Source organism: Engraulis encrasicolus, chromosome 2 (genome assembly GCF_034702125.1).
Source record: "Engraulis encrasicolus isolate BLACKSEA-1 chromosome 2, IST_EnEncr_1.0, whole genome shotgun sequence".
NCBI classification, from domain to species: domain Eukaryota; kingdom Metazoa; phylum Chordata; class Actinopteri; order Clupeiformes; family Engraulidae; genus Engraulis; species Engraulis encrasicolus.
This window is the reverse complement of record NC_085858.1, coordinates 41,992,539-42,064,419: the sequence shown is the minus strand read 5'-3', so window position 1 is coordinate 42,064,419 and position 71,881 is coordinate 41,992,539. Positions and strand designations below refer to the sequence as shown.

The 71,881-nt window shown below is 43.1% G+C and overlaps 3 protein-coding genes and 2 long non-coding RNA genes across 5 annotated transcripts; 2 read left to right on the top strand and 3 right to left on the bottom strand.

The window, feature by feature from the left end:
• Positions 1-20,344: 20,344 nt before the first annotated feature.
• LOC134462666 (uncharacterized) lies at positions 20,345-20,997 on the top strand. Its single transcript, XR_010037558.1, has 3 exons — positions 20,345-20,408; positions 20,514-20,585; positions 20,912-20,997. It is a non-coding gene; the product is annotated as an uncharacterized LOC134462666 (long non-coding RNA).
• A 2,804-nt stretch (positions 20,998-23,801) lies between these two features.
• Positions 23,802-29,345, top strand: LOC134462660 (uncharacterized). The gene is made up of 18 exons (XM_063215799.1): positions 23,802-23,850; positions 24,220-24,384; positions 24,520-24,764; positions 24,946-25,201; positions 25,313-25,472; positions 25,576-25,684; positions 25,796-25,950; positions 26,062-26,221; positions 26,325-26,433; positions 26,545-26,699; positions 26,851-26,936; positions 27,026-27,176; positions 27,279-27,434; positions 28,169-28,303; positions 28,400-28,562; positions 28,666-28,794; positions 28,899-28,945; positions 29,213-29,345. The coding sequence occupies exons 4-11, from the start codon at positions 24,971-24,973 to the stop codon at positions 26,909-26,911; spliced, it is 1,140 nt and encodes a 379-aa protein (XP_063071869.1). The 5' UTR covers positions 23,802-23,850; positions 24,220-24,384; positions 24,520-24,764; positions 24,946-24,970; the 3' UTR covers positions 26,912-26,936; positions 27,026-27,176; positions 27,279-27,434; positions 28,169-28,303; positions 28,400-28,562; positions 28,666-28,794; positions 28,899-28,945; positions 29,213-29,345.
• A 201-nt stretch (positions 29,346-29,546) lies between these two features.
• LOC134464670 (uncharacterized) lies at positions 29,547-31,449 on the bottom strand. Its single transcript, XM_063218052.1, has 3 exons — positions 31,170-31,449; positions 30,718-30,897; positions 29,547-30,047 (listed from the first exon to the last, which is right to left on the bottom strand). The coding sequence occupies exons 1-3, from the start codon at positions 31,308-31,310 to the stop codon at positions 29,547-29,549; spliced, it is 822 nt and encodes a 273-aa protein (XP_063074122.1). The 5' UTR covers positions 31,311-31,449.
• A 7,925-nt stretch (positions 31,450-39,374) lies between these two features.
• LOC134462654 (piggyBac transposable element-derived protein 4-like) lies at positions 39,375-41,560 on the bottom strand. The gene is made up of 2 exons (XM_063215784.1): positions 40,122-41,560; positions 39,375-40,009 (listed from the first exon to the last, which is right to left on the bottom strand). The coding sequence occupies exons 1-2, from the start codon at positions 41,189-41,191 to the stop codon at positions 39,574-39,576; spliced, it is 1,506 nt and encodes a 501-aa protein (XP_063071854.1). The 5' UTR covers positions 41,192-41,560; the 3' UTR covers positions 39,375-39,573.
• A 4,605-nt stretch (positions 41,561-46,165) lies between these two features.
• Positions 46,166-46,622, bottom strand: LOC134462649 (uncharacterized). The gene is made up of 3 exons (XR_010037557.1): positions 46,536-46,622; positions 46,339-46,428; positions 46,166-46,252 (listed from the first exon to the last, which is right to left on the bottom strand). It is a non-coding gene; the product is annotated as an uncharacterized LOC134462649 (long non-coding RNA).
• Between the last annotated feature and the right edge of the window lie 25,259 nt (positions 46,623-71,881).

Genomic DNA, 71,881 nt, shown 5'->3' with positions numbered 1-71,881 from the left:
CATAGCCTGTTGTGTGTGTTGTTGGTATCTTTACAACGTCGTCGTCGTTGTTGTTGTGTGCAAGCAGTTCATGTTGAATTGGCACTGAACACTGACTGAGCAGCTTTTTGTTTGAATTTCACGGTTCTGCGTTGGCTGTCCCTTCTTTACGTGATCTCCTTTGCATCCGACATTGTCTACCTCCCTTGCCCCCCCCCCGTTTTTTTCCCCTAAACTGCACCCCCTGTTAAAAACTACTTCCCACGGCCATGCCTAAAGTGTCTGCCAAGAGGAGAGCAAGGAGTGCATTTTAATGCAGTTTTATTTGTACATATACAGTTGTTTTACTCTGTATTGTATTTTGTTGTGCCAAATAGGTCAATATTAAGTTGAGCTGGGAGAGGCTGGTCGGATGGCGCGAAAGCAGTGCGCTCTTTCTTTCTGTGCAAAAGAAAATAAACCACAGTACTGAGGAATACAACAGCATCAGTGGTCTCATTACAACACAACGCAGGGGATAGCCGTGACTAGCCTGATTATCATCGACTTTCAAATCTCTTCGAGACTTGGTCTGACCAAGAGCATAACAATTAACATTTCACAAACAGCATTTCCAAAATGGCCTCCATTGGTTTGCTAATGATTGTTTGCTTCCCAACAAAGTGGGAAGAGTTCCCGTATTTGCGGGAACTCAGAAAGTACTTGCATTGACTCTTGCCCTGACTGGTAGCAATGCGGAAGCTGTTGCGTCACTAGGAGGGCACGGCCTGGCTAAGCCGTGACAGCAGTGCGTTCTGGCTACAGTGGAGCTGTGTGGACCAGCATAGAGCTCGAAAGTGACGTCACTTCCCCCGATTTCATGGGACCTCAACGGCGTTTTTAGCCGAAAATCGTAGCATGTAATCCAATGGCGGTATTAAAATGATATTTCGATCCCCTTCGAGTTGTGCCACGAGCTCCATATATGTTGTTTCTGATATTTTTGCTTATTTTTTCGTATGAACCCCCAAACTTTTTAGAAAGCTGTGTTTTTTCACATTTTTCATGCCGACGGCCTCGGAACAAAACATTGATACTTCTGCATGAATAATCTGTATCTAGCCTCTTAAACAGCATATTTGTAGCCCAGCGCATATCATGACTGAGATCAGAAGATATTTACTCTCTACCATGTTGTTAGATGGTTAGCTTAGGTCCCGCAAAACGCGGAACTAAGGGGCGGGACTTTCGAGCTCTATTGAGGCACTGGTGCAACAACAACCAGGCAGAGCCACTCCAGAACGCACAGAGGAGCCAGCAAGGAAGAGGAGCCTGACTCAGAGGATGAAGATTGGCCCAAAGGAGACTTTGGCTCACTACAGGGCAGAGCCTACCATCAGCGAAGGAGACTGCCCACTGCAGTGGTGGTCCACTCATGAGACAGCCCATTCACAGCTCTCTGCCCTGGGTCGCAAGTATCTCGGCAACCCTGCCACTTCTGTTTCCTGCGAAACATTTTTACTACTCTTGTAAGCGATTTGAAGGACATTGAGGAATTTGGCTTTGAAACGGAAGAATTTGGTTGTTTGAAAGGAGGATTGATAGCAATATCAGGGGACAATCTGGGTTCCCATTGTGTTGGGGGCATTTACTAAAATTTTCAGTGAAAGTAAGAACTTTTGACGTTACTGCTTAATTAACAGGGCGACCTTTCAGGAGAATCCTGAACAGGTAGGCCCCAAAAGAACATTTGACAGTGGTATCCAGGTCTTCCCCCTTGTTTGGGTCATAATTTGTTTGAGGGAGTGGTACTGGTATCCTATGACTTGGCACTGTACATTAAGCATCTGATAAAAGTTGAGAAACACACATCACCAGTTGAACAGGTCCATTCAACAATTTCATCACACTGGGAATGATGGAAATAGCAGGCCATGTGAAGTCAAAGAGGAAAGAGAAACTAGCAGGGCATGCAGCTCAAAATGGGTGTTTCTTGTGCTTGCCTCCTCTTTACATGAGATCGTGTTCAGAATCCAATGGAGAGTCAAGTGAGGCAGTTGTGCTTAAAGCTGAGAGAGATTGTTAAGCTGATCAAAGATTAGCTTTGGCCAAATTGCCTACCTGAAGGTCTTAATTGAGGGGTACATTCACCTCAGACACAGCCTGTTCCCTGACTATCCACTAAGAGCTGAACACCACTATTTGTTGCACTTCTCTGACCTCACGCTCCAATTTGGTCCGCTCATGGACACCTCCATTTGAGAGCAAGCACTGCTATTTTAAAAGGTGTGCAAGGAGGCTGCACAATTTAAAAAACCTATGCAGCTCCTTAGCTGAAAGGCATCAGTTATTGCAGGCCTATCTTAGCACAGGCAGCTGTTTTTGCCCGATGATCAGGTGGTAGGTCCAGTGACCAGGTTTGAGGACAAACTTTACTGTCCTTTCATTCAGGAAGTGGTTTCCTTAAAAAAAGACACAGCTGAGGTGTCCTCTGTTGTTTACAAACCATCCAATACGGTAAGGGCCTGGTGGTAGCAGTTTCGTACGATGATAATTATGAAAGTTAACCGATCCCCCTCATCCCTCCACACCCACAAAAAAAAATCCACTTCCAAAAAAGGTGCAACAAGTTGTAAACAGAAATGATTCACTGTACTACATGTTATAAATGACAATGTACTACTATACATGTCATGGGTAAAATATAGGCCTGTAGTTTCTCCATGCGCCAATGTCATACTGTACTCCTTGTTTTGCATTTATGCCGTGTGAAATTCCATGCACCCCAAGGGCCCGCGTGAAATGAACCCCCCCAACAAAAAATTCCCGGCTGCCGCCCCCATAGTTTCCAAAATTTCTGTGGGAAACACTGGGCAGGGCATACATTTTGTTTTAGTCATGGTTTTGTCTTGTCAGCCCCCATGGGGGGTTGTTAGGATTATACAGAACAAATAAACAAGATAAAACAAAAAAATGTGGCTCTGATTGGAGATACCAGTTGGAGACACCCATTATTATTATTGGTCTTTCTGGAGATCCCAGTTGGCGTTCTTGTCTCCTTCGTTGTAATACAACACACTTTCATTCGTCCCTCATGCAGAGATCTATGCAATGAAATAAAACAAAATAGGAGCACAGATAAGAATTTAGGAGCACTGTGAAATTGTTAACGCACGCACAGACAAAAGGGGTCTAAGAGAGTAGGCTATGCCTTTTTCCCCACGCACATAAGTGTACACATTCTACATGAGGGGTGCTGGTCACGGGCCAGTTTTTCGAAATTTCTCCCAGTAAAAGGGCTGAACAACATATTACACATTTATGACTCTATCCACATTCATTACACATTCATTTCTATATGCAGCCCGATGTCTCCTCTGCTGTGTCAATGAAGGCCTGTCCTGTCGCCTAACTCATTATCATACAATTGTAAAACAAAGCCCTGGGAGTGTCAGTAAACTCATCCCAACTGTCCCTTCTCTGAAGATTTTTTATTGCTCCCAAACCCAAGTTATCTAAAACAACTTGACTAGGCTTTTGATCCCTGTCTTTCAAGCACTCATTGTTTTCTCTATAGGATGTATTTACTCCAGGAGGAAAATGCGAAGGAAATCGTTTTTTAAATAGTTAAAAAAAAACGGAAATCGTTTAAAAAATTTTTTTTTAAAAAAGGTCAAAAAAATTTTTTTTTGTTTTTTTTTACATTTGCGGAAATTATGGCGGCCATATTTAAACTATGGCGGTGCGCCATAGTTTCCTCAATGTATGGGAAACACTGTTATGCGGTGCCACAGCACGCCAGCAGGAAGGCCTGTTACCGCTTGCTTTGTGGTCCTGCTATCAAAATGAAAGATGAAGATGGACCAAATTAATGAAGACGGGTGGTAAAAAACAAATACACTGTATGCTGCAAGCGGTTTGTCCTTGTCTAGTCATCCTCACATTGTCAAACACACACACACACACAACATGCAAGAGCACACACCAAGAAACCCATGACAAATCCTAAATTCAAGCCATGCCCCAACTGCGCTGTGCCACAGCAGGCCAGCAGCAAAAACATGCTCCACTTGCTTTGGATACAAGCATCAGTTAGGTGTAATGTGTTATGTCCATGTATGAGTACTGTCTATGTCTATACTGTCTATGTCCTTACCTAGATTAGTCTATGTCTGCATGGGAAAGCAAGACACGTAATTTCAAATTCTTTGTATGACCAGTGCATGTAAAGAAATTGACAATAAAAACCAACTTGACTTGATGTAGGGTGATTTCATGCATAATTCTAGGGTGCGTTTCTCGAAAGCATAGTTGTTTGCGACCCTATGTAAAGATGTCTGGTTAAGCACACGAAACACAATATATTCAATCTCTCCGGGCTTGCAAACATTACCGCCTTGTAGTAAACCCTTAGTTTTGTTTTAGGACTTGTTCCAAGCTGTGTCCGCTGTCAAAAACAGACAGCATGGCCAAAAGCCCTCTAAATGAAAGGACACACACTGCAGACGCAGTAGAATGGATTTTGATGGGTTAGTAAACCAAAAGGCAACTATTAGAAGTGTTCCAAGGGTGCAAATGCCTCCATGGATGCGCAATAATGTGCTCAAAAATCAGTAATATATTGTGGAGTTCTTGGCATTCACATGACGACAGGTGTAGTCACAACGGTGCGTGATGAGTAACCCCTCTTACTTTCTGTTCGTTTACTGAGATATTTCAATCCAGTCCGAATAGACCATTTCTTTTACTGAAGTCCTGAGATAAAAAGGACATTCCCCCATGTCCATACATAAACCTAGTCCCGTCGGAATAGTGCTATACACGCACATGGCAAACCCCAAGACAAGGCAATGTGGCAAAGCTTTGTGGTCCAAAATGAAGGTTAAGATGGACCGTTTAACAGATGACTGGGGCCAGAGGAGGCTGAAGAATGAGAACGCGGCACGCACGGTGGCATCGGCTCAAATGGCGGTTAATGAAAAATGTCCATGTAACCGTAAATAGCCACCACTCAATGACATACTGGACATACCGCGATCACATGAACATGCACACTGATCTGCTTGTTGATCCATTCCCGAGAAGTTTGCAATGGCTGAAGTGCCCTTGAGCAAGTCACCTTATCTCACGTTGTTCCATTGACTGATTTATCAATACCCTATAATAAATGCAAGTTGCTTTGGACAAAAGCGTCAGCTAAGCGTAATGTAATGTAAAGTAATGTAATACATAATTCTGATATGTTCCTGTCTTTGTTTGCAGATTCCGAGACACTGAGCAAATTCCAAGACACTGAGCAACGCCCAACTTGCAAACGGCCTTTAGGCACTTTTCAGAGCCACATTTTTTTATTCGTGTTTGTTGTGTTTAATTATAAGCCCCCTGCCCATCCACCCCACTCCCTCTCTTTATTTTTTGTTGCCGTTTGTCTCTCTTTTTTTGTTTTAACCATGACCAAGCCAAAGATGAGGCCATGCCCCAAATGTGCTGTCCCGCAAAAGGCCAGCAGCAAGACATGCTCCTCATGTTTTCGTACCTTCAAAACGATAGTTGAAGACGGGGCCGTTGACATTTTTTTAAATTTGTGTTTGTTGTGTTTAATTATAAGCCCCCTGCCCATCCACCAGCCCACTCTATCTCTCTCTTTATTTTTTGTTGTTGTTTGTCTCGCTCTATTTGTTTATTCATTTATTTATAACCATGACGAAGCAAAAGATGAGGCCATGCCCCAACTGTGCTGTCCAAGACATGCTCTTCATGTTTTCATGTCTTGCCTACAAAGCGATCACTGAAGACGGGGCACCTTGACAACTGAATCGGGCGAGAGGGTGCTGTGACGGGGCACTTGACAACTGAATAGGGTGAGAGGTTGCTGTGACGGGGCACTTGACAACTGAATGGGACGAGAGGGTGCTGCGAAATAAAAACGCAACACGTGTGGTGGCATCGGCCCAAGTGGCGGTAAGTCGAAATTGTCTGTGTAACCTTAAACAGGTATCACTCAATGAGATACCCGACATACCGTACAATTGTGTAAACTTTTTTCCCCCTTCTCCACCAGGTCGAAAAGCTATCTGCACTGGGCTACATGGTCATGTTATTTATGTGCAAGACACACAAGAGAACTGGGAGGAGGGAGGCAGATGTAATTACTAATATAAACAATAATTTACCACCTTGACCACCACCACCATCAGTACCACCTCAAACACCTCCCCCTCTGCTAGGACGACCATCACCAGCGCACCCCCTCCGCCGGGACGACGATCACCCCCGCACCTCCTGCCGTGACGGACCACCTTGGACCACCACAAGATGACACCCTCCGCAAAAACCAGTTCTCCCCACACTAGGACTCGAACCAAGTTTACACCCTCACTCTTTACCCGGTCTCACCCAATACAAGTATTAGTGCCTTGTTTGGATCTTAATGAATCTGATTGGGTTGCAAGCTATGCAGGGACACCGCCGAAGCCTTCCATGTTCTGTGCCTGGGGAGGAAGGTGAGGTTCAAGGGATGAACCATGGAAGTATTTATTGGAGGCCATGTGAATGTGGCAGAAGGTGGCCGCCATTGTGGGAGCCTTCAGAAGATACACAAACACACACGAACACATAAGATGTGGGCCATCTTATCTTCATTCATTCATATAACTAGGAGAGGAAAAGAAATAAGGAAGGCCTTTCGGCCCGTGCCATCTAAAACTCCAACAGCACCCAAAAACAAAAACATTCCCCAAAACACACATAGTCTGTCTCTTTTTACTTTTATGCAGCAAACACTTGTTTATGAGGTCAAACTTCATTTTTATTGAACGTTATGATGATAGCCCATTTGCAACTGTGCAGCAGCAATGCCTTTTTGCTTTGGAGGGCAGAATACTGCTCACAGGGCTGGAGAAAGAATGAGCAAGGCAACATGGGGAATAAGATTTTTGTTTCAAACTAGTAAATTCTTCTGTTTATCTCATTAGGCTCGTTCGTGACGACGCAGTAAGATTTTTGCTAGGCAGTGGGCATGCACACTAAGCCAGTTTAATGCATTGTGGTTACAAAATTCTAACCAGAATGCATCAAACTCGCATGTCCACTGCCTAGCAAAAATCTTACTGCGTCCTCACGACCGAGCCTATTGTCAATTGACCTTTCCGCGGCCAAACCCCCAAAACGGTAACTGACCAATCATAGCATCGCAACAGTTACTAAGCTCGGGAACTTAGTCAAGCCAGCCATTTTGATGAATGGAAGTCTATGAGAGCCCCTTAATGCACGCCCCCTATTTTCTCATTTTTTGCCAAAACGACATGTCCAGACTTTGAGTAGCATAAATTCCATATAGTTTGAGACTCAGAGGTCTGGCTGGTATCATTGTAAAGGTAACACTCTCAGGATTGCTGCTATGTGATTTGATTTATTGTGTGACCTACTGAAAAATAGTTACAGGGGTTGCAATGATGGAGTTTCTTTCCCGCCCATACATTTGCCTATGTAATGAAATGGGTACAGACATTCTGGAACCCCTTACCAGGCTATAGACACATTCAGGTCATAGACACAGGTGTTGACCTCAAGCAGTCCAAATTTGGAGTCAAAAAACCAAAAAATGACCATTCTAGAGCTTTTTTTCAGTAGGTATGTCCAGCCGTTTTCCTTGGGTCCTATTTGGAGACTCCAAAAGTACACCTTGGAGACTCCAAAACGACCAAAGCTGTATAACTAGAATCAAACCCCTATAACTTCACAAAAACACCTTTCCTAAAAACAAAATCTTGATCTCTAATGACAGCTGACACCTTGAGGTTCCCCTCTACCATTTGGAGACCAAACAATTACAATTTTAGAGCATTTTATCAGCAGGTATGTCCAGTCGCTTTCCATGGGTCCAATTTGGAGACTCCAAAAGTACACTTTGGAGACTCCAAAATGACCAAAGCAGTGTAACTAAAATCAAATGCCTAAAACACTTTTCCTAAGAACAAATTAGTGAACTCTAATGAAAGCTGACAAATTGAGGTTCCCTGCTACTATTTGGATTTGAATGTCAGTCAAGCTTGAATAGAATGGAAGAGGCATCATCACAATAATAACCAAAATCATTTTTGAATTCCGAATGAATTTTTTTAAATTAAAAATGGTCAAAGAACTGCACTGGTAAATATGAAGACAGTAGCATTGACTGTGTACATACCCCAGAGAGAGCATGCCTTGGTGTGGCGTGGCGTGGCGTGGCGTGGCGATGACAGAGAGATGAGAGTGGAGCATGCCTTGGCGCGGCGTGGCGTGGCGACGACAGAGAGGTGAGAGTGGAGCATGCCTTGGCGTGGCGTGGCGTGGCGACGACAGAGAGGTGAGAGTGGAGCATGCCTTGGCGTGGCGTGGCGTGGCGTGGACAGAGAGGTGAGAGTGGAGCATGCCTTGGCGTGGCGTGGACAGAGAGGTGAGAGTGGAGCATGCCTTGGCGTGGCGTGGCGACGACAGAGAGGTGAGAGTGGAGCATGCCTTGGCGTGGCGTGGACAGAGAGGTGAGAGTGGAGCATGCCTTGGCGTGGCGTGGACAGAGAGGTGAGAGTGGAGCATGCCTTGGTGGCGTGGCGTGGCGTGGACAGAGAGGTGAGAGTGGAGCATGCCTTGGCGTGGCGTGGCGTGGACAGAGAGGTGAGAGTGGAGCAGCATGAGGTGAGCCCTTTGTATGAGGAGGTCCGAGCAGCAGTGCAGAGAGGTGAGAGTGGAGCATGCCTTGGCGTGGCGTGGCGACGACAGAGAGGTGAGAGTGGAGCATGCCTTGGCGTGGCGTGGCGTGGCGACGACAGAGAGGTGAGAGTGGAGCATGCCTTGGCGTGGCGTGGCGTGGCGTGGACAGAGAGGTGAGAGTGGAGCATGCCTTGGCGTGGCGTGGCGTGGCGTGGACAGAGAGGTGAGAGTGGAGCATGCCTTGGCGTGGCGACGACAGAGAGGTGAGAGTGGAGAGTGTAAGCAATCACTGCTGGTGGAGCAGGGATGGTCCTCACCAGAGCCATCTAATAACAGAGTTGCGCAAACCGGGGACCAGGAAGTCGGTTGGTGATGTGATTCGCGTAGATTAAAATGTGTCTTAACAGTAAACTTCTGTTCGTTGGAAACTAACACAGAACCATCACATACCAAACAAAGATTAAGTACAAACAAATTACATTACCTTTACCCATTGACAGTAAATAGAATGGACGCCAAATCAACGCTATTTGCCATTCAACGCTTTGAAGCCAGATTTGGGAACATTCCAACTTACATTCCACCTTAGCAACGCCAAACGCAGGTGCTGATTGGACAACAACAAGACTTCTAACGGTCAATCAAACCATGTTCTGATGCTCATTGGTCAATTTAACTTTTAATATCTCTCTAAAACAAAACATCACCACAAAAAATCACCACCCTGGTAAGTTGGAGAGCAAGGGGACCTACTAGTTGAGCGAAAAATTATCCCCCTGGAGTGGCATTTAAGGGAGATACAGGGTTTTATGTCTCTCATAGGAATGAATGGGATTTGGCCATTTTTTGGTCTTTTTGGGTCCAACCTTGGCTCCAACTTGGCTTCAACAATGAAATAGAATTTTGGCCTCCATTCTATTTACTCTCAATGCCTTTACCACATTTTCTGTGTTCTACGGCCACCTCCTGGAACTAAGTAACTTCTAATAGAACTAAAGTCAATGGGGATTTCCATGTTAACGCTCCGTGAGGCTCCATGAGAGCCGCCATTGCTGTGGAAAGATTGGTCCATAGAGGTCTATGGGAGTGGCGTAACTCTGATATTAGATGGCTCTGGTCCTCACTCTCCACTCTCCCTCCTGCCTCCCACCTCTCTGCACTGATGCGTCGCTGTGTGCCACATGGATGGTGGAGAGAATGCTGACATCCTTTGTGTCACGCCACTTCACAAAGAGCAGCGGACCCTCCCTGATCCAGCGGATGGTCCCCCGAGGTGATCTGCGGTCGAGCCCACCAGGCCGGTCCCTCGGGTAGCCAATCCGCTGCTCCCTCACCGTGCCACAAGCCCAGACCTTTTTCTCCAGGAGGTCCAGGAACAGGGCAGGGCTGGTGTAGAAATTATCAACAAAAAGCTTGTAGCCCTGCCCTAGCACCTGCACGTCCATTAGATTCATCACGCTGTCGTAGCTCAGGCCCTTTATGATGGGTGACCCCTTGCCCTCATAGATGTAAAAGTCCCACGTATAGCCCGTGGAGGAGTCTGCCAAAACAAAGAGTTTGTAGCCCCATTTTGTGGGCTTGTCGGGCATAAACTGCCTCAAGTTGATCCTGGCCTTTGACTTAACCATCCTCTCATCAATGGAGATATGCTGCCTCGGGTGAAAGTGGGCCTTGCAGGCTGCCCGGACCTCCTCATACATAGGTTTCACCTTGCTCAGTCTGTCATATGCAGCGGTGCCTGCCCTGCTGGAGTTGGCCTCGTCAGCTGTCGGGGAGCTCAGGTGCAGGGTCCGGGATATTGCTGCAAATTTCCGGCCTGAGATGACAGACGGGGGGAATGGCAGGCTCAGCAACTCTGTCCTCCTCCAGTAGTCCCTCATTGCTTTCAGTGGCACCAAGCCCATGTAAATAATCATTGCGAGGTATGAGAACATGTCCTCAACAGTAATCGCCCTCCACTGCTCCGGATGCGACCTCATGCCGTAGAGGTTAGAGTTCCTCACTATGGTGGTCAGCAAAGAGGTGGGCAGGAACAGCTGAAACAGCCCCAGGATGGTGTACTCTGCTCCACCCAACAGCTGGGGACCCGGAGTGCGTGCAGGGCGGAAGACAGGCTGTGGAGGTGGCACATCTGCAACATCGGGCCCCTGCCATGGCTCTCCTGAGAGAACCCTGTCTCCTCCTCTGCCTCTTCCTCGTCCTCTCGCTCTGCTTCCTCCCCGTTCTCTCCCTCTGCTTCCTCCTCTTCCTCTCCCCCTGGCTCGTCCTCGTCCTCTGCCTGGCCCACAGTCTTCCTCACTCACCTGTCCACTGTCATTTCTTCTTCCCACTCCACTTTCTTCCTCTCTTCCCCTTCCTTGACCCCGCCCTCTTTCGCCACTCACCTGTCCTCTTCCTCTTCTGGCTCTTCTCCCTCTCCTACCGTCATCCTCGCCATCCTCCCTTGCTCTCTTCTTAGAGGTTGAGGTAGAGGGCTGCTCCTCTTCCTCTCCCTCTTCCTCGTCATCGGTCTCTGGAGCCCAATCAGCATCCCCATCCAACTGAATTGGTCTAAAATTGAAAGATATGATAAGTTTATCATGCACATGATTGACAGACATAATATGTTTATCATCCACAAGGCTATCATTCAATCATTGTACCTGTACTGTTATCTCTCTCTCACTCTCACTCACACACACACACACAATTGTGGATACAGTGGAATATACTTTCATGTGTTATTGAATTGTCATTGTATTTCTGCCAACCACTCAGACGTCAAAGGCCAAAGGTCAATTATTATCCTTGTCTAAAAACTAAATTGAAGGACCCCATGTATTCCATGTATTTAGATAAAGGTGTATTCTAAATAAAGACATGTGTACACACATGGTCATATATCTGTGCATACTCAGAATGCAGTTGCTTTCTAATGACCCATATTATGAAGGCATTGAACATCTACTCACATCTCCATGGCAGGATCCACTCCCTCCAGAAATTGGGCCTCTTCATCCGAATCCTCACACACCTGACTTGCATCTGAGTCAGATGCCTCATCCAGCATTTGCAGCACCAATTCTGCAGTCTCCTCCGCGGTGTATCGCTTTGCCATTTTTCTTTTTGGTGTGTGAGTGTGTTTGTGTAGGCTGTGTATGTGTGTATATATGTGTGTGTTGGTCTACAGTAGCCTATGTACTATGTAATATAGCCTACTGTATAGTATAATATATAATATAATATAAAATAATATTACCTATTACAATATCTAGGCCCTTACACTGTCATATAATATCTATCTATCTATCTATCTATCTATCTATCTATCTATCTATCTATCTATCTATCTATCTATCTATCTATCTATCTATCTATGCTAGCTGTCTATGCTAGGTATCTATCTGTCTACAGTCTATCTATCTATCTATCTACCTATCTCTATCTATCGATCTATCTATCTACCTATCTCTCAATCAATTTATCTATATCTATTTATATATCTATTTATCTATCTATCTATCTATCTATCTATCTGTCTATCTATTTATATATCTATTTATCTATCTATCTATCTATCTGTCTATCTACCTATCTATCTGCCTATTTGTCTATCTATCTACAATCGCATTCCAAAATCACCATCCAAATCGCAAATGTCGTTCGTGTGTATGATTCAATGCAACAATCTGCATGCATTTACATTACGCACGTGACGCACCAGAGGGGGTATTTTCCCTGTCAACGATAACGCACGGCTCTGTTGTGGCCAGGGGCTGTTCACTCACGGAACTTCCTGTTAGCCACAATTGGCTAACCCTAACCACGGGACAGTGCAAAATGAATGGGTGTCAATGGAGTTTTTTACCATTATAATTTTTTTGATTTTTTATAATTTTTTGTCCTGAAATACTAATATTAAGTTCGAAGCTAGAAATAATAAGACCTCATTTGAGTAGCGTTTCGATTATTTTGCGCCACTAGATTATTATATACTGGGTCACAAAGCTCAATTTTGATGGGGCCAAACCCATAAACATTAGCATGATGCTAGCGAGTACAGGTTGAAATCTTCAAACCTGCTGTAAAACTACACACCTGAACGATTTGTCAATACGGCCTATTGTTAAACAACAGTCATCGTGCTTACCAGGAATGTTTTGTTGATAATATTTGTGACTGGAAATGGCAGTAGCAATGTATTTAGCATGGGTTCCCCTTTCCATTCCATACATTTTCTCACATGAAGGACTGGCCTACGCTCGTTACTGCAGAATGCATGCAAAGCTAACTGGCTACAATGGGAACCAATGAGACTGAGCCTTCTCCCTGTTAGAGGTTCTCTGGTTGTGGCACATACAAGAAGGAAATAGTAGTCCTATACCTCGTTGGAAACGTTAGACTATTGGCTAAAAGGTTATCAGCATGATTTACTTGGAAAACGCTATTGGCTAGAACTGCTGTCATTCAAAGTAGCAGTGTGGGTAGTGAAGGCTCTATTTTGCAGCGGGTCCTCATTGGCTTTCAAGACGTGTCCTGCCCACTAAACATGCCCTGATTGGCTTGTGGCTGGTGTCAATCAAAGCCAGAGGACCTGACGTACGTTCACGTTGTAAAATTTGAAAACAATTGACCGGCATTTTACTCTGAGCCAGCTCGACAAGTCACCGGTTGCGCTTCCATTCGCTTACAGTAGTGTTTTGTGGTTGGACAATTCATCAACATTGTAAGGAGAGGATTACATTTCTTTGAAAAGGGACTTCATATTTCATAACCATGGATACTTGGCGAGCTGTACAAGGTGTTCTGGAGTCACGAAAAGGTTTTGGTGGATAACAGCAAGGCTTTGAAGGTATGCTGACATAACACACTGAAACACATTAGCTTAGAGGCTAACGAAGCTAAAACCGGACACTGTTATGGCTATGAGCAACCATTTGATTCGTGAATGGTCTTGAATGAATCGCGTGAATCTCAGCTTTCCAACGGTGTATGGCATGACTATATTTATTGAGGGATGCCGTTTCATGATTCATATTTCATAATTCATAACCAATTCATATTTCAAGATGGCCGCTCACGGTATGGCGTGCAGTAAGGGGTTAAGGCCCGACCGATATATCGGAGACAATATATCGCCTTTTTGGGATATCGGTATCGGCCATACTTTTAATGAATTTCCACCGATACGTTTGTATAACTTTCACAACCAATTTTGCAGCCGTTTCGTTCTGAAGGCATCTTCTATTCAGCTCTCCCCACTTTGAGTCCATGACAGTTCATTATTATAACTAAATATATGTGTATATTTAATAATAATAATTTACATTTCATTACATTTTATTTTGAGCAAATTTTCTATATCGGTTGCACATATCGGTTATCGGCCTCCCATTTCCATAAATATCGGTATCTATATCGGTATCTGTATCGGTCCTGAAAAAAACATATTGGTCGGGCCCTAAGAGAGATCCCTACTTTGGAAGATAAAATGGAAATGTTGTGTGTATGGCGCGTGTAATTCCGACAACTGAGATCCAAAAAAGCTGGAGGGAGGGGTTACAATTCATCCCTTCCCAAAACCAAAGACCGAGATGGAGAAATGCCTGCTGTGGACTAAACAATGTGGACAACCCCACCACCAGCAGCATGTAAACAGAAGCCACTGTGCAAGCTAAGGTAAGAAGCTATCTTAATGTCGCTAAAATCCACCTACCTCATTGAAAACGTGATAATAGATAGATTTCCAGGCAACGTCACACGGTAACAAAAGGTAACAACTGCGCATGCGAGGGGCAGAAAGCCGCGCAGTTCAATATTGTTTTCTATCGACGCTGTGGATAACTTGTCTAAGAAAGTGGGATTTTAAGATGCTGATCTATTTTCAACTGTACTTGCAGAGTTAGTTATGTGATCGGGATGATTTGTATACCTTGCACAGGGCATCCGTTTTTTAGGAAATGTAGGTTTTAATGAGTTTAAAGGTTTTTTTGTGATAAAGCAGGTTGTTGCACCATAGCATTTTGATGTATTGATGTAACAGACTTTAGCACTGTCTTAATGTTATTGATTATACAGAGGGCATTCATATTGTTAATAACCGAAATACCAACTTCCAACTGTAATTAGATCCTAGTTGTTTTAAAACTGGTAACTTGCTTTAGCAAGCTCACACACTAGTGGTGGTGCTAGCTAGCGAAAGCTAGCATAAACGATTGCAATGTTGTTATGACATAGATGTTTAAGGTATTTGAGATCTGTTGTCCGTTTTCAATCTCCTTAAAATTGAAATACAAAATGTAGATTAAACTACAAGTAGAGTCTTGAGATCTAGTAGCAATGCAACATCAGAAATGGGCTGATTTGTCCAGGTAATGTATACTAGCGCGCTAGCTAGCTAGCAACGCTTATTGAGATTCGGTAGGTAGCATTGCTAGCAAGCTGTACTGTTTCAAATGGTTTATATGTCAGGTCATATATTCAACAATACCCCCCTTTCAACTTAAATTTACATTTTATGTAAGATGGGAGACTCATGTCTGACTTGGAGGTAGTGGTTAGTTGTCCAGCTAACACGCTAACGTTCGCTGCTAGCTAGCTAGCTAACGTGTAGTTATTAGATGTTCAAATTCACCAGGTTATTTATTTGGTACGGTCGCCTTTCTGTTTAAATGCTGGTTAATCAAGTGTATGAACATATATTATATGAACAACTATCTGCCCAAGTTGCTGCACAAGCAGATGTTTACATTTTGTATGTATCTCGTCAAGTCTGCACCAAGCACAAACAGCACACTGCCTGAAGTTGTAAGCACTCCTGTTATGGCACATGAATGATCGTTACATCCAAGCAAGATCCTTTGCCCTCTCGCTCACTCCCCCCTTTTCCTCAATGTAGTGTACAAAAACATCGGAGAAGAAACGTTGTCACCTTTGATCAAGCACGTTTTACCAACATCAGTGTCAGCCCATTGGCAGCCTTCAGATGTAATGCTAGTAAATATCCTGCCTTTTTATCATGAAACCTAGACCTAGGAAAGGCTCTAGGTGGCAAAATTACGATTGGGGATGGGTCGGGAGAGTGTGTACCGGCCGTTTTTTATTTAAAAAAGAGCAACTAGCAAAATAACAAAAAGTAATACGTAGATTTTAACAGAGCTGTATACTGTTTTTCTATGGCCGTAGAAGCCTTTCTGCCCCTTGTCGCCGTGCGCAGGCGCGCTGTTAGTAAACATGAAATCTATCTACACCACTACTTCAAATACAATTTAGAAGCGCTACCTTGCATTTTTGGGCAGCTGGAACTGTGTAGATGATCATAACATATAGCTGGATTGAATATGTTAGCCCCATTTAGCATAGGCTAACTAACTGTACGTTTATTGTCACTGTTGACTGTTCTGTTCAAATTGTGCATGCAAGTAGCAACCAAAGTAATCAACCAAAGTAACCAAACATCGCGCAACCATGCTTGACTAGCCAGATGATGCACTTTTTGTGTAAAACTCACTTGTTTACCACCACACATGCTTGACGTCATCTAAAGCAAATTTGTTCATCTTGATGTCAAGAGAGATGAACAGACCAAGGATATGGATCACTGGAACCATGTCGTGTGGTCTGATGAGACCAAGATAAACAAATTTGCTTAGATGGTGTTAAGCATGTGTGGTGGTAAGCAAGTGAATTTTACCAAAAAGGTGCAGCATCTGGCTATTCAAGCATGGTAGTGGGACTGACATCGTTTGGGGATGTATGAATGCAGTCAACATTGGAAATCTGAATTACACCTAACCGCAGCAATACACCAGCGGCGATCTGAGCGAGTCGAGCGACGGAAGTAATTGTCTTTGTATTGAGTCGAGAGACAAAAGCGATTCTGGAGACTAGAGCGATTTGCGCGACGAGCGCGACAATTTGAAGTTGAAATCTTTTCAACTTTCTATGACGCGGTTCGGCGACAAGCCGCGACAGCCAATGACTGTATAGAGGTCAGTGACCACAGCCAATGGGAATGCTTGAATGCTTTTTCTTCTGCCTGTACGGACATACTCTAGTCTCCTCAATCTCTCGTATCTCTTGCTGCTACACTCTGTCGCTTGATTCGCGTCGCCGCTGGTGTATCTCTGCGGTAAAGAAGCATGCATGTCAGCATGCATGTCAACATGCACTGTGACTACAGAAGCAGATCATGATACTCTCCATAGAATTTCATTCAAAACTCACACCCATCTATTTTAGCCAGGTGCAGACTCAAAATGTACAATTTCAATGTACTGAAAGGTTGAAACACTCGCTGATGACCTCCCTTTTAATCTCGAAATGAAATAATGTATGTAGTTGCTGCCAAAGGTGGTTCTACAAAGTATTAAGCAAAGGCTGTGAATACTTATGTAAATATGATTTTTGTTTTTTATTTTTATAAATGTTCAAAACTGTCAAGACAACTTGTTTTTCGCATGATCATAATGGAATAATTTGTGTAGGATTTTGACAATAGAGATTCATTTATAGCATTTGGAATAAGGCTGTAAGATAACAAAATCTGAAAAAAGTGAAGCGCTGTGAATACTTTCCGGATTGACTGTATGTTGTTGCCGATCAAGAGGAGACAAAACGTGATCTCTCGTCGGCTTATGGATGTTTACTTTCACTTTCACCACCACACAGGATAAAAACCTCGACTTCGAAATCTTTATTATGACAACAAAATAAGCAATAGCCTTTTGTTTCCTTGATCTTCTGATATACAGGTACTATATAGTTACTGGAAATGTGCAATAAAGACGGGGATATCTGCCGGGAACAAGTGGATCAAATAATATCCACCTGAAGGAAGTGCAAACATGATTGCAGTTGTGTGAAGTGAATAGACGAAGCAGCAAACTCATAAGCAAGGGGGAGAATCGCACATATGATAAAGCCCCTTAGAAGTGGATAGAGCTGAATGCAAGGAAGGGAATCTGGGGTCATCCCTGTTCCCCAGGTCCTATATTCCCCCCAACTGGGGAACTGGGGAATGTTCCCCTCTGCTTCCAAGTCGACTGCCGCCGCATGCCAAAGCGCAGGTTGATGTTGCACCACTGACAGGTTAGGTTTAGGGATAGTTTTGGTAAGGGCACAAATTTACAACTCAGAAACATTGCATTACTGACAGGTTAGGTTTAGGAATGGTTTTGGGAAGGGCACAATTTGAAAAGTCGGAAACGTACAATGCAGGGAACATAGAACCCTTTTTTAGGAAAAGGGTCCCAAGTTCCCCGGTCCCATACAAAGACAGGGGAACATAGGTACGCTCCCGGGAATCTGGCTAATTACAGAAGACGAAGAAATTTAATACGCACATAATCTCGAAGCCAATGTCTGTCTAATTTAGTTCAATGTAGATTTTCGGCAGAACCACTAGAGGCCGTTATAAAGTTGTTTATCGGTGTGTTCATGTCAAAGTTGCATAGGATATCTTTAAGGAATGAGCATGAGCAATATCTAGCAGGTAAAGAGCTTGCCATCATTGTAATTGTTTGTTGGAAAGCACATGGCTTCATGCTACTGGCTAAATGTTAGCTCTTGAAGTTGGATTCGAAGTCATGTGACATGTCTCAAATGGCGCACTTGTGCACTTAGGGCACTATATTTCAGTGCATAGGGCGCTTTTAAAGTAAAATTTTGTTAGTTCAGTGCACTGAAAAGCGCCCGGATGATGTCCTAACAATGGCGGAAAACGCAGTGCTTGAATGATGGACACTTCACGCACTAAACGGGTGCCATTTGGACAATAAAATGGAAGAAACGTTCAGTTCAGTAGAAAAGTTTGGTCAACAGTCTCCTATATTTCTGTAAGTAATGTTGCTGAGACACCAACTTTTTCATGCCAAGTCAATTATTAAAGGTGCACCGAAATGAAAATTTGTGGCCGAAACCGAAAAATAATGAATCACTTGGCCGAATACCGAAACCGAATATTACAGTTCAGTCAAAAGTGATCAAAAGTTAGGTTTTTCACTATTTTTGAATATTGCTGAAATCTATGGTTTACAGGGATGTTTTCCTTTCGAATTTAGAATAGTCCTGTCGAATAAAAAAATCCAGCCAGTAAAAAAAAATCTGTGTTGGCCTCCCTAGCAGTGTTAAAGCTGCAGTCTGCAGGATTTTTAAAAGCATATTGCCAGTAACTGTCCTGGGATTCTGAAAGTAGAATATAAAATACCCCATAACAAAAAAAACCGAGCTCTCTAGGTCACCTATACGTCCCGCCCAGGCCCTGCAAAGTTTCAGACCGGTCCGGAAAAAGGTAACCAATCAGGTTTCCAGTTGGGATCTGCTGCCTGTCAATCATTCCATTGTGCACGCGCGTTACAAGGCAGGCTCGTAACCACGCTGACTCGTGCACGGAATCTGTTCTTTGAGAGCACCCATCCAGAGAAGTCGCAGTCAGGAATTGAGAAGTGAAGTCGCAGCCAGATATTGAGAAGTGAAGTCGCAAAATGGAAGGAAAAGGAGAGAAATGGCCAATACCGCCGTTGGCAACCACCGCCTACACGGCAAAAACGGCCAAAAAAAAGAAATTAGACGAGTCAACCGTCAAGGCCCGTAAAAAGGAGTCCGACAAGGCAAGAGGGGCAACGCGGGTGAACATTGGCATTGCCTTTGAAAGGTGGCGGGTTCTGAAAGAGAATAAAGGCTTCAAATTCGACTACGAATTGGCCACATTTCTTCTAGACAGGTAAGTAAAGTTCCATCCGTTTCTATCGTCTGCCTGATGTACCGTAAATGCATGTGGGTGAGCGGGAATATTGCCTAAAACTAGCGCCTAAACGCTTTGGTTGAGCTAGTTGTTGTGGCTAATGTGTAGGCTAGTGCTAATGTGGATAAAATATTGCTACCAACTGCGTGTGTTTTTTTTAGTCATCTCTACACTGTGCGGTCCGTCGGTCATCTTATTGTGCTCTATGGATTTGCACGTCGATAAGTGTTCGTTTTCTACTACTACTACCACAAATGAGATACCTAGTTCTAGCCTAAGGGGTTTGATTTTCAATCTGAGAATGACATTGTTGCTGCATAGCCTACACGGAATTGGCTGTAGTTCCAGCCATTGTGCCTTGTTTTGAAGCGACACGTTTCGCAGGTGCATCATTATCTGTCTAGTTTTACACCTAGAACTTGAAAATCGTTTTACGCGCTTCCCCGAAAATGGACAATAGTTTGGAAGTTTGGCTGCTTGGTTGGCAGGAGGTATGCCCGCCAATTCTACATGGCGCCAACGTATAATGTCCGCGCACAGTATGTGACATGTGCTCTTTCACGGTACTGACGAACCAGCCGCATAGGTCGGCGGACTCCTTCGACGCTTTCATGTCCACTTTCAAAGGCTACATCTGCTGGTATGTCTCGCTGTGCAATCCTGTAGAAAGCAACAGCGTGTGTGTGTGTGTTTCATAGACAAAACGCCAGACCATGTCATAGCATGCTTTGTTGCAGTTACCAGGGCTGTACTCCGCCTGTGACCTCGACACCGTCCAAGCGGATGATACCCCCTCCCCGCGTGCCTGTGGCCCTCTCAACAATCGTAGGAGATTCCCTGTCTGATAGGTAGGTTGTAGTAAATGTCATATTTGTGCACTGTTCATTTTCAACAAGTCACCTGATGGAAAAAGTGCAACTTGCATGCAAAGAATCCACTAATGGTATAGCAAACATTTGCTTTTATATAGAGAAGAGGACTTCTCTGAAGATCCCCAGGGTTCTCATGACGACGCCATGCATGTTTTAGAAGAAAGGTAAAGGTTTTTTTATTGAACACTTAACACATAACACACTTTACACATTATTTCACATTCTGGTATGGAATTCATATACTGAATTTATTTTGGGCCTTGTTGTAGCATTTCATTTCCGACCATCAGCGTCCAAGAGGACCTTGATGAGAATGCCTTCAACAGCATTCAAAACTCAATGTAAGTGACTGACCACAGATCTGTGATGGTGTTTATACATGGCATATGAATAATGGGTGTGGTGTACAGCTGGGATAATGGGGATGGTGGAAAAGGTGAACAGACACGGATGTAAATGTAAAGTTATTGTGATGGTGAATGTATGTGGTGTGTGTAAGCACTGTGTGAACTACATGTGGTAATGTGAGTTGTGACTGGTCCCTGGAATAAAAATCATTTACATGTGTGAAGACTGTAAAAAAAAGAAAAGAGAGAAAAACGAAGGTTTTAAGCTGTATTTAACAGACATGCCTTTCTTTCTCTCATTCTCTCTTACTCTCTTTCAGCATTGACTGGGAAGAAGACCCAACCTGGTGTCTGGACACTGATGTGGCAATGTCTGAGGATGGAGATGAGGACAACTACAATGATGACGACTACAATGATGATGACTACGACGATGATGATGAGGAGGAAGATGACGATGACGGCAATGACGAAGATGATGATGACGAGGACTATGTTCCTCCTCTCTGTCTACGGTAAGAAATGGACTTTGGCATGCAATTCTGCTGGAACATATGTTCTTATAAGCACACAATGTGGTTGTGCAGTACATGTATCTTTGTACAACACTAACCATAATTTTAATCACTTCCAAATATAGCGGATGTCTTGGTAGTGGTAGTCCAAGCTATTTACATCTGGATAATGCACATATATCTGATGCACATACAATGCACTTATACACCTGTACAGACCTGTGTTGGTACTAGCCTGTGAGTAAAATTAATTCTTGCACTGACTCTCCAGTCTGACTGGGTACAGATTTTGAACAGAGACATTTGTATTCCAATAGTGCTGGTGCAGGCTGTAAGACAAACATCAGGGTGGAGAATCTCGAGTCGATTGGCTTGGATGACACCGTCCATGACATTCCGGACATGGACAGCTGCTCTACACCACCACTGCCCGGGAAGGTGGAAGTGGACAAGGAGGACGTCATCCTTGGAGAAAGAGTGTCCATGGTGTACCATGTGTGCCTTCAACAACTGGCTGAGTACCTCACCCTGCCAATATCACATTGCCCAACTTCTCAGTGTGGTGTTCCAGGACCATACCATGTAAAGTGCAAGGAGAGAGGTACAGCCATCATTCTGGAATGGGTAAGTTTACAATACAGAAGCCTTGTTCCATTGGTTAGTTATTCTAAACTACACACACACACACACTGACATTATACATGTTTTTTATGTTTTCCTAGATCTGTGAAAATGGTCACTGTGTCTGGCAGTGGAACTCACAGCCCATGTTCAAGTTTGGGATGCAGGCTGGGGACTTCATGTTGGCAACCAACATTCTGTTGTCTGGTAACAACTACGCGAAGACGGCCCTTTTGTTCCGGTTTTTGAACATGGGTGTTGTAAATCGAGCCACCTTTTTCCGCGTACAGGACTGGTACTGTGTGGATGCCATAAAAGATTTCTGGCAAGTGAAGCGGGAGGAAGTTGTGTCCAGGCTGAAGTCAAAGGAGAGTGTCGTTCTTTTGGGTAAGAACACCTGATGTGGAGCACAACAGCTGTTGTATGAAATGTTTCATAGGTCGAGAGGAGCCGGAGGAGTGATTGACAGCTGCCATGCTATTCCCGACTTCTGATATTTAATCTCTCCTTCCCATTTCTCTGTGTTGCGTGAAGGCTCTTAACTTTCCCCACCTCCTTTATGATTCATTTGTTCATTCATTTGTTCCCTCTCTGCTCTTCAAACAGCTGATGGCCGCATGGACAGCCCTGGGTTTTGTGCTCAATACTGCACATACACTGTAATGGACAATGACAGCAAGGAGGTCGTGCATGTTGAGAACATCAACAAGAGAGAAACGCAGAGGGTGTCTGTAAGGATGGAGAAGGAGGGCTTCATGAGAAGTTTTGACACACTGTCAAAGGAATTGAAGATAGCGGAAATTTGCACCGATGCTCACTCTCAGATATCTGCACTTTTCAGTAAGGCTTATTTCTGCACCATGAATTAAGTGTTTTCACAGGCGAGCTTTGCCGGTTGTTTGAGTAGTTCTAATTTTCTAAGTATTTTTTTTTTGTTTAATTATTTGTTTAACATTTTAGAACTAAAAGACATTATATTGATATGGTTACTCAATTACATGATTTCAAAGTGCTGTGTAAATGCATGGTGTGTGTAAATATGGATCTGCTGTATTACCTATGTGGGCAAACATCCATCCTGTAAAGCAGAGCATGGACTTGGTTACAATTGTGTTTTTTACTAGTACTCCATATCAAAATGTACTCTATGTGTATTCCTTCCTGAATGTCACAGATCCAAAACGTGGACAATACAAGGACACCGGGGTGTTCCATTCATTGGACATGTGGCATGGGTCAAAAAACCTGGGAAAGAAGATCCACGCTGTGAGTGTTTTATAATTACAGCACACTTCTGTGACATTAGCCATGGAGGGAGGTATAGAGAGAACTGGTAAGGACAGGATTCAAACCTGCAACACTGTGATCTAAAGTCCACCTCTCTAAACACTAGGTCAGGGCTTCCCCGGCTGGTCATAATATGTGTGTCCGTCCGATGAGACATACTGTTTTATTTGTTTTTCTGTGGCGGTGACTTGTCATTTCAAGCTGATTTCATCCAGTTAACGAAATTGTGTCCCAATACCCCCATTCTCAATTGCCTCATTTTTTCCAGTGTTGTATACAGTTCACATTTCTCACAGGTGCCTTTCCAGTTCATCTTAGGTTTGCCTCCTCTGTGTACATGACAATGGACATTCTCTGCAATATCTTACTATTTTTAATTATTTATTCATAGGCTGGCCAGCGTAAGGGTTGTTCCATCCTGCTGCAGTGGATGAAGGACATCTGCAACCATTTTTGGTTCTGCTGCAAAACAGCTGAAAATTACGACGAATTCTTTGTGAGTTGTCATACACTCTTCAAATCTCTATGTAATGGCAGGCCTTTGCTACTGTTGCATTTTTGAAAATAAATTGAGATTTTCTGACTGTACATAACTTTTTGCATCATGGCATCCTGTACCAGGACCTTTGGATTGCCCTTCTACACCATGTGGCCAATGAACATGAGTGGGGTGTGGATGAATGTCTACACCGCTCCCCGGGTGAATGTCTGCACGGCCCCTTGGGTGATAGAAACAAGGACTGGGTGCTGAGGGGCTCTGAGGCACACAACGCCCTGGCAGAAATCATTCGCAACCAGCGCTGGCTACAGCAGGTACCAAAGTACCTGCACTTCAGGTAATGACATAATATGAATTATGAATTCTTGAAACAACAGCCACATCCAACTGTCATCCACAACCAACATACTTGCATTGACCCCTGTCCAATCGTATCATATTCTACACCACTCACATTGTTAAATACATAACACATGTATTTGTATGTATTGCCTACTCCCTTGTCTGCATGCTGTCATATTGAATACAAAGGGTCACATACAACATGCACATAATTTATCTTTGTCTTGCTTGCGTTCATGCTCACTGCAACTTGAGCGTCAAACTACATTTCACACACAAATAAATGTTAGTAGTATGTAAACATGAAAAGCGCTTGGTTTCATATGGATACTGTCTTCTCCACCCTTTTCTTTTGTATTTGTAGGTCAACTGCTGAGTTGGAGTCTTTCAACAACCATATCTTGATGTATGCCAGCAAGCGCTTTTGCTTCACCCCTCCCGTGTACGAAGCCAGAATCCTGCTTGCTGCCCTGGACTACAATCACCATGTGCACAGGCAACCCAAAAGAAGACCTGATGGCTCAGTACAGTAAGTGATCAGCACATCCATGTCATTAATCAAATGGAAACATCGAGTAACACTAAAAGTACTACATGTTATTTATTGGTGTCAAGGTCTGGGGTTGCTGGTGGTCATGTGTGGTCTTTGGGATCTGTTTGTTAGATACCGAAAGTTGTACAACAAAAAGTCTGCCATGTGGAGCTTGTACATAATGAAAGAGGACAAGGACTATTGCTACATTCCGGAACTCCAGAGAGCCATCATCGGAAAGCGTTTGTCAATGGGCCGTGGTCTACCCCGTCGTTCACAAGACAGGCCCGAGGACCCACGCCGACATGGACTACTAGCGGGTGTGCCAGCACCCACCATGCAGGAGCTTCTGGACAAGCAATCGTGTCGGGGTGCTGGTAAGTTTTAAGATGATGTCTTGACATTGTAGTCCATTCATTGTAGCGAAAAGTAATAGACCAAATGTAAAAAAAAAACACTGGTTTATACTGTTCATTGGTCTTGACATGATCACTCCTGAAAATGTCAACATGCCGCTGTACTCATCTAACGCTGCTTGAGTTCTATTTTCTCCCATAGTAATGCTGCAGTGAAGACTGTCATAATGCCTCCTCAGCATCCCTACTGGTACAAGTCTCAGCCTCTGCCCTCCTCAGCATCCCTACTGGTACAAGTCTCAGCCTCTGCCCTCCTCAGCATCCCTACTGGTACAAGTCTCAGCCTCTGCCCTCCTCAGCATCCCTACTGGTACAAGTCTCAGCCTCTACCCTCCTCTGCATACATACTGTCAGCCCACTCACCTGCTGTTCCCACCACCTTGTTTCATCTTCTGTTGGTGAGTGCACAGTCACGGTTTATGAATTTCAGTACCCAAGGGCAACATCTAACCTACTCGTAAGTGGAATATATACATCACAGCTAACCAACTCCTCTGTTTCATTGACAGACCATTCATACTGTTTCCACGGCTGTGCCCTCGTCAGCAGCCCAAACGGTCATCGCCCTGTCTCGGCCTCTACCCAGGACTCCCAACTGCGGTCTGCATCTCTACTGTCAGCCCATTCACCTGCTGTTGCCACCACGTGTCATCTTCTGTTGTTCGACAGGTGAGTGTACAGACACAGTTTGTGAATTTCAGTACCCAATGGCCACATATAACCTACTTTGAATATACACAACACACCTAACCGACTCCTGTTTCATTTGCAGTACTGTGCACCCTCGTCTGCAGCCCAAACAGTCATTGCCCTGTCTCGGCCTATACCCAAACCAGCTGTTACCTCTGCCCAGTGATGGGCCTTCATCCGCAGCCAAAACGGTCAGTGCCTGGACCCTGTGTTTGAACTTCCAAAATGAAGAATTGAATCTCCAAATGAAGAATTCATCAAAGTTGAATGTACACAGCTAACCAACTCTGTTTCATTCCCAGAAGTCTCATGCAGCACCCAGGACTGTGCCCTCGTCAGCAGCCCAAACGGTCATCGCCCTGTCTCAGCTTCTACCCAGGTCTCCCAACTGCGGTCTGCATCTCTACTCTCAGCCCACTCACCTGCTGTTCCCACCACCTTGTTTCATCTTCTGTTGGTGAGTGCACAGTCACTGTTTGTGAATTTCAGTACCCAAGGGCAACATCTAACCTACTCGTAAGTGGAATATATACATCACAGCTAACCAACTCCTCTGTTTCATTGACAGACCATTCATACTGTTTCCACGGCTGTGCCCTCGTCAGCAGCCCAAACGGTCATCGCCCTGTCTCGGCCTCTACCCAGGACTCCCAACTGCGGTCTGCATCTCTACTGTCAGCCCATTCACCTGCTGTTGCCACCACGTGTCATCTTCTGTTGTTCGACAGGTGAGTGTACAGACACAGTTTGTGAATTTCAGTACCCAATGGCCACATATAACCTACTTTGAATATACACAACACACCTAACCGACTCCTGTTTCATTTGCAGTACTGTGCACCCTCGTCTGCAGCCCAAACAGTCATTGCCCTGTCTCGGCCTATACCCAAACCAGCTGTTACCTCTGCCCAGTGATGGGCCTTCATCCGCAGCCAAAACGGTCAGTGCCTGGACCCTGTGTTTGAACTTCCAAAATGAAGAATTGAATCTCCAAATGAAGAATTCATCAAAGTTGAATGTACACAGCTAACCAACTCTGTTTCATTCCCAGAAGTCTCATGCAGCACCCAGGACTGTGCCCTCGTCAGCAGCCCAAACGGTCATCGCCCTGTCTCAGCTTCTACCCAGGTCTCCCAACTGCGGTCTGCATCTCTACTCTCAGCCCACTCACCTGCTGTTCCCACCACCTTGTTTCATCTTCTGTTGGTGAGTGCACAGTCACTGTTTGTGAATTTCAGTACCCAAGGGCAACATCTAACCTACTCGTAAGTGGAATATATACATCACAGCTAACCAACTCCTCTGTTTCATTGACCGACCATTCATACTGTTCCCACGGTTGTGCCCTCGTCTGCAGCCCAAACGGTCATCGCCCTGTCTCAGCCTCCACCCAAACCAGCTGTTACTCTGCCCAGTGATGTGCCTTCAACCGCAGCCAAAATGGTCAGATCCTGTACCCTGTGTTTTAACTTGAATCTCCAAATAGTCATTTCATCATGTACACAACTAACCAACTCCTGTTTCGTTTGAAGATAATTGCATGCAGTACCCAGTAGCCCACGACTGTGCCCTTGTCAGCAGCCCAAATGGTCATCGCCCTGTCTCAGCCTCTGCCCCAGCCTCTGCCCTAACCAGCTGTTGCTACCTCTGTCCAGTGATGATTCATCACATGTAGCTGAACCGGTCAGTGCTCACACAATGTTTATGAATCTCAATCACCAAATGGTAAATTTTACCCATCTGAATTGTTACGACACACCTAACTAGCTGTTCTGTATTTTGCAGACCATTCATGCAGTACCCACGGCTGTGCCCTCATCTGCAGCCTAACTGCTCACCGCCCCGTCTCAGCCTCTGCCCTCGTCTGCAGCCCAACTGGTCAGCCAGGGCCTGCTTTGCCCGCTCACCTGCTGCCCAGTGTCATCTTTTGTAGTTTGACTGGTGAGTGCACAAATACTGTTTGTGAAATTCACTATCCAAGGGGCACTTTTAACCTAAGTGGAATATACACAAATGGAGAGCTCATCAAAGTCAAATGTACACAACACAACTATCCATCTGAATTTATACGACACACCTAACTAGCTGTACTGTGACATTTGCAGATCATTCATGTAGCACCCAGGACTGTGCCCTCGTCTGCAGCCCAAACGGTCATCGCCCTGTCTCAGCCTCTGCACAGGACTCTAAAGTCTGCTTCCCTACTGGTCAGCTAGAGCCCACTCTCTGCCCACTCACCTGCTGTTGTCACCACCCAGTGTCATCTTCTGTAGTCCAACAGGTGAGTGCACAGATACAGTTTGTGAATTTTACTATCCAAGGGCCATATGTACTGTAATATTTTTAGTTGTTCATATCCAGAATTCTTGCTGCCCATTTACAAGTGTTACCTTATCAAAATTGCACTTTTCATACATGACAAGGGAGATCTCCTCCATTGTCATATTCATTTTTAGCTGCAAAAATTACTGCACTTTGGTCATACTAACAAATATTGGATTATTATTCAGTAAATATTCATGAAAATACCTAATTGGGCAATAGGAAGCACAGTTTCAATGAGCTGTGTAGTTGCATCATCTGCTCTGGCCACATCCTATACAGTGCATCTCTAACCTACCGGTAAGTGGAATATACACAACAGAACTACCGGTAACCAACTCTTTCATTTGCAGACCATTCATGCAGTACCCAGTTGCCCACGGCTGTGCCCTCGTCTGCAGCCCAAACGGTCATCGCCCTGTCTCAGCCTCCACCCAAACCAGCTGTTGCCTCTGCCCAGTGATGGGCCTTCATCCACAGCCAAAACGGTCAGTGCCTGGACCCTGTGTTTGAACTTGAATCTCCAAATGGAGAATTCATCAAAGTTGAATGTACACAGCTAACCAACTCTGTTTCATTCCCAGAAGTCTCATGCAGCACCCAGGACTGTGCCCTCGTCAGCAGCCCAAACGGTCATCGCCCTGTCTCAGCTTCTACCCAGGTCTCCCAACTGCGGTCTGCATCTCTACTGTCAGCCCATTCACCTGCTGTTGCCACCACCCCGTGTCATCTTCTGTTGTTCGACAGGTGAGTGCACAGTCACTGTTTGTAAAGTTCAGTACCCAAGGGCCACATCTAACCTACTTTGAATATACACAACACGCCTAACCAACTCCTGTTTTGTTTGCAGAAACTTACATGTAGTAGCCCTACTGTGCGCCCTCGCCTGCAGCCCAAACGGTCATCGCCCTGTCTCAGCCTCCACCCAAACCAGCTGCTACCTCTGCCCAGTGATGGGCCTTCATTCGCAGCCAAAACGGTCAGTTCCTGTACCCTGTGTTTGAATGCCACATTTGGAGATTCAAGTCCAAAGTTGAATGTTTACAAAACACCTAATCATCTCCTGCTCTGTTTAAATTCCAGACCATTCATGCAGTATCCAGGACTGTGCCTTGTCTGCAGCCTAACCGGTTAGTGCCATGTCTCAGCCTCGCCCACTCGGCTTCTGTTATCAGTGTGAATAGTGGTATGAATGCAATAGTGTCAATCATACGTCCAAAAATTACCATCACCAGCACTTGAAAATGTATTATATGGGGAAAAGTAATGTCTTGTTCTTGTTTAGGTGCAAATCACAAAAAATATGAAGCTCCATTTCCTGAAATATTGTTCTTCATTACATTCAATGCTGTTCAACTAACATCTCATTCTTCAATTTTCCTTTGACCTTTCTGTAGGTATCACATTGCTACAGCCCATAGACCAAGAGGGAGGCTTCACACTGGACCTCTGATCCCTATTTTTCATCTTGTATTGAAACTGGTTTCTTCAAGTGGAAGATTGCCATAACACTTCATTAAAACTTGTTCACCATAATGTGTTGAATTATTACTGAAGAATATGAAAGTAATATGAATGTAAAGTGAGTTACAGGGTACTATAATGCGATGACAGATTGTAGATTCATAAAACTGTTTGTGTGCAAATAAGGATAGAAACAAAATATTAACCAAACAATATTTTAATGCACAATAACAAGAGGAATAGGAAAAGTATAATAATAACCAATAATTACACCCTCCTGGGAACAAAGCCCCGGTATTGCCCATCCGGGTCAGGGAACCTGTCCCTTATTGCCCATACGCAGCAACTTGGGATGACCACTCTGCGCCCTGCACCCAGTGTCCCTCTTGTCCAGGCAATGTACTGGCGGTAGGCCGCATGGCGGAATTGCCTGGTGTTCTCCCGGTCGTGCTCTTCCTCCACCAGGACCCGCAGGTCATTCCATAGAACGCGGGCTAAGGAGAGCCCACCCTGGTCCAGCACATAGGCCTCCATTTCAGGCAGTAGCGTGACACAGTTGACCTCGCTGCAGCACTTCTGCTCAACCAGGGTGGGCATCTCCCGACACCTCCCACACACACACCAGGAGGGCTGTCCAGAGCCAGGAGGAGGGGCAGCTTGAGGGTCTCGCAGGCGCCGCAAAATATTAAAAATAAGGCCTGGATTTTCTGTGAAACACTCATCCAGTACGTCGTGGGCCTGATCGAGTGAAAGGCGTCGAATTTGTCCCTGAGATAGACATATAAAGAGAGAGGAATAGAGGGAGATTACAAAATTAGGTGTCAGTCAAATTACTGATGGTCGCAATACAACATAGGCCCATGATTGATACTACATAACTGTTACACTATCTAGTCCATTGTACCAGATGACTGTTGTTACTGAAAAACCTAAGGAGCCACCACAAACTTCAGCTAACCATCGTAGAACAGATCACAAGACGAGAACACCGGTCAACTTTTTAGTCAGGTACTTTGACAGCAGTGGTGGACAAAGTAAAAGTAAACAAAAGAAACACAGTTTCTTTCCAACACAGGTAACTTATCTGAGTAAAAAAGTAGACCAATGTACTTGTCTTACAATAAGCTGATTCTGCAGAGGTTGGGTTGAGTTTGTGGTGGGTCCTTGTTAGGTTTTTATTGGTTTTCCAGTAATAAAGTCTATCTCAATAGGTAGGTAAAATGGAGTAAACGGTGTAACAGTGTAATATCATGTGCTGCTGTAATTACACCACAAAAGTACTTTTACTTTGTCTTGGGAAGGAAGCTGTTGGGTTTTTAAAATGTATGTATTTTAATTATTATTGTTAATTTATTATTTTTTACTTTTGAGACCACTGCCAAAAAGGGGAAATATTCTGTACATGGGAATCATGAATGTAAGTTAGAAAAAAACTCACACGTCCGTGCACAAGCCTTTCAGTGCGCAGGTTATTGATTCTCCTCACGTCCTCCTGACTGAGGAGATCCCCCCTGCGCCTGGTGGACCGGCTCCGGTTTCGTGGACGACCACGGCCTCTGGACCTGGAAGAGGTGGAGGGCCCGGCCCCCGACTCCTCTCCAAAGGATGTATCAGCACTCTATACATATCAACAATTATTTATATGAGTTTCATTGCCATCGCCAAATGTGTACATGCAAAATCTAGTTAGCTAGTAGTAGCATTTATGCTGTGCTGTACAATTCGAAATATATATTTTTTAAAATAACACGATAGGCCTATAACCCCCCCATAGCACAAATAACTGATGGAAATATAGTATTATATCGTCAACATCGTGTAATTATTTATGTACCTATTATGGTGGTCACTGTTGTGCAAATACTTGAACTTGATTTAGGGGATACTTACTGTATCTTCCATGTCCGCCTGAATAATACTGACGGTCACGTCACTGCCGGACAGGTGCCAGGCAGGAGAGTAGTCGTGCACGCGCATCTGGCGAGCACAATCGTCATGCACGACTTCTCGTAGGCGGGACAGGAAGTTCATTCATTTTTCCATTTTCAGTTAAAAAAAGGCAATTTCTTGCGTTTTGCGACTTCAAAGGTAAACATTTTTAACTTCAAGCGTTCTGATACGACTATACAACCCCTAAAATGCAAAAATCGGGACTTGGCGTTTGACAACAACAAAACCTGCAGACTGCAGCTTTAAGTGACAAATGAAAAGTACTGCAGGGTTACATTAAATTAACCTAGTAGCTCCCCTGTATTCTAATTTCTCTGGTAGGTCTAGATACGATGCTCATCTTTCATTTCCAACACGTAAGGCAAGTGTGTCTGAAAGCGCACCCCCCCCGCCGACACGACACACACACAGCCAGGGAGAAGCCACGCATCTCGTGCATTTCGGGAATGGGCATTGGGCATTCATAAATAAATCGTTGACATTGTAAATCTGCAATTGGTGATGGTTTTGTAAACATGGACTGTCATCTGTAACTGTTCGGGAATAATGTCACATCAATTTGCGTCTGATTTGGCCAGCGTAAACTTCTGCAAGGTAAGCTACTTGTAGCTGTTAGTCAGTGTCAACAATGGCAGGTTAAATATCTCTAACGCTAATAATGATAAGCTAACAAGCGAAGTAAACTTGCTGAGCACTCTTAGCTGAGGCAATTTTATCTGACTTACTACACTATTTTCTGCAACTGTCTGGGGGTCGTTTCATATAGCGTTGCTTCGGATTTGTAAAACAAACTTTGTAGCCTAATAAAGCCACCCCCTGTAGCCGTGCGAATCGGGATGCTGTTTGTCAACAATGTCAATTGCTAACTAGTTCTAATGCAGCCCAACTAGCGAACAACTGTTCAGTGGGGTTTACTTTGCCGTGCCACGAGAATGGAAGGAGTAGTGGAGTCGTATTAGGCTCAGTCATTTCAAATTGGTGTTAAAGTTTGGTTTTCACTTCCAAGTTGAAGTTTAGGGTCTATAGAACAATTTGAGTTCGAGTGTCAAACACACAGATAACAAAATGGCCTGCGGGGGGCGCTCTAAAATATATAAACTGCTATAACTTTTGATTATATAAACCAAACGATACATATGAGGTATGTATGGATTCAGCATGAAGAGGAGAAACCGGTGAGCAAAGTATTCGGTTACCAGATTAAAGACGCACTATGTAATAAGCACACTTTTAGCCAATGGACAGCAAAATCCGGGCTTTTTTAAGATAAAGGGTGGAAATGCCCTCAAAGTTGCAATGAAACATCATCTATTGTTACAAGCAATTGTAAATAAACCCTGGGATATCATTCAATTTGATTTGTTCAGATTATCCCTGAAGCACAGAGATACTTAGGATACCTATACACAAATATGGCTGCATAAAGCCTATTTTATACTTAGCACCCAACTTGCAACTTTGAGTTTATGAATTTAGGATCATGAGTACCAGCTTTTTTTCAATCAAGCCATCATTTTATTCACAAAAAACTTTATATCTAAAAGAAAGTAAATCAATAATAATAATAATAATAATAATAATAATAATAATAATAATAAGGATAAGGATAATGATGATGATGATATATACTATGAGGAACAACAGTTCTTCTGGCATTCAAAAACAAACAGAAGACCATAGGGCTAACATTTATCCCAATACTCCACTCTACAATAACTATGACAGGGAACAGATACAATAACAGTCAGTGGTCAGTCTTAGAAATTGCATGTGCACTTGCACAGACGTGTGCACTTTAACCCTGCCTTCATGCACTTGCACCAAGATCTGGCAGGTCTATTTGTAAGTACTAGTACAGCTGCACTTCACCTCTAGTTGGAATACATCTTTGGCAACGGCATCTTTGGTAGTGTAGTCCAAATCTGGGAACTGTCCATTTGTTACCAGATTGGCAGGCATTTCTGGCAAATGCAGATAATAAGACAGAACGTTTTTTATTCCTGTCAACTGTGCTGGTAACAAATGGACAGTTCCCAGATGACAGAGATGTCTTCATAACAGCAGATGATTGTGTCTTCCATGTATGAAATAGTTCTATAGTATTATTCAGTATGCTTGCCAAAGGCCTCTGCTTGCCCCCAGCAAGCATACTAATTGTTGTCCGACAGTTTATTATTTAGTATGCTTGCGGGAAAGCATACTAATTGTTCATCAACAGTTTATTATTATTCTACATTTTTCCATTCACCTCCATTCATTAGTATGGTGGCTTTGAATCATTGCAGCGTTAGAGATAGACACAGTTTGAGTGCCAAAACGAACAGCTCGAAAAGGGCTCAAGGTGGTGTATTTTTCGCTGGCCTACCCCCTTTCATTTGTTCACTTGACTCGTTTTCCTCAGTTTTCTCTCTGTTTTCCCCCTCATTGAAATGAATGGTAGAATGGTCTAGATGATGATGTCACAAACTGTGGCAGTTAGAGTGAGAGGTGACCTGTCCTGGGGTTTTTAATAGAATAAAATAAACCGCTTCACCTTTCGACTAGGTAAAGGCATTGTCAGAGAGGTCTTGGCTCTGAATACAAACTGTGTTAAGATCATTAGCCAACTCTTAAAAATGTTTGAGAGAGAGAGCAGTTTTAAAATCCCTATCAAAAAAATGTGTGAACAGCTCAGTGCATAGGCCTGAATATGTCCACTTTTTGACTGAACCATTTGGCCTCGAAAAGTGATCTCAGCTTTGACATGAAGAACAGGGTTATGCCATTTGTGTGTCAATATCATTTGACAACTTGGAAAACTCTTGGAGATAAGGCTGCACATATTACTCAGTTATTCACTGCCAAACTGTCACCTTTAGAATCTTCATTCATACACGCACACATGCAGCCTTGTAGAACTTGGACAACCGTGGCCTATATGCTGCTGTGGCCTACTGGGTATCGGGTGTTGGTCTGTCAGAGGATTGCAGGTTCGAATCCCACCCTTACCTCTCCCTACCCAACCATTGCTGAAAGGCACCTGAAGCATCTCCATACATGCAGCACACACACATACATGCATACACACACACACACACACACACACACACACACACACACACACACACACACACACACACACACACACACACACACACACACACAATCTTTTATGATTAGATTGAGACTGATGCAATTTTAAGTCAAATGTGGGCACAAATGGCAAACGTTTACAGACTTCTGCAATAAAAGTGCCCGTCTGTCTTCTAGGAGTAACTACTGTACATCAAGGTCTACTGTAATAGTATAATAATAATATTATTGATTTATTTTCTTCTAGATATATTTTTTTGTGATTTTATGTGTTAATAGAATATGGCTTGATTGAAAAAAGATGGTACTCATGATCCTAAATGCATAAACTCAAAGTTGCAAGCTGGGTCGTAAATATCACGCATGCTTTATGCAGCCATATTTGCGTATAGGTATCCTAGGTATCTTTGTGCTTCAGGGATATTCTGAACAAATCAAGTTGAATGATATCCCAGTCTTTATTTACAATAGCTTGTAACAATAAACTATGTTTCATTGCAACTTTGAGGGCATTTCCACCCTTTATCTTAAAAAAACCTGAATTTTCCTGTCCATAGGCTAAAAGTGTGTTCATTACATAGTGTGTCTTCAATCTGGTGACCAAATACTTAGCTCACCAGTTTATCCTCTTCATTCTGAATCCATACATACCTCATATGTTAAATTTGGTTAAACTAATCAAAAGTTATAGCAGTTTATACATTTTAGAGCGCCCCCCGCAGGTCATTTTGTTATCTGTGTGTTTGACACTCAAACTCAAATTGTTCTATAGACCCTAAACTTCAACTTGGAAGTGAAAACCAAACTTTAACACCAATTTGAAATGACATGAAAAATTGTACATGCCTACGACCCCACTAGAGGGGAAGGTAATGATAAATAGCCTATTTCTCGTCACGGACGCACAGACCACAGATTCTATAAGGGCTGTGCACAAACTCCCTTTTCCAGTGAGCTGGACGTTCAGAGGTGTACACTCCACAGCATTTTCTAGCTATTGCTCCCCCCTGGTGCTGTAGATGGAAGGCCACTGTAAATAAGTATTGAACTCTTTATGATACGTCGGCGGAATTTAGGCTACATGTTTCAAGGGATGACAGTGGGAGTCCCTCAGTTAGCAAACGCACGTCTTTTTTTTTTTCGATTTTCGAATAACATTCGAATAGTGGCCATCGAATTTCGAATAGTGTTTATGGCAGAAATGCACATCCAAATGTTTTTTTGACATGTTTTGGAAAGAAAATAAATGTGTATTTGATGTCTTCAAATGTTGGAGTAGAACTGAAATTAGTTTAATTAATGCCCATTTTCAATTCATTTTCTATTCGGCCGCTCAATTGAAAGTGTCTTTTTTTGCGTTTTTTGACGAATTTTCGGTGCACCTCTATCAATTATTGTACAAAAAATAGCTGCCAGTTGGGATGAAGAAAATGTAACCAACCGATATTTTGGTGAGCTAATGCTAGCTCAACCGTCACTTCCAGTCAGGGCACAGTGCAGAGTGCGGCGACTTTTTCACAACACTATGCACTAAAGACCCCCAGTGCACTGTGAGCACTATGCACTGACTGTCAGTGCACTGCCATAAGTGCGGCATCTGAGACATGGCAATAGACTTTTGACCCATTCAGTGTTGCCGATTTAGCGACTTTTGGCCACCCCTGGCGACAAACAAAATCATCTAGCGACTTTTCAGGCTCAATCTGGCCGAATCTAGCGACTATTTCGCTTGTCTTGTGAGAGGCAAAACAGTGTCCCTCCCCATGACACCACACAATGCATTTTCAGTGGCGGGTAGAGACAGACGTGACACATGATGCACTACGGTGTGACAGCTTTATTGATACGCACAGGATAGGAATTCTCATGTGCATGTACACCTGCTTGTATGAGGCTACGGCAAGCGATATGGGTCAAAGATATGGCAGGAACCGAATGTCAACAAACCAAGATTACACAATCTTCGATATGGTCACCAAATGTTTTGGGACTGTCATTTATGTTATGCCTACACTTTGGAATTAGATCAGAGTCTTGTTGTTACACAGGTATATTTGGTTTACCTCAACTGTACTTTACTCGGTCTACCCTACAAGCAGATACAGGGGGCATGAGAATCCGGTGCGTATCACAAAAGCCACCACAATGGCTCCTTGGGATATGCATATGAATTTAAATGAGCACTAGCAGGCTGGCCGCACCGACCGCAATGAATCCCGGGCACTGGCGATAAAAAAAACTCATCTAGCGACTTTTTGGTGCATCTGGCGACTTTTTAAAATGTGTATTTTCTGTGACAAACTCATCATTTTCCCCACATAATTCTGACTCTGCGCTGCCGTCAGAAGCGTTTCCCACGGTTAAGCAGGGCTGCAGATTAGCTCTGATCTCCAAAAAGTAGCTAGCACCGCCCATTTGTACTGTGGACGAAGGCATGTGGGCACGTTTTCTGTAGATCAGCGCGACGTGCGTGACATTTTGACGTCATACGTAACGTCATCTAGCGACTGTTCAGCAAGCCCATAGTGACTTTGGCTGAATTTCTTTTGGCAACACTGGACCCATTCTGAGTTGTGAAGAGGATCGCCAGTACCTCATTAAACATTTTGAAGAAGATCCCTTTGTGTTTGTTTGAAGTGGCTTACTATGAGAGTGTGCAATTGAACTTGATTTGAAGTTGAAGACGTCTTTTGAGTTTGGAACATTTATTTAAGTGCCCTATTGGAATGCAACCTGATTTTTGACCTTTTTGAGTGAATTTTTGAAACTTTAACATTGAGCAATTCTGAAGACATTTTTTGAGTTCACTTTTGGATTGTCCTACTAGATTGGTACTGCATCAAGCAATATGAATGGCTGTTACGGCAAACAAACATCGAAAAGGTGGAGATTGAAACAGAAATTGCAGCATCAGATGCCAAAATTCACGTTTTGCAGAACGAAGCTCTGTTACCCCAGGAGATGGCATGATCGACTATCTGAACAGTCATGACCAAAACATCAAGGAGGAACACCAGCCAGAATTTTCCCCTGTGGAGTATGCCAGGATTTCTGTTGTCCCGAAAACACCAATGCAAAGGGTCCTAGTGCCAGACGTAAGGCAAAGGAGGCCCAACATGCATACACAAGCAACACGACCACAGCATCACACTCAGTCCACAAGAAATACTTCCCGTCCACCCATACCTTTATTGCCAGTCAACAACAGCTTGTCAGGTTCCCTCTGTGTAGTAAATATGGTGGTCTTGAATTTTGTAAAAGACAGTAAGAAAAGACTGTGATGACTGTTATGTATCGTTAACTAAAAACCTCATTTATTAATCTCACCGAAACATTCTGTTTCCCCTCCATAGGTACCTCTTCCAGTCCACTGGTCTGGGGGACTTCCCCATGAGGCTTGCTGGACTGAGGGACGCCTTCGCTGTGAGTACAACAGTCTGAAATATCCAATACAAATTATTGTCAGGGATGCCAATGCCACTGAAAATGTTTTGCTTTGTGTAGGAATTGCTTGAGCAGAAACACAGACAGCCAACTTCATCGCCGTGACAGGGTCCATGCTCCTGCTCCTGCGCCAGCAATGCTACTGAGGAGTGAGTTGTCTTATGATATATGATTATGATTCTTGTGCTATAGTAACTATTCTACCTTAATGTTGAGTCAAATGTGTACCTTTGACTTACCGGTACTTTGCCCCACATCTTGCTTTCTTCAGATAGGAGGACAATATGCAAGGCCTAACTTTATGTATAAATATTGTGTTTTTGTGATAGGGAACAGCTGTTGCCTAACGATGTCATGGATGTTATATTGGAATGGTATATTTACATATTACATATTTATAGATTTTATATTTGCAAGGCCTTTATGTATAAATGTATAAATATTATGTTTTTGTGATAGGGAGCAGCCGCGTCCTGAGGCCATTTCCCCAATGGAGGAGTTGGTGGAGCAGCTGTTCCCCAGCGACTTCATCGATGTTCTTGCAAGAACCCTGGTTAACCAGTCCGTGGCCCAGCAGGAGGGCAGCCTCTCCTCTGCAGCTATAGCTGCAGCTGAGGGAGCAGCTAATATGACTGCCCTCCTCCAGCCCATTCTGGCACTTCTGCTGCAGCCCCCTCTGCGTTCGTTGGTTGTGTTGATTGCGGAACATGTTTCCACTCTCTACAGATGCCCAGTCGGCCCCCGTGGCACCGGCCTCCACAACTGAGGAGCCTAAGAGGAGGAGATCCTTCTTAACCCCTTAAGACGCACCCCCTTTTTCAGACTTCATTTGCGAAATTGGCATACCCAATTTGAAAGTAGCACAGATCCCACATGGTTGTAGATACATGCATGTGCATGTACCCATTGTAAAGGTAACACTCTCAGGTTTATGCCTAAAGTGTCAGTATGATTTTATGATGTTCTATCAGAGAAATACAGTTGTTTGAATGGAATAAAAATATAGTTTTTTTGTTCCCGTATAGCATCTTTTCTTGAAAATGACTGAGATTGACAGCTCCAGCAACCTGTCAGCTCTGTAATGATACATTGAGACCAAAGACACAAGTGTCTGCTTCCAACAGCAAAAGAAATGGAAGAAAAATACCAAACTATGAATATTTTATGGTTTTTTTTCTCTTGGTATACCCATGCGCTTTTGTTGGGTACCTTTTGGTGATGCCCAAGAACCTTTTTGGATAGGTAAGAAGGACACCAGAATCAAAAGCCTGTAACTTCAGAATGCCACATGCTAGAAACACAGTTCTGGTTTCTATTGAAAGCTAACATCTTGGGGCTTCCAATCATGGACTTGGATTGGGTGCTAGACATTTTGGATTAGATTGGCATAAGCATAAACTCAAAAATATCATTTTTTCTTATTACGGCTATGGGGTATTGATGAAAGAAAGGCTAAAACAATTGAAGTATGAACAAGTATTTAATAAAATAGTAGAAATAAGAAAGGCAAAATATTTAAAATAATTAAAAAATCAACTATATACAAACAAGAACATAACATAACAATATCAATATAACTAATAATACAAAACTAATACAGTGTATAATACTGTGTGTGTGTGTGTGTGTGTGTGTGTGTGTGTGTGTGTGTGTGTGTGTGGTGCAAACCATGCCATGTGGCAATGAAAAGTGTGAAAATGAAATCCAGTCCGGAAGTCCAGCATCATTCTTTCTTCCCTTTGTGTGTGTGTGTGTGTGTGTGTGTGTGTGTGTGTGTGTGTGTGTGTGTGTGAGTGAGAGAAAGAGAAGTGAGGGGGAGGGGGGAGTCCTACAAATTGTTCTTTGTATGCCACTCATTGTAGCAGTCCCTCTTCACCGTAAAGCACAGCACTACCTGGCATGAAGTGCACTCTGTGGTGCTCTTCAGGGAACAGTTCACACACCTCCGCCTCCCTGCTGTGCCATCTTCCGTGTAGTGCCTCAGTTTGTGATGTGCACCTTGGGGAGCTGGAGCAGGTGATGGAGGAGGGCCAGTTGAAGGTGACCCCGCTGCCTTCAGCTCCAACACCAGGGCCTCCCGGAACGCCTTCTGTGTAAGGGGGGTCTCATGCCTCTCTGCTGCCATACAGGAATGAAGTACAAAGGCGTTCACGATGGCAATGTCCAGAAAGTGATAGAAGAACGTCCTGTGCCACTTCCTGGTCTTGTGAACGGTGTTGTAAAACCCGATCATGGCATCAGAGAGGTCCACTCCCCCCATATGTCTGTGAAAATAAAAGATTACAAAAGTTTTGTTTAGCACATAGCATTACAATCATTGGTGGATTGTTACATACCCTTGAAGACAAAATAAAATAATGTATCTCAAGTACTTACTTGTTATAATCAGTGACAGCTGGTGGGGCAGGGATGGACTTCAGCTGCCACCGGCCATCTGTCCCTCTGACCCTCCTCTGAACGGTGGTCTGTGGGTTGTGGGCTGTGTGCATTGTGGAGCACAAGCGGACGTCCCTCGTGTCCTTCCACTGGACAAAAAGAACGGGATCATCTCTTATCCAGCGGATGGTACCACGTGGTGACTGAGAGGTGAGAGCTCCTGGACGTCTTCTCGGGTAGCCTATTCGCTGTTCTCTAATTGTTCCACAAGCCCATACCTTCTCGGCCAGGAGGTCCTTGAACAGGGTAGGGCTAGTATAGAAGTTGTCCACATAGAGCTTATAGCCCTGGCCAAGCACACGCGTGTCCACGAGATTCATGACTGAATCATAGCTGAGCCCCTTTTGAAGTGCCATGTTTCTCCCCTCATATACAAAAAAGTCCCATGTGTATCCGTTTGATGAATCTGCCAGCACAAAAAGTTTATACCCCCACTTAGTGGGCTTGTCTTTCATATACTGGCGGAGGATGGAGCGGGCTTTTGATTTCACCATCCTTTCATCCACTGCAATGTGTTGTTGGGGATGGTAGTGAGCTTTACACGCAGTCCTAATCTCGTCATAGAGAGGGCGGATCTTGCACAGACGATCGTAGGCCTGTGTTCCCCTCCTCCTGTCATTCTCTGCATCACTGTCTGGGTGGCTAATATGCAGCATGCTGGAGACAGCTGCAAATCTTCTCCCGGACAACATAGATGTGGGGAAGGGGAAATTGTAAAGTTCGTTCTTCGCCCAGTAGTCCCTTACAGACTTGGCCCCAACTAGGCCCATGTAAATCACCATACCAATATATGAAAGCAGATCCTCCAGGGACATCTGATGCCATCTATGAGGGTGGTTCCTTTGTCCATATATGTTAGAGTGATTTACTATTGTCTGTAGGGTGTTTCTTGTCATGAAGAGCATGAAGAGTTGCAGTATGGTGTATTGCACCCCCCCCACGACCTGGGGCCCTGGAGCGCGAGCGGGGTTGAATGATGGTTGTGGTGGTATGATGTCATCCACGTCCATCCCCTGCCATGGCTGACCATTTCCCTCTGGCTCCTGTCGCCTTCCCTGTCCTCTTCCTCTTCCTCTTCCTCTTCCTCTCCCTCTTCCTCTGCCTCTCTTGGTGGCAGGTGTGGCGCTGGATGGCTGCGCTGCTTTCCTCTTCCTTGCTCTGGTGGTAGCCGGCGAAGAGGCTGATGGTTGATCGTCTCCTTCCTCCTCACCAACTCTCTGCCCCTCTTTCTCCACCTGGCTCTCCTCCTCCTCCTCCTCCTGTTCAGGGAGCCAGTCTGCATCAGAGGATCTATGTGGAAAAAAACACAATATAATTGCAAATTATTATTTCATGTAACATTCAATTTGATGTATCTCTCTCTCCCTCCCTCTCTCTCTCTCTCTCTCTCTCTCTCTCTCTCTCTCTCACACACACACACACACACACACACACACACACACACACACCTCCCCCCTATCGCACTCGGTCACTAAAAGGTGAGAGACTTTCAATGGCCCCTTCCCCCATTGCATACACTTTGTATCAGCTGTGAACCAAACACACACACACACTAGGCAACAGGTAGTATAAATACAACATAAGCACAATTCAAAGCATTTACATTAGGCATTATGGATGAAAACAGCTAAACATATTCGTAATGCAAATTGCAACATGGCAACAGCACAATGTTCACCCAGAAAGAGAAATACATAGTACAGACAAATGCCCCCATTCATCCATTGCCTTCACACACAAACAGATAATCATAGCATACACTATAGGTTACATGCAGAATGAATACAATTAGAAAGCATTTGCAGCCGTAGTGGATGAACAATCGCTGTATTTACATTGCAACATTGCAACACTGCAACATCTCGAATGCGGTCCAAAACGCACTATGCAACTAGCACTAAGTACAATCCAGTAGTGTAAATGAATATGTGACATCTGTTTACATTCAGTGAAAGTTTAGAAACAACACTTACATCTCCAAGGCTGGATCGAGTCCTTCCAAAAATGCCACAGAGTCAACCGATGACATGCTCCCTGCGTCGGACTCTTCGTCGCTGGATTGTAAAATCCATTCGGCTGCCTGTTGAGCAGTCATCTTAGTTGGGCCAGCAACATTCTTCTTCTTGCTCGTTGCCTTCTTACCAGACATTTTGCACGCAGTAGACTGTCTGTAAGACTGTACGTAAACTGTATGTCCCGTGCTGTCTTCCGAAGTCTGTGTAAAGTCTACTGTTCTCTCGCGTAACGGTGCGTCCTCTCAAAACTCTACAGCTTGCTGTTTACGCGAGCAATTACGCAAACATCGAAAACAGCAAGTGGGTGGTTCTCTGTAAGTCCAAGGCAGTCGAGTGACAGCTCGTTTGAAAGCTATGAATCTCAACTATAATATTCAGTGACTCATGAAACCCGAAACTCTCACTGTCCTACGCCAATGGCGAGGTAAAGACGGGAGGTCAGATTTGAATAGCAGTGCCCTATTGGTCTTCAATCGCCTGTAACTTTCCATAGGAGGATCCGATTGGCTCGTGGGTGGTGTCAATCAAAAGCTAAGACCTTCGAGAACATCATTCAGGCACTGTTTTGCGCATTTCGTGCGGTGGAGTGGATTCCTTCGTCTTCAAAGACGCTTGTAGTGAAGAAATACAATTACACAACGTATGCAGGAAGCCAGGAAACATTGGGATTATCACAAAAACACAAGGATTTGAAGTAAATGGCCTGGATATTCCAACATTGTGGACACTGGATGACTCAGAGAAGAAATCTTGGACCATAAAACATTCGTTGGGAATATTGAGAAATTTTCAAAGGTAAGTACACCCCGTTTTCGGTTGCAATTTTGATGACATCACACACAGAGAAGATTAGCCCACTGTTAGCTGTGTGGAGAGTGTTGATCTTTGAGGATGGGTTCATATGAAAGCTGACGTTCTCAGCTTTCGAACGGTGTGTGGTATGACCATTATAAGCTTGTGTACAGTCTATAGGACAACAAATTCTTTATTTTTTTTAAAACAAAATGGCGGCATCGTGCCGTGAGCGGCACAGTGCGGCTTAAGGGGTTAAGGAAGCTCTTCGGAGGATGCTTGGGCTCCTCCACTATGGCCTAAGAGCCAACACCCCCCACAAACACCCCCACCCCACCCACACACACACCCAACCCTGATGAACCCCAACATTCCATTTTTCCAACGACACCACACCTCAATGTAAGTACACATTTCGTTGATATGTTCGCCAGAAGCCTGGTTAACCAGGTCGTGGCCCAGCAGGAGGGCAGCCTCCCCTCTGCAGCTGCAGCTGCAGCTGAGGGAGCAGATATGACTGCCCTCCTCCAGCCCATTCTGACACTTCTGCTGCAGCCCCCGAGCTGCCCCACACCTGGCGCAGAGAGGGAGGAGGAGGAGAATCCTCCACCTGCCCCCACCGTGCCAGAGGGCGGCTTCTTCAAGAAGATCAGAAAAAGGATCAAGGTACCGTATGAAAAGACGGGTGATGATGTGAAACTAGTTTGAGAAAATGTTCATTTAAAATGGATTTCTAGTCACAGCGGTGGGGGCATAATGATGTGTATAAGCAACTGCCTCCCTCTTTCTCACCCTATAGTTCCCGAGACTCAGGAGAGGAAAGGTGGCACCCCTTAAGGTCGCTGCTGACCTGGGTAAGTGTTTGGTTTTATACAATCAGTCCAGTCAGTTGTTTCCTCTGCGTTCGCTGGTTTTGTTGATTACGGAACATATTTCCACTCTCTACAGATGTCCAGTCGGCCCCCGTGGCACCGGCCTCCACAACTGAGAAGCCCAAGAGGAGGAGATCCTTCCTAAGGAACCTCTTCGGCAGGTGCTTGGGCTCCTCCACTATGGCCTAAGAGCCAACACCCTATTTGACATGCAAGGCTGCCCACGTTTTAGGCAATGTTCTCTTTTTCTTATTCATACAAAACAGTGTGCGCTGGGGACTCAAGCCCAACTAGTTTAAATAGTGATGGCTATGTAGAGAAATCTTGATGTTTTTTGTTATATGAGAAGCGTCCGTCAACGCCATTCAGGACTCTGTTTTGTATAACATAATGCTGGGTTAGCCAAATGTTTTGCTGAAAAATAAATATAAAATTTCCAGTTGGTGGAACAGCAGCGACTTCATCGACGTCAAATGTGTACCTTTGACTTAGCGATACTTTGCCCCACATCTTGCTTTCTTCAGATAGGAGGACAATATGCAAGGCCTAACTTTATGTATAAATGTATAAATATTGTGTTTTTGTGATAGGGAGCAGCCGCGTCCTGAGTTGGTGGAACAGCTGTTCCCTAACGATGTCATGGATGTTATATTGGAATGGTATATTTACATATTACATATTTATAAATGTTATATTTGCAAGGCCTTTATGTATAAATATTATGTTTTTGTGATAGGGAGCAGCCGCGTCTTGGGGCCATTTCCCCAATGGAGCAGTTGGTGGACCAGCTGTTCCCCAGCGACTTGGTATATTTACAAATGACATATTTGTTAATGTTATATTTGCAAGGCCGTTATGTATTAATGTATAAATATTGTGTTTTTGTGATAGGGAGCAGCCGCGTCTTGGGGCCATTTCCCCAATGGAGCAGTTGGTGGAACAGCTGTTCCCCAGCGACTGCATCGACGTCATAGCGAGAAGCCTGGTATTCGCCAAGCAGTAACCAATGGGAGAGATTTCACAAACCGTTAACCCTTAGAACTCAGAGCGTTTTTTGGGAATTTTTATGTATCGGGCTTTGGATACATGTATTAGGACTTCAGGGAGGTGCACTATCAAGTGTTTTATATCATTTTACTCAGCAGAATCTAGGCAATATGATGGAATACATCTCATCTAATTTAAACCTACTATATAAACATAACATAGTAAAAATAATGAAAAAATACAAAAATCCGATTTGTTTTTTTAATGATAGATGAGTATGTACAATACCAAACATACAGATTAAAGCCTTTTTGTTGGCTAAGATTGTAAGCACATATGCTCTGTAACACATGAAATCAAATTTCATTATCTACACCAGTGGTTCTTAACCTTTTATTCTTAACGCACCCCCTTACCTGTCCCAAAGACAAGCCGCGCACCCCCAACCCAAACTTCGACATGTGTATACTTACTAGAAATGATTTTAAGTGATGAATTGAAATGATTCTTGCTTGGGACATAAATCAATACCTTCATTTCTTTAAATGGGGGCCAAACTTGTTTTAATTTAGTCTTAAATTGGCATAAATATAATGTTCTCAAGCAGAATTTTGGTCGCAACCTCAACACAATCAAAATCCCGCGCACCCCCTGAGATCTCTGGTGCACCCCCAGGGGGTGCCCGCACCCCAGGTTAAGAACCACTGATCTACACCAAGGCACCAAAAAAATATTGCCATTATAGTGCATTACAATATAAGCGATTTTATTGTGTTTGATGTGTAACTCATGAGAATAGTGGGCTATGATACACCCTAACACACAAATTCAGGCCAACTTTCACATTGAAATGATCAAAAACCATATATTTTATCACATTCAATTGAAATGACCAATATAATCTTATAAAAAAAACATTATCATATAGCAGTTATATATTATAGGCGTTTTTGAATTTGAGACAGGCCATTCATGTGGTAGAAGGGGTTGTTACACAGTCTAATACAAATGTTTGGGGTTATTTAGAAACTAAAAGATTAATAAGCACTTCTTTGGTACAATATAATCTTCACAAATATCTAAATGCTGTCATAAAGTAGCCATACACTCATAGGCGCTTTTGGAATAATGGAATTTTGTGATTATGTAATTCATGCAGTTTGGTTGTCATTCACTCAGTAAACTTATATGTTCAAGTTTATTTACAGATAGAGAGGATAAATAAGCATTTGTTTAAAAAACATTTAAATGTCCCATATAATCCATACACAAATACATTGTTATATAACAGATATATAATTACATTTTTAGAAATAGACTGGTGGTGACCGTTGTCAAAAGATGGGGTTGCCTAGCCTCTCTTGTTCCCTCATTGGTGTCAACAGTGAGTGGGATGAATTTTCATCTGTACAATTTAAACACATATTTAGTTATTTCCCATACACCTAAAACAATTATCTATATGTGTGTGACATAAGCTCAGCAACTCACCCTATTGGGCCGTCCTCCACTCCTGGGTCCATCCCCCTGGGTGCTCGCTGCTGGCTGTGTCAACGTGCATGGGTGGCTGGCTACCCAACACTGTTCAAACATCAGACAAAATATTTATTACATATCACTAAAAGCAAATACTGTGTCAAACCCTGCATAGCCTAAATAAACGAAACAGTGCCAGCATGCATACTTACACTGGGTCTGCGTCAGGAGGCACTTCCAGGAGATCTGGTCAATACTGTGTCACTGGTGTCAGTGAGTGGGCTGAACTTTCATCTGTACAATGTAAACAAACATTTAGTTATTTCCCATACACCTAAAACAATTATCTATATGTGTGTGTGACATAAGCTCAGCAACTCACCCTATTGGGTCGTCCTCCACTCCTGGGTCCATCCCCATGGGTGCCCGCTGCTGGCATTGTCATCGTGCATGGGTGGCTGGCTACCCAACACTGTTCAAAAACATAATGAGATTTAGATGAGATTAAATGTCACAAAAAAATAAATATCACTACAGCAAATACTGTGTCAAACTTGCCATAGCATAAACACATGAAACAATGCCAGCATGTATACACTGGGTCTGCATAAGCAGGCACTTCCACTTATCTGGTCAATAAATCTGTCATAGCCAACTGACAGAGGAAAAAAGTTATGTCACAATTTAGCTTTCATGACAGTGCATTACTACATGAGTGCAAATAAATACATCAACAGATTCACAACGCCATGATTTATTGATGAGGTCAGTAGCCTACTGTAAGAAAGCCTAGCACAAGTCATTCCAACATGCAGTCATTTCAGAAGTCAGTAACTTATAGGCTAACCTCATCCAAACATAACAACCAGCATGACCCACCACAAAGACCTCAAGAAAAAAACTAAGTTACATTTAGTCCAACAGTTAGTAATATGCCAATCTCACATCTATTTGCCTACATCTGCAAAACTACTCAACGTGACTACACACACCCCTCTGTTTGTTTACATCTGGCGTCCACCTCTCCCAATTAGCTATGCACGTCATGTGCATGAGATTGTACATCTTGCAAGCGACAGGGATTCATTTTTCAAATAAGAGGGGACTATGCAGGCAATTGCATGTCTGTTCAGCAAATATCAAAACATTTTAGCAGCCAAACTTACTTGGATGCAACAGCAGCAGCGGCAGCAGGCAGCTCGCATGCTCTTCTCGTATTCCCTCCAACTTCTCGTGTCAACTTTGATGTCGTCCGACATTGTCAACATCCACATACCAATACGTCCGTGAAACATTGATATTACGACTCTTCTCCGTTTAGGCTTGTAATTTTCCTTCAGCAATGTAAACCCAGGGTTCATACACCTTTTCACTAATTTTTTTCCATGACTTTTCCATGACTTTTCCAAAACCTTTTTCTGAATTTCCAGGACCGAAAAACCAATGACCAATCGCGCGGGGGGTGGGGGCGTATTAGGCTATATTACAGGCTATATTACGTAGCCTATATTACAGGCTATATTACGTAGCCTATATTATAAATATGTAATTACTGTATATATTTATACTATAGACTATGGCATATTATATTATATATATTACATAGCCTATATTACAAATATGTAAAAAATAAACATATTCATACTATAGGTTATCTTTTACTACAAGCTATAAGCAACCATTATACTTCATGTTGTATTACATTAATTCTGCTATTATTCATCATTGTTATATAATTCGCTTGTCTAATGTACAGTCAGAAATGAAAATGAATAGGCCTAGGCCAGCCTATAGCAAATTAGGTCGTGAAATCATCATGAAGACACATTTGTATCAACATGCTCTCTCTATGGAGATGGATAAATGCTCATCCTGCCCAAGTAAGAAATCATAGGCCTGCCTACTACACCTGCCTAAGCACAACAGTCTAAAGCTCCTGTAAGAATGATAATGTTGTAATTTGTTGTGGTCGTTGCTGGAGCAAACAAAAGAGAGAGAGAGAGACTGCACTGTTCGTGGCATAGTTCTAGTCTGACGCCCACTCAAGGAGATGCTTGGGTGAGTTTCATTTTGTGTTACAACGATCTGACCGATTTGAAAACTAAGCCACAGATGACTTTTTCAAACTCTAGTCACGCTGCCGTTTATACCGTATTTCAAAACAGGCGCGTCATGCAGACATTGGTAGCCTAATCGTTTGGCTCGCGGTCAGCTGCACATAGACTACTGTACGGATTTCATGTAATCTTTCAGCACACTGGACAAGTTCACTCGCAGGCAGCAGGTGCATTGCTTATCAATATCAAAATCTCGGGGCTTACCGAAAGCATAAAGGTTCGCTTGGTGCCCTATCTGGCAAATTAAACCAAGACCAAACAGGTCTTAGGATTGTTTCCTTTTGGCATTAGCTACGTTTCAGTGGAACCGCTAAATATTTTAAAACGCTTTTAAATGCTAACCTGTTAGTAGCTGAGGAGGTAACCGCCTGCTGTATCTGGCACTTCAGGTGGCTAACAAGTGCGGCTGCTTCGCCCATATCGGACGGACACATCACAACTTTCGTCCTCTCCAGCCATTGTTGATAATCTTTTCAGACAGTTAAGCCGCGCATTGTTGAAGTAACACTTCGCGACATGCTGTAATATCGTACAGAACCACATTTCTTTTCTAGGATTAGAGCTATGATCACCTCTCACCACAACGCACACACTACATCTAGCTCGCGCGTTACGAGGCGGGTTGCCAGGTGTGACTGATTTCTAGCGCCAAAAACGCTTGAAACCCGCCTGGAGCCATTACAACATGCGTTATTTGAAACCCACTCAATTTGGCAACACATGGTTAGGCAGACGCAGCCTGCACTAGACAACATTTCCACGAGAACTCGGACATTTAGATTTTATTACGCCGTGGCATCAACTTCATAAAGATAATTGATGAAACACTGGATGGATTTCCATGACTTTTCCAAAACTTTTGACCAAAAATACGTTTTCCATAACTTTTCCAGGCCTGGAAATTTGAATTTTCAAATTCCATAACTTTTCCAGGTTTTTCATGACCGTACGAACCCTGTGAACACTAAACATGACACTACTTCTTCCTCAAAGTTTACTGTGTCCCTGGAAACGCATCACTGATCACAAAACAACATCCGGTCAGTTGTCCACTTCCTGGACTATGTGAATGTATTATCCCTGTATTTTAGAGATCAGATATTTCTAAAACTAGAGAAAAATATAGTTACTAAGTTTATTGTATCTTCTTCTGGGCGTTTTCTGTTGTTTTGACGGAGAATAATGATCATAACCGAGCAGTGTTTTGCCGCGATTTCGCCATCGCGTCATTTCAACAGCATTCTGGTCAAGGTAAAAAAAATAAATATCAAAAACGTTTTTTAAAACAATGTCACTGTTAGTTTTACAGCACATACCCACACATATGAGGTATCAAAATGACGAATGAGATGTCTAGTTTTCAAAAAACACGGTCTGGACTTTCAGTTATGGTGCTGTTGTTTACAAATTGTGTTAGAGTGGCGTGAGTCACGTTTTGACGCGGTGGCGCGTCAATTGAGTTCTAAGGGTTAACACCACGTTAACATCACTTCATGTGTCACAAGCAGTGTTTCAACTGCAGGATATTTAAAAATGGAGGTTGTTTTGATTTTACCGGTGTCAAATCTACTGACATTCACATATGCTTTTTAGAAAACAACACTTGCATTAAGATGGCTAGTATTGTGAGTGCTCCTGGTGAGTTTTTATCTGTAGGCTACATGCACTGTGTTTGTTATTGAAGAAAGTTGTTTGACCGCATTTGCTACGTTATGCTAATTTGACCAGGAAAGGAGGTTGCGTTTATTGACACGCCCATCCCCCCTACCCGAAGCGGGCGGACGGGTTGAGAGAGTGGGGAAATCGCTTTAAGTACTACTTCAGTTCACACGAAACATCTTGGAGTTTACAGACTGTTTCCCAAAACCATCTTAGACAAGAATTATCGTAGGATCAAACGTAACTTTTAAGAGTCGTCTGGATACTTTTTAAATCTCATTGTGATGCATAGTCAAAAAAAAGACAGGCTTGTACAACAGCAAAATTAAATAATCGCCTTAAATACTTACTTAAGGCGGGCATACACTGTGCAATATTTTCACTTGTGGGTATTAAGCTCCTGCTCACACTGCATGAGGAAATTTCACGGTTTAAAAGTTCACATCTGTTACAAACTGGTAACATGAAAGGGGCCAGACGCAAAATCAAGGCTCAATAGAAAAGGATTCATTTACCGAAAGTCTACCTATAAGAAAAGGCACAAGAGCTCCAAGCTCAGGGTCAAAAATCATAACAAAGAGATCATAAATGTAAATAGTAATGTGTCGTTCACGAACGAACCGGTCGTTTTGAACGAGTCTTTGAAGTGAACGAAGCGAACTAGTTCCCCGCCTCTCGTTCACTTTGTTCATTGGTGAATCACCGGTCTCTGTCACTAGTCAGTCAGACAGTAGCAGAAGTAGTCGTCGAATGAGCATTTTAATCTGCGCAAAGGGGCGCCACTTCATCTCTTAATGTGATGGCTTAATACGTATTATCAGAACTTTTACACACAGCAGGTATTTAGTTCATAATTTAGAGCGCAGCAGCTCACCTAGTCCACAGTTCACAGCTCTGAACGAGCTGAGCTTTCGTTCCTGAACGAGGAGCCAGTGAACTGCAGCCAATGGTTTCCATGACCACGAATACACAACTTAACGTGGCAGAGAGAAAGGCATACTTCTAGTTGGAAATGCCACTTGTAAATGATCTTTTATTCTTTTTAATGGGTGCTACTGTTCAATAAATAAAATTAATCTGCAAAATAGGTTTCAGGTGAGAGGTTTAGACTCGAGGAGCACTACACAGCACAGCGAGAAGGAACTGTGTTCAGCCCGCGAACGAGAGACCAGCCTGGGCGCATAGCAACAGTCTCCATGACCACGAATAAACAACTTAACGTGGCAGAGACGAAGGCATACTTTTTGGTTAAAACAGCTTGTAATTGGGCTTTTTTATGTGTGCTGCTGTTAAATAAATAATATTACTAGGCAAAATGAGTTAAGTTGATATGTTTGGACAAGAGAAGCACACAGGCAAAGTAATAATGCCCCCCTCCTCCTCTCGTTCACTGAACTAGCTCGCTCAACATTCACCCCTTGCTCTCTTGCATTGTGGCGTGACGTAATCAAAATCAACGAGTGAACAAACAGATTCCTCAGCAGATCTGAACAAAGAGAACGAATTGGCGGGAAAGAATCGCCATGCCCTTCACTAGTAAATGGCAAAGTCCAAAACGCAACGAGACGACTAGTGTCGGGAGCGAGGGGAAAGTGCTGCAGAGTGTCTGGAGAGCAGTCAGTAAAGGCCAATTTATACTTATTGGCGCTGACGGTTGCAGAGCCTGTCCAACCGTCTGAGCGCGACCACGCCCCCCGCGCAGAGGCTCTGCAACCGTTGTCGCGCGCCTAAAAAAATCCTGACTACGCGACAGACGGTTGCGAAGGTCGCAGAGAAAAGGCGCTGTGATTGGTCGTCTCGCTACTTCCTTGTTCTCGTGGCGGCACAGCTCTCCGGTAGATTACGAGAGCCAAACTGTCAATATTCTGTGGAATACGAACGCTTTCTTTCTAGTGTGTGTAAATAAATGAAACTACAATGACTGAATTAGGTGCCGTTTCCACGTAGCTGGATATTTTTATATGTGGATATTTTTTTCTCCTGCTTGTATTGGTTTTGGCCTTCCGTTTCCACGTAAAAATCCAGGTGCAGGAGAAAAAAATATCCTGTTTAGGGGTCTGAAACGCATTTGTTACAATGGAGGATTTTTTTTATCCACATGTTGCGTTTCCACGTAGCAGGAGAAAAAAATACCCTGCTAAAAAAATATCCTGCTACGTGGAAACAGCACCTATGTCTGCAGTCTGACTACTGTACTGTAGCCTTGTAGGTATGTAGCCAAATGTGGCTAACGACATGAGACCTCGTGCGCAGATCTATAACATCAACAGTGGTTAGCGACCGTAACCAACAGGCGCCGTTGAAAGTTTTGGCACCCTTTTGGATGGTTTTTTAAGTAGCAACTTCCTTTTAACATATGTTAAACTGTAGGGAAAGAGAAACATTTTAGCAGTGGAAAAAAATGTATAGGTGTTACAGAAAGAATTTTAGTGGATTTAAACAAAAATATGCGTGTGCATAAATATGGGCACCCCAAAGAAGGTATACCATTAATAGGAAGTACAGCTCACCTTTGCTGATCCAATGGCCATTGGAGTCAATGTAATATGTTGTATTTGAGCGGAATTTAGCGCATTTTGGCGGTTTTTGAGAACCTTTTGGGCGGGATTTGGTCAGACACATCTGGCAACACTGTTCAGGATTCCGTGTATAAACAAGACTTTACTTAGATGTAATCAGGAAGCATTGTACATAGGCAGCATCACTGTAGCCTGACTTGTAATAACCGATACAAGTGTAACTGTCATAGAATGGAACCATTACGTGCGTGCGCACTAGATACAAAGTTACTCACGTGAATCACATACAGGAACATTACACAAATGTTCTACATTTTCCATCACAGATAAATAGGCGGGCGAAACTAGGCAACTTGGCTATAACTTTCATACAGTCAGTGAATCTGCCTCACATAGACTGTGATATAAACAGCAGTTAACACAAATTGCACACAGATTTCCCCGACATTAGGCTCAGTGTTGCCAAAAGAAAATCAGCCAAAGTCGCTATGGGCTTGCTGAAAAGTCGCTAGATGACGTCACAATGTCACGCACGGCGCGCTGATCTACAGAAAACGTGCCCACATGCCTTCGTCCACAGTACAAATGGGCGGCAGAGCAAATCTGCAGCCCTGCTTAACCGTAGGAAACACTTCTGACGTCGGCGCAGAGTCAGAATTATGTGGGAAAACGATAAAATTGTCTCCGAAAATGCACGTTTTAAAAAGTCGCCAGATGCACCAAAAGGTTGCTAAAGGCGCTAGATGAGTTTTTTGTCGCCAGTGCCCGGGATTCACTGCGGTCGGTGCGGCCAGCCTGCTAGTGCTCATTTAAATTTGTCATACCGGTATGCATATCCCAAGGAGCCGTTGTGGTAGCTTTTGTGACAGTTGAGGTAAATCAAATATACCTGTGTAACAACAAGACTGATCTAATTCCAAAGTGTAGGCATAACATAAATGACAGTCCCAAAACATTTGGTGACCATATCGAAGATTGTGTAAACTTGGTTTATGTTGACATTTGGTTCCTGTCATACCTTTGTCCCATATCGCTTGCCGTAGCCCCATGCAAGCAGATGCACATGTGTATGAGAATTCCAGTGCGTATCACAAAAGCTGCCACGCCGTAGTGCATCATGTGTCACGTCTGTCTCTACCTGCCACTGAAAAGGCATTGTGTGGTGCCGTGCGGAGGGAGACTGATTTGCCTCTCACAAGTCAAGCGAAATGGACGCTAGATTCGGCCAGATTAAGCCTGAAAAGTCGCTAGATGGTTTTTTTTGTCGCCAGAGGTGGCCAAAAGTCGCAACACTGATTAAGCTACAGCAATACAGTTAATTTGCTGTGCGATGTCAGGAGTGAAATCGGGGAAACACGTTCAACTGTCAGTCTAGTTTGTGTCAATGACGTTGCTTCGAATCTCGAGGCCAGGAGGAAGCAAAAATAGGGACACACACAGGTCGTAAAAATGGATATGGGGACCATTCCATCAACGCTAACCCCAAATCTGAGTTCAAGTTGGTAAGCGGCGCTATTTTCAGACACAGACCCGTTCCATCAGTCTTCCTAACCTGAAACTCAGCTGAGTTGGCACAGTAATAGTGAAGGGCATGGCGATTCTTTCGCGCCAGTTCGTTCTCTTCGTTCAGTTCTGCTGAGGAATTCGTTCGTTCACAGTTCGTTCAGTCGTTCAATTTGATTACGTCACGCCACAATGCAGGAGAGCAAGGGGTGAATGACGAGCGAACTAGTTCAGTGAACGAGAGGAGGAGGGGGGCATTCCTACTTTGCCTGTGTGCTTCTCATGTCCAAACATATCAACTTAACTCATTTTGCCTAGTTATATTATTTATTTAACAGCAGCACACGTTTTAAAAAAGCCCAATTACAAGCTGTTTTTAACCAAAAAGTATGCCTTCGTCTCTGCCACGTTAAGTTGTTTATTCGTGGTCATGGAGACTGTTGCTATGCGCCCAGGCTGGTCTCTCGTTCGCGGGCTCAATACAGTTCGTTCTCGCTGTGCTGTGTAGATCTAAGGTGCTCCTCGTGTCTAAACATATCAACTGAAACCTATTTTGCAGATTAATTTTATGTATTGAACAGTATCACCCATTAAAAAAAGAATAAAATATCATTTACAAGTGGCATTTCCAACTAGAAGTATGCCTTTGCCTCTGCCACGTTAAGTTGTGTATTCGTGGTCATGGAAACCATTGGCTGCAGTTCACTGGCTCCTCGTTCAGGAACGAGAGCTCAGCTCGTTCAGAGCTGTGAACTGTGGACTATGTGAACTGCTGAGCTCTTCTAAATTATGAACTAAATACCCGGTATGTGTAAAAACTCTGTTAATATTAAGATAGAGATAAAGTGGTGCCCCTTTGCGCAGATTAAAATGCTCATTGGACGACCACTTCTGCTACTGTCTGACTGACTAGTGACAGACCGGTGATTCACCAACGAACGAAGTGAACGAGAGGCGGGGAACTAGTTCGCTTCGTTCACTTCAAAGACTCGTTCAAAACGAACGGTTCGTTCGTGAACGACACATTACTACACGGTAATTTATGCTCCAACTCAAACCTGGTAGCTCCCAGGTTGAACACCAGGCTAAATGAATCGTGTTACAAAAAAAATAAACCTGTAGGAAACAGTGTCACAATCGGTACGTTCTGCTTAATTCCTGCCATCATTTTACAAGTTCAAAGCGAACCAGTCTCACTATTTTAATAGTCTATGGTAATGCCAATAAAACTACAATAATTTTCATTTCGGGGATTTCTGATGGGGCCTAATCAGCACATTTTAAAAAACTTTTATACAATTCCTGAAGAGACACGGAGAAGAGGACGTGAATGGCCCAGTGGGCAGGTGCTCTGCGTAATGTGTTGTCGCGCCGGGTCATTCGGAGATATGAACTTTCCGATTGGTTTTCGCTGAACAGCGTCAGAGCGAATTCGCCTGCGATTAGAATAAGTTTGATCGTCAAAATTCACTCTGGTCGCCCAAGAAGCTTCGCTCCTAGCGAATTCGCTTTAGTAGCGCATGTCACGTGTCCTCCATAGAGAAATAATAACTTCCGTTGCTTCATGGCCTCGCAACTAGAGTCCAGTCGCGTTACCACTCACCTACCGATGCTCGCATCATGTTTCCTCTAAAGACTTAATTTGACAAGGCATGCACGAGTCTACAACATGATCGCATTTTCGACAATCCTTAATATGGACTTGATGAGCGCGGCTGAAGTGAAACTAGCCAAGGCAAATCCCGCCCAAAATATTCTCAAAAAACGCCAAAATGCGTTAAATTCCGCCCATATTCAACAAATTACATTGACTTCTATGGCCAAATGGCCATTTTTTCCCGTTTAAGCCCGCCAACGCTCCTCCCAAGTAGCCCAATTGGGCGGGCACCCGCCCAATCTGGCAACACTGGGCGCAGCTGATGTTCAGTGGTGGAACGGCGTTAGCCTCAAGTTTAAGCTGCCGTTAGTTGAAACTCGATTTTTGCGCGTAAGCGCTGCTGAATTCAGCGCCAATGATGGAATGGTCCCCTATGTTATATACAGCTCCAGGCCACTTTATTAGAATAGTATGAAAAAGTTGATTTATTTCCATAATTCCATCAATATGGTTAAACTGAATTGTAGATTCATGGCCCATTTGTTTAACTATTCCAATAATTCATTTTTTTCTTTTTTACACATTTTTTACACATGGCCTTCCAGCTAAAAAAAACCCCCATGAATTGGGGAATTCGCATCATTAGAATATTGTAATAAAATCACAATTTTCATCAAAATTCGGTTCACATCAAATCAGTTGAAATTTGGTATGTTGGTTTGAAATATGCAATGTTCAATACTTGGTTAGGACTCTCTCTCTCTTAATCAATGCCACGATGCGTTTAACATTGAAGTCAATGGCAGAAATTGTACATGGGAGTTATGCCGTGTCCAGACCAAGAGCGAACTACGCTGCCTGGTAGCGTGGGTAGCAGAAGAAGTTTCGCCTTGAATTCGCTGTACTCGCTCGAGACGCAGCATTGACATGTTTGATTCAGCTAATCACATAACAGCTCTGGCTTCACAGCCTGGGACATTCGGAGATATGAACGTTCCGATTGATTTTCGCCGAACAGCGTCAGAGCGAATTCGCCTGCTATTACAGGGTGGCCGCGGGTCCTTAAAAAGTCTTAAATTTCATTTTCGCCAAATAAGGCCTTGAAAAGTCTTATTTTGTCTTACTTTTTCAACCCAAATGTCTTAAATTTGTGGAGCTTAATTTAGGGAGGAATAATTATGTCAGCCATGTGATGAACTTCGCAACGGTAATCGGGAGTTGTAGCCATGTAGTGTAATTTAGAACGCATTATTGAATTTTATTTAGTGTAAAGTTTCATTGTGTATAGTTTTGTGTTTTCAAACGGCTACATTAATGTAAATAACCAATTGGTTTTTGTGCTTCATTTGAACCTGTGTATGATCTTGCGAGTTGGTCCTAATTTCATTTGGAAAATGGTATTGAAAAGTCTTAAAATGTCTTAATTTTGACTTGCTAAAACCTGTAAACGCCGCGAGTTGGTCTTAATTTTATTTGGAAAATAGTATTGAAAAGTCTTAAAATGTCTTAATTTTAACTTGGTCAAACCTGTAGACACCCTGTATTAGATGTAGCAGAAATATTCTAGTAAGGGGAGATAGGACAGGTACATAGAAATTAACGGTGAAGATTCGTAACGCAAATATGGCGTCTACCCGCACATCTCCCGCCTTTCTGGTAACAAGAGCCAATGTGCCTGCTGAGCTGCGTTGCCAGTGATCCAATCATCTGGCTGCATCGGCGCACGCGAAATTATGCACATGCTCAGTTGTGAAAAGCCGTTGCTCTCGTGCCGTTATGGAACTACTGCGCCTGCGCTCTGTCAAAAAAAACATGAGAAAAGTGGCTTAAAAAGCTTTATTTTGACTCGTATGACACAACCAAGTAGTCTAGATTGATCAGTTTTTCACGGTCGTTTCAACCATATGGGTTTCACAACCGCTGGGTTCCCCTCCGTCCTATACTCAGTTTCCCCATTCATTTTTCCCATTGACTCTCAGATCTGGTCTACTTAATCGCGAAATAGCACCCCGGAGGCGTCACCAAGATGGCCGCCATATGTCCCCTCTCATTCTAAAATCTCTCTGGATTTAGTTTAATTGTCAAAATTCGCTCTGGTAGCGCAAGAAGCTACGCTCCTGGCGAATTTGCTTTGGTAGCGCAGGTCGCGTGCCCCCATAGAGAAATAATTACTTCCGTCGCTTCATTCGCTCCGGGTCTGTAAGCCCAGATATCCTTGATGCAGTCAGCTGTTCTTGTTTGTTGACCTGGTGTCCCACACATCACTCTTCAATATACCCGTAGATGACCATGCTACGTTTTGGTCTTAACTCACCAGTTTAATTCTAACTCACCAGAAATAAAACCCCATACATTTTCAATGGGGTTTCATTTCTGGTGATTAGGATGGCCGTGTGCGGGTAAAAATGGCATTTAGCAGAAAAACCCACCCAATTTTAGCCAGAGAAATCAATTTTGGGATTTTGTGCTTCTAGGCGGGTTTTGAGCATTTTTTGGGCTGGACATCATCAGCCTCATCTGGCAACCCTGCACTGGGATTATCTTGGTGCCTCTGTAGTTAACAATGACCATGATCCTTTGTGTTCTATGCTATTTTTTGTCTGTCGTCTGTGGTAACATGGCTCAAACTCTTACTCTGATGATGTTGGGGACACTCGGTCAAAAAAATGTCAAACCTGCTGGTTTAATGTCTGTCCCAAAAAAAAATCAGCTCAAGTCGCTGTTGGCTCGCTGAAAAGTCGCTAGATGACTTCATGGTGTTCTGAGCGACAGCGGCGCAGTTACAATTATGATGCTTGAATGTGCGTTTTACAAAGTCGCCAGATGCACACACAAAAAAATCGCTCAAGTCACTAGATGGCTAAATTGGCAACAGTGTCATTGAGTACTAGAGATGATAAAAAACCCGGAGGATCCGGTTGGAGAGCCGGGTCAAGACCTCATCCGAACAGACCGGATGGCTGTCGTGCATTGATCCGCCAAAGGCGGGTCAGACGGCATTTCATTAATATGTCAACAAAATGGCAGTTACAGCGCGAGAAATTGTGAAACCGGAATATATCCTCTTTAGTTGACTATACAACAGCCATTCTCTAATCTCCCTAGTATGCTGTTCAGTCACGAACACTCACTGAGTAAAACTGAACCAACTCCCGCCTCGTCATTCATCGAGCCTGTTTGATCCGTCCAGCCTATGTTGTGGCCAATTGAGTGTTTGAGTCGCGGATCCCCGCTCCCTATGCGTGTGCTTCTGACTCTGTTGAGGTCTACATTTTAATGTTAATAGTGCTCTACCAACGCTTTTACATCTCAGTCTGTAGTCTACTACTGTTAGGGAAATTATAGTCTACAGACGTGACTCTACTATCAATCACTGCGTTACAGCGTACTGTACAGGCTTTAAAGCCACTGCTCCTGTCACTCCCCTCGCCCGAGTCAACAGCGGCAACTCGGCGAGAGACGAATCCTGACTGAGTTGTTGGTAGCAGCGAATCCCCTACGGATCGGATCAACGCTTAAGTTTCGTTTTTGCCACGAGTGTGTGAGTCGCAAGGCAACTCGGCAGCGGAAGCGAGTGGTCATCTGCTGCTCGCCTCCTGACTGTCCCTGCTCAACTAGACTTCTGCTCCCAAATGTTTGACTTTTAGTCTTCTTAAATACAAACACACACATTATTTATTGCAAAATCAGGAACATGCCGTTTCACTGCTGCCAAAGGCTATTCGAGTTGTGGTTGCATGTTTAGTGAGGAGACCCAGGTGGGTCGGATCGCAGCATGAGTTTAGGAGCTGTTGCATTCATAAAGTGAGTTTTGTTGATCAAACTGTCTTACTCTTTGATTTATCAACGTGAATTGATAAATGGAACAACAAAGGCGAGGCGCATAGCTACTTAACGGCAGAAACGTTTTAAAAAATACATTATTTTTATTTATTTTAAATAAGTGATCCGTGTGATCCGATTGATCCGTCTAATCCGGATACCCTCCTTGGAATGATCCAATCAATCCGGACGCCTCAAAGATTCGAGTTAAGCACCTCTATTCAGTACAACTCCTATGTTTGCTATTGTTCTAACTTCTAACCTTGTTTTAGGACTTATTTAACACCTATTTCAGTCCCATGTCATACATATGCTACGGTTACATGATGTTTTTAAGTCGGATTTAATAGATCGGATTTAAGTAGATCGGATTAAGAGTTATTTTGCGACTTGTATACATGGCACTTTCACTTAAATGCGATTAAACGTCTGGGGAAAATAAAGCATTGCGATTGGACTGAGGACGCACATGCTGAGTGAGCCAAATAAGGCGTGGGGTCGTGGTCGCCAAACCTCCGGGGAACTCTGGGACAGAAGCTAATCTTCAGCCCGAAAATGTTCCCTCAGTGGACTCAAGGCTGAAGAAATCCCCTTTGAGTCTGGTTCTTTCAAATGCTATTTAGCACCCACCTAGCTTAGAAAAACGAACTGGTGAAAGGGTGATGTGGAGTAACTTTGTTGTGCTTCATTACTTCATGGGGCACTTTTACATCAATATATGGAAGCCACAACATTTATAGTCACTTAGGGACTTTAAATTAAGCAAAACGTTCATGCGAAAATCAACAGGAAGTGTCGCCATGTTTTTCTCACTGGCAAAGAGCACGGTCTCTTGGCGCCATCATGTGGTCAACGAGCATGCGTGGAACGACTGGATTTATTGTAATTCCGAATAAAAGGTTACATGACAGAGGAACGTGTTAAATCGGATTTAAAAGAGGAATAAACCCACTTTAATCAGACTTAAGTTTAAATCGGAATAAACTTAAATCCTGTTCGGCAAGTGTTTACATGATATTTTTAGAGCGGAATTAAGTTTTAAAGTCAGTTAAATCGGACTTAAGTGTCTCATGTAAACGCAAGGATAGTCATGTTATTTGTGCTACTGCCTTGGTCAGGTCTCAATTGTTAAAGCTGTGATTGTTACCCATGAAAAAAAAGTTATTTCTCATTCGCAACATTCAAGCCTTAAAGTGGTAGTTCGCTATTTTAGACATTAAGCCCGGTTTGTGTGACTTCTGGGGTGAAGTAGAGATGTTCTCATCACAATTTTGACATTTGGTGCTGAACGGAGCATTTGGGTATCCAAGACTGCAGCCCCCCCACCTTTACATTGACTCCAATAGAGCACTCAAGCAATCGATTATAAAATGGCATTAAACTTTTGTTTGAGAAGACATGGAACTCACCGTGTGGTCAGTGGTAGACAGCGATAAATTGACCCGAAAATTGCAGCGAAATATGCCTTCTAACTGTTGTTTAGCATTTGGCGGACCTATTTTTCCCCAGACGCCGTTGAATAGCAGTAGACATCCAGCCAGTAGGTAGCGATAGTGTGTTGTTTAAGTAGACATCAAGGAGCGAGGTAGAACGGCTATCTTTGAGCGGGACTGGCTACAAAAACTACAGCTTGCATACAAACCATAGATAGTAACGTAAACAAACGCACCCCCATTTCCGGTTGCGCGGAGTAATACTAGTCAAACCAATACAATCAATGAAGACGGACAATAATGAATATATCTTCTCTGGAAGCGTATTTCGCGGTGATTTTCGAGCCAACATATCGCTGCCCACCTCTGACCACTCGGTGAGTTTCATGTCTCTGCAAACGAAAGTTTAATGCCATTTTATGATCGATTGCTTGAGTGCTTCATTGGAGTCAATGTAAAGGTGGGGGGGCTGCAGTCTTGAATACCCAAATGCTCCGTTCAGCACCAAATGTCAAAATTGTGATGAGAACATTTCTACTTCACCCCAGAAGTCACACAAACAGGGTTTAATGTCTGAAATAGCGAACTACCACTTTAAATAAGATGGGGTATAGTGGAGTTAAAAACACATTATTCCCTGGTAATGAGAGAAACGATGTTGCTATGTTCATTCCAGAGTTTCCGTCGTTCCAGCCTGAAAACCTCAAGAAGTGTGCGACGGCCAAATCTCATGCTGGAGCATTGTTGGCAGATGGAAAATGATGAGCTCTCGTACCACAACCTCTCAATTATTTTGGAGGGACATTGGGAGGGAAATATTGGTCTATGGCAACTAATCAGTGATAGCAGAAGTTGCTATTGGCTCGCAGAAAAGTCGCTAGATGATGTCGTTACTTGACGTATGAAGTCACGCTGATCTCTACAAAATGGGTCCACATGCCTACGTCTAACGGTGGTGCAGAGTCACTATTTTTCACTTACCAGAGATGGCCAAAAGTTGCTGAATTGGGTGGCTGGCACACCAGTTAATGAGTGCAACGGCTAACCAAAACAATTGTTCAGTGTGTGATACAAGCATGAAAATTGATACACATGTAGCCAAAGACATTCTAAAAAGAACTGGATATGGAGCCACCGTGAATTTTCACCATGGTGGCCATATCAGCCATTTTTCAAAATGGCCGCCAGCAACAACAATTTTCTTACGAGTAATGGATATAATGACATTTTAGACATATTTACCATTCATACTACTTGGTAAATGTCTTATGGATAATTTAAAAGTTGTCATGAATATCCAAGATGGCCGACATTTTCAAGAAAAAGGCCATTACCGTTGCGGAGCTGAAAACAGTGTGAACTTTAGAACCTATATTCTACTATACTGTACTATACTGTACTTTGCTATAATGTAGGGCTGGGCGATTCACCGTGAAAAAAAAATCTAGATTTTTTCATTACCAAACTCGATTCACGATTCACGATTCGATTCAAAAAAAAAAAAAAATTGTTGAGCTCTCTAGGCCCCAACGTGGTGTGGGTGTGTGTGTGTGTGTGTGTGAGAGAGAGAGAGAGAGAGAGAGATTGACAGAGAGATTGACAAGTAGGCTCTGTTTGTGTGGCGGTGCCTCTGGTGTGTGTGAAGCCTACTCGGACTGGACCAGTTTATATGGACATGGGGTAGCCTATAGCAGGGGTTTTCAAAGTGGGGCCTGGGGACGCCTGGGAGGGGCGTGAGAGGATGCCAGGAGGGCCGTGGCAGATTGGCAGGGAAAATAGCAAAATTAATTGAATGACCTAAGAAGCCAAAATAAACTAAAAATAGGCTTAAATCCCAAAGGAATATTTTTTTTCTTTACAATATTTATGTATTGTGCTTTCTGTAGTGCCTGAATGGTCTTAGGAATACACAAACTTTATCAAGGTGTGAGACTGGGTGCACAGAACAAAATAGTGTGGCACCTCCCATGTCAGGGGGGGGGGCTTGGCTGTATCTACCTGTATGTGGAGGGCTCATAGTAAAGTTTGGGAACTCCAGGCCAAAATAGCCTAATGTAATTTGTCTCAGAACATTGCTAATAGAAATGACCAATTGGGATTACATTGAAACATCTCAGAGAAAGAACAAAAAATGTGAGGGGTAAACCCTCAGGCACTGTTGAGATTTGTCGTCACGTGCCATCCATCCCCACAATATATTAATGATGCATTATAGTACAGATGTATGTATGGAGGCTCTTGTCCCAGATGAACAAATGTAGCAATTGCCTGCTTTTTTCCCATCAGAGCCCATAGTAATGCGTCTGAATACATGTCGATGCATCTGAACACTGCTGCGTCAACACAGCGAAAACATTTTGGAGCAACACCCTAAAACAATGCTTACTTCAAGACGGTAACGTTTGCAAGCCTGAGTAGATTAGATATCGCGTTTCATGCATTTAATCAGACATCAGCGCATTCGCACAGGATCAGAACTAGTTTTACAGCTGGTAATTTCTCCAGACTGCAACAGGTGGTAAAACTGTCGGCGAATTCAAAGTTTACCGATATCGCCGCTATATTTACTGACATGGCGCGTTCAGACGCGGTTACTTTACCACAAGTCTCCTAACTAGTCCCGTCCGAGTAGGGCTTTAGAGAGAGGGGGAGAGAGAGCGCGCGAGAGTGCTCCGTCCGGTTGCTTGGGTGTGTGTGTGTGTGTGTGTGAGCGAGAGAGGGAGGGAGAGAGATTCCTTTCAACTCACATATGTTGGTTAAGATCATACAGGCGAGGAAGCAGCGCATCCAAAACTTTAAGCATATGTTGAAAACCTCTCTTCTCTGCCGAATAAATTGGAAGCATATCGTAGTAGGCAGTTCTAGGCTAATTGCATCCGTGATTGCTTTCCACCTTGCGTCACTCTTGTGGTAGGGGTAGAGTAGTTTGTTTAGCATTTTCTCCGCGAGATGTTTTCGTTTCAAATATTGAAACATGCATGTAGTCCGGCTGCTACGACCTACAGCTACGACAACACTGTCATTCACAATTTACAAAGTGGTAGGTTGTTTAATTCATCATTGGCAAAACGATTTGAGGTAGTGTCACCTTATTTGAACAGGAGCCCGTATTCCTCACCCGTTTCACTATATTTCTGTCAAACCATTTCACTCACCACGACACAGAGAATGCACTAGGTAGGCTAGACCTACGTCTTCGCCAAGTGGCGAACGTAATGCAATGCGCTGTGCGCTTGGGTACATAAACTGACAGATGATTTAAAAAAAAAAAAAAAAAAAAAAATCGTATAACGCGATTTCTCAAAAAACAAATCGATTTGACGTTCAAACTCGATTTTAAAATCACATCGATTTTTTGCCCAGGCCTACTATACTGCACTGTACTGTATTATACTGTACTGCACCGTACTGTATGCCACTGTACTGTACTGTACTATACTCTACTTTTCTATAGTGCACCGTACTGTATGCTACTATACTGTACTGCACCGTACTGTATGCTACTGTACTGTACTATACTGTACTTCTATAGTGCACCGTACTGTATACTACTGTACTGTACTTTTCTATACTGCACCCTACTGTATGCTACTGTACTGCACTGCACTGCACTGCACTGTACTGTACAAGTAGAACTGAAACATGTAGAGCATTCTGAGGTCAAGAACAATAGAAAGCATACTGTACTATACTCTACTGTACTTTTCTATACTGCACCGTACTGTATATTTCTGTACTGTACTGCACTGTACTGTATGCAACTGTACTGTACTATACTCTACTCTACTGTACTTTTCTATACTGCACCATACTGTATGCAACTGTACTGTACTTTTATACTGCACCGTACTGTATGCTACTGTACTGTAGTGTACTGTACAGTACAATTATAGAACTGAAACATGTAGAGCTTTCTGAGGTCATGTACAATAGAAAGCAGAAATGTGTAGTTTGAATGAATTATGTTACTGTTGCCACTCAAAATTTTGAAGGCTAACAAACGTCATGTGGCATTTTGTTGGGGGGGGGGGGGGGGGGGGGGGGGGGGGGGTTATGGTAGACTATCCTTCCTCCCAGACTATTTGTGTGCCTTGCATATCAAGAAAATGAGTACCGGTAATGATTTACTTTTGTAGTATATACCATATGAGAATTGTTGTTTTATATAGATATTTCTCCTGTGGGTAAGTCTGTGGGTCAGTTTTGAAGTACTAGGTGAGGACTTGTTTGCAAATTCAGGAAAAAAAACAATTGACCTCTGCCTACTTACTCAACACCTACTTAGAAAACATTTCCATTTAATTTGAACTGAAGACATACTGTAGCCTACATGTATATTGAGTAATCTCTCTGTAATGCCATTCTAAAGATGGCTGAAATGCACTCAATATATGCACAATGCTACTTGAGAAGTAGGTGATCTTATGGGTTCTTCATACATATGGAGAGGTCCTGTCTTTTACCCTCTCTCATACAAATAAAACATATCTGTTATGGAAAATAGAGGATGGAGAAGCTGCTACCTTGGACATCATCTTGCACTTCCCGATTCAGATGCTGCTGAGCAAGCATTAGCAGCAGTCGTCTATTCTCACCTAGTTTTAGTGTGGGAAATCAGACCAAGAATCTTCTCAAATCATTCACAACGGTACTTTTGCTGTCAAGCATGTAAGCACAGATTTATACTTTCACACTATGTACTACAATAATCGATTCGGTAATGCAATGCGGGACATGGGAAATTCAATTCAATGCAGCAAGTTCCATAATCGATTTTTTAAAGTTTAAAGTAGGATTTTTTTTAAAGTTTCAATTAACTTACTTCCGTGGATATTTCAGGAGCAAATGAATGTTAAATTAAATAAAAGCACCTCAAAGCATTGAAAACTGCAAGACCGATACAGAAAACAGCCAAAACAATGTTGCTCAGTATCTGACAACTTGTATTGCCTCATCATGACTGATGAAACATTTACTTTGCTTTCAATAGAAATGTAATGCATTGTAGAATGGAATGGATAGGAATCGAATTGCTACCTCCCAAATCGTAATCGAATCATGAGGGCAGTGCCACTGCACACCACTACTATGATTTTTGTACTTTTCATCAATCTGGTCAAGAAGACTACCACTGCCCTTTCATCTCTGCTGATTTCGGGACTATATTAACATTGTCAGCTAATTATAATGTCATGTAATAACAATGTCATGCATTACACAACATGACATATTGTATATGACATAGTAGAAAGTTTTTTTTCCTGAGGGGTCCTAGGCTAGAATTACAGCATATACCCTAAGGAAAGACCATGCAAAGTGCTTTTGTCAGTTCCGTAATGGTAAAAACCCTCAGACTCAACTATTGTATGACTATCTGACATGGGCTGCCATTTTGAAAGAAACAGTGATACTATACTGTATATCAAGTATAGAATGAGATAAAAGGAAGCTTCTGGTTAATTCCAAAGTTCCAAATTAGAATTCTGCATCATGAAAAATGACTGATTTGACACCGATATTACCTATATCAGATAAATCATACAAGTGACAGCGGCCATCTTGAAAATGGCAGCCATCTTGAATATTCATGACAACTTTTCAATTATCCATATTACATTTTCCAAGTGGTATGAATGGTAAATATGTCTAAAATATATTGTATCCAAGAAAACTATTGTTGCTGGTGGCCGTTTTGAAAAATGTCATGGGCACCATATTGAAAATTCGTGATGGCTCTATATCCAGTTCTTTTTGGGATGCCTTTGGCTTTATGTGTACCAATTTTCATGCTTGTGTATCACAAACTGAACGATTCCTTTATATTTTGGAGCTAAGCTATTAGACTAAATCAGAGTAATTGTCAACAGGTGAGGGAAAGCAGTGCGATAATTGGGTGCGCGAGTGCAGCTGCGCCAAATAGTCTACTACATCACAGTGCATAATTTCAAATAGGTGTCTTGGTGAAGTATGTTGACATTGCTTCCAGTGCAGCACACTAATCAAATCGTTTGCATCACTGATGGGCAACTGGAGGCCCGGGCAGTGTTGCCAGATTGGGCGGGTGCCCGCCCAATTGGGCTACTTGAGATGAGCGTCTGTGGGCAAAAATGGGAAAAATTGGCCATTTTGCGTTTTTTTAAGCCGTTTTGGGCCCATAGAAGTCAATGTCATTTGTTGAATTTGGGCGGAATTTAGCGCATTTTGGCGGTTTTTAAGAACCTTTTGGCCGGGATTTGGTCAGACACATCTGGCAACACTGGCCCCGGGGACCATGTGTGGCCCGCCTTCTCACTTAAGGCGAGACACGGCAGGTGAAATCATCGTTTTTTCATGCCCTGGTCAAATCTGAGATTTTGGGCTAGTTTGCATCCTTAACTTGTTGTCTTTCACACTGGTGTGAAGAAAACGTCTAAAAAGCAGTATTAGATAGTTATTTTATTACATTTGGTAGACTTGCGCTTGTGATTTTTAGCTTGATTTGTCGTGTTTTTCCTCTTGTTACGCACAGTGTTTATTTGCAACCGTTGGGTTTTATATGCCTTCCGAGGTCTCGTTGGAAAGCTTGAGTCTTCCCGCATATAGTCATGTATTCCAAATAAGGATATTTCCGCTGTGTCAACCACCAATCATTGATTTAGACAAGGCGAAAAAATCAGGAAGAGAAGGTTGAAACGAAATCCGATTGGCCGGAATGGGAGATTCGGCACTGTGATTGGTTCTAATCAGTCACGTGTCACTCTCGGCTGCAGTGGATTATTTTGGAATGAGGACTATCCAACAGACCACTTCGCGTCTCCACTTCTTCAAGACGAATTGGAATTACAAGAGCCCGTGCTTACATGTAACAGAAAGCAAGGAGAAACAATAAAGCAAACGACAATATATGTTTTAAAGTGAATTATTCGGTACGTTGTCGGCATTCGTTGGGTTCGCGTTTGCAATGCGTTGCCTACAGTTAGGTCTCCTTGCACCACAACGAAATCTCTGTCAGTGCGCGTTTGAATTGAATAATCAACGAATTGGTACTCATTGTACTGTTTATTGTGTTGTGCGATGTAGCTCACAATTGACTCACATAGCCTAATAACCACTCTTGTATCTTGTTTTCGAGTGAAGTGCACAGGTAAACATGCCGAGGTTGTTCCGAGGTGAAACCAGCCTGGCGACTAACTCTGTGATATTTTTCTTCCAATAGACCAGTATTTCTTAAGTTGATGGATATTGATTATTAGTCTATAATTGACTCCATTGGCACAGAAAAGATTACTTTTTCAACATTATGGAAAGGGGCTTGTGTAAACAGACTATCTTTGGATGAGGTAGTTGACCACCACGCATGGCAAAGCAGAGAGGCTGCTTGTCATCCTGCAACATGCTCACTTCCCAAAGTCAGTAGCCTACAGTGGATATATGAAAAAAATTAAGCATGGGCAATAAAATATACCCTGCTATATATTTTAAGTGAAGTAAAAACAAAGAAACAAACAAAAGTAGAGCTTTATTCATTGGCCCAGTGGTGTGCACAGGCAGAGAAGGCCCTTTCATGAACAAACAGAGAAGTGTCCCAATTTAGTTGTAGCCTATCATGTGGGCTGTTGCCAATCACTGGCATCTAGCAAATAGAGACCATTACACCATTACAAGTATAGTAAAATAATCCTGTCTTTAAGGGTAGCCTAGCAGGAAACATTCTGTTTGTCCATAGGCCGAAGCATAAGCCAACCTTAACATAACCAAAAACTAAATAATAATTAGGCCTAGGGCCTATAGGCCTACTAAAACCATAGGCCTAATCATGATTAAAAATTAACATGGTTTATAACTCCTTGCTGTCACAAATAAGTAGGCCTATACCAGACTGTGCGGCTATTGTAGCGATAGGCCTATAGCTGTTCTGTCAAGTAGATGAGCTATATTCAATTTCAGCCTATTCATTCTCAATATTAAGGACCCTTTTGTGTGATCTTTTGGAAATATTATGGCCAGTAATACATGTTTAGAGAGGTCAAAATGAACCTCTGATGCTATAACATCCATGGACCTACTCCACAGTTTGTGATTTTTAACCTGGCAGTTTCTGAGGCCTGTTAGGGCCTATTCTAACATATTGGTAGGCTATATGCAAATTGGAGGACCAGCCATTCACTTCACCAGTTGGTAAGTGAAATAGTATGCTTCAAGTGCACAAATATGGCCTAGATATAGGTGATTTCACTCCAAAATTGGTGTAGTGAATGGCTGGAAGAAAAGGGGGTACAGGATTGCAACCTCGAAAGCCAGATCACTGATGATGGCACTGTACATGCCATGTTGATACCATTAATGATAAAATAAAAATATTCACCTGTTTTAAATGCAATAGAGTTATCAGTTTTAGTGTAATATATTCATCCTAATGCCATTTTTTTATGTACGTTGTGGCTTTTACCAGAAATCTATGGATTTTTGCCATACAAATCTTTAACGGCCATTTTCTCAAAATGAGGTTTTCCTCACACTCAAAGGCCTAAAACTCCACTTCTGTATGACTGACATACACCAAACTTTCCAGTCCTATTCCTGACGGTATATGGAAGATTCTGTCACAGGATTTTGTTGTTATATCATTCTAAGCCTGATTTATAGGACTTTTCCTCTTAAAATGAGGCGAAAAATCACATTTTCAGGGCTAATAGCAGTTTTTTTTAAGATTTTCTGGGAAACAAAATGAGATATCCATGAACCCCTGTGACAAAATCTTTTAAATAGCTGTAATAACACAATGAAAAAAGAATTTTGAGTCTAGCTCTTCCACATGTCAAGTTTTACACTTTTGAATATATATGCAAATTAGCGCATAATTAATTAAACATAGCCTAATTACCATATTTAAATATAAGATTTCAGAAAACTTCCAATACATTTTTTTCTCCTATATGTATGAGTAATCCACTGGAAAAGTTTCATGGTGATATCTGCAAGTTATTTTTTTTTAGCCTATTCACCTTTAGTGTCTCGCCTTAAAGTGGTAGTTCGCTATTTTAGACATTAAGCCTTGTTTGTGTGACTTCTGGGGTGAAGTAGAGATGTTCTCATCACAATTTTGACATTTGGTGCTGAACAGAGCATTTGGGTATTCAAGACTGCAGCCCCCCCACCTTTACATTGACTCCAATGAAGCACTCAAGCAATCGATCATAAAATGGCATTAAACTTTCGTTTGCAGAGACATGGAACTCACCGTGTGGTCAGTGGTAGACAGCGATAAATTGACTCGAAAATTGCAGCGAAATATGCCTTCTAACTGTTGTTTAGCATTTGGCGGACCTATTTTTCCCCAGACGCCGTTGAATAGCAGTAGACATCCAGCCAGTAGGTAGCGATAGTGTGTTGTTTATGTAGACATCAAGGAGCGAGGTAGAACGGCTATCTTTGAGTGGGACTGGCTACAAAAACTACAGCTTGCATACAAACCATAGATAGTAACGTAAACAAAGGCACCCCCATTTCCGGTCGCGCGGAGTAATACTAGTCAAACCAATACAATCAATGAAGACGGACAATAATGAATATATCTTCTCTGGAAGCGTATTTCGCGGTGATTTTCGAGCCAACGTATCGCTGCCCACCTCTGACCACTCGGTGAGTTTCATGTCTCTGCAAACGAAAGTTTAATGCCATTTTATGATCGATTGCTTGAGTGCTTCATTGGAGTCAATGTAAAGGTGGGGGGGCTGCAGTCTTGAATACCCAAATGCTCCGTTCAGCACCAAATGTCAAAATTGTGATGAGAACATCTCTACTTCACCCCAGAAGTCACACAAACAAGGCTTAATGTCTAAAATAGCGAACTACCACTTTAAGGGCCGTACACACACGTCGCTGCTAGTTACTCGCTACTTGCTCACTCGCCTACTTGCCATTCGCTCTGGGTGATTTTGTTTACTGGTTGTCATGGTTCCCGCTGTCCGCGCCAATAACGTCCGTACGAAACCAAATGTAGGCCTACGCTGTTTAACGTTGATCGTGTGCTGTGCACAACCATGCACATGAGCCTTTGATGGTGTACAGTGTATGTATTTTCCTCAACACTTTAACCAAAGTGTGATGGCGTGCAGAAGTTGGGTGGTCAGAACACCACAGGGGCAACGTCACCTGTCAATAATCTGTATTCTGCATTCCAATTGGTTACTCGCTTAACTCGCGTCGCTCGAAGATAAAATAAGTTTATCTCGGAACTCGCCCACATCGCATCGCTTGTACTCTCCTTGCCTACTCGCCAGCGACGCCAGCGAGACTCGCTGGAACACCTAGACATTCTATAGGGAGGGAAAGTAATCTCATCGCCCCCTGCTGGCAACGTTCCAACCCCCTGCAACAAATGAATGTTTTTTTTCTTTGAAAAATTACATCTCGGCCCTGACGACGAAGTAGAAGTAGTGGCAGTCATATTATGGGCATGTTGGCCCGTTTTATCGAACCAGGTGGTAAAATGTTTGGTTTTTCACTGATCTGAGCTGATTTTAATATTCTTTAAAAAGCTAATACAGAACTACACTGACTGGCATGTGTGGCTTGTTTACTCCATGTAATTAGCATAGCCAAATTAGCATAGCCAAACATGAGCCAGAGAGGTGGTTACTCGTCACCACAGAAGCCATCATATCTACTAGAGAATTTAAGACCATACCAAAATGATCGCGTGTATATATGTGTAATAAGAAGACAATGTGGAACTCATAGGATTACAAGAATGTGAAGATATGCGAAGAACTTGCGTTCGTTCGCGTTCATTTGTTTCTCTGTGTTGTCAACGAGGCGCGAAGCACAGCATGCTGGGAGCTGTAGTCCGTTTCCGACCAGATTGGCACAATTTCTATTTTTCTTAAAATGGCAAAAAATGACTTGAGATTTTCACAGGTAGTAGTT

What these genes read in the sequence shown, in the direction of transcription:
- LOC134462660 (XM_063215799.1), top strand. Translation starts at nt 24,971, where the DNA reads ATGCCTCCTCAGCATCCCTACTGGTACAAGTCTCAGCCTCTGCCCTCC. An exon ending in CCTTGTTTCATCTTCTGTTG is followed by an intron (nt 25,202 to 25,312) that starts GTGAGTGCACAG and finishes TTTCATTGACAG; the next exon opens with ACCATTCATACTGTTTCCAC. An exon ending in CTTCATCCGCAGCCAAAACG is followed by an intron (nt 26,434 to 26,544) that starts GTCAGTGCCTGG and finishes TTTCATTCCCAG; the next exon opens with AAGTCTCATGCAGCACCCAG.
- LOC134464670 (XM_063218052.1), bottom strand. Translation starts at nt 31,310, where the DNA reads ATGAACTTCCTGTCCCGCCTACGAGAAGTCGTGCATGACGATTGTGCT. An exon ending in AGGCGGACATGGAAGATACA is followed by an intron (nt 30,898 to 31,169) that starts GTAAGTATCCCC and finishes TGATATGTATAG; the next exon opens with AGTGCTGATACATCCTTTGG. An exon ending in AAAGGCTTGTGCACGGACGT is followed by an intron (nt 30,048 to 30,717) that starts GTGAGTTTTTTT and finishes TGTCTATCTCAG; the next exon opens with GGACAAATTCGACGCCTTTC.
- LOC134462654 (XM_063215784.1), bottom strand. Translation starts at nt 41,191, where the DNA reads ATGGACGTGGATGACATCATACCACCACAACCATCATTCAACCCCGCT. An exon ending in GCTGTCACTGATTATAACAA is followed by an intron (nt 40,010 to 40,121) that starts GTAAGTACTTGA and finishes TTATTTTCACAG; the next exon opens with ACATATGGGGGGAGTGGACC.